Source organism: Nerophis lumbriciformis, linkage group LG11, assembly GCF_033978685.3.
Source record: "Nerophis lumbriciformis linkage group LG11, RoL_Nlum_v2.1, whole genome shotgun sequence".
In the NCBI taxonomy this organism is placed as follows: Eukaryota; Metazoa; Chordata; class Actinopteri; order Syngnathiformes; family Syngnathidae; genus Nerophis; species Nerophis lumbriciformis.
In genome coordinates, this window is record NC_084558.2 from 11,435,730 (window position 1) to 11,507,818 (window position 72,089).

At 39.8% G+C, this 72,089-nt stretch overlaps 2 protein-coding genes across 3 annotated transcripts; one reads left to right on the forward strand and one right to left on the reverse strand.

Moving 5' to 3' along the window:
- The first annotated feature begins 25,125 nt into the window (after positions 1-25,125).
- vstm4b (V-set and transmembrane domain containing 4b) lies at positions 25,126-58,778 on the forward strand. Of its 2 annotated transcripts, none has more exons than XM_061966165.1 (8): positions 25,126-25,260; positions 27,261-27,668; positions 53,816-53,869; positions 54,013-54,120; positions 54,244-54,277; positions 56,583-56,707; positions 57,118-57,179; positions 58,549-58,778. In XM_061966165.1, exons 1-8 carry the CDS (start codon positions 25,212-25,214, stop codon positions 58,672-58,674), a joined length of 966 nt encoding a protein of 321 aa, XP_061822149.1. In that variant the 5' UTR covers positions 25,126-25,211; the 3' UTR covers positions 58,675-58,778. The 2 variants fall into 2 exon arrangements, with proteins under 2 accessions (XP_061822149.1, XP_061822150.1); XM_061966166.1 differs by having other exon boundaries at positions 58,555-58,778.
- On the reverse strand, positions 43,167-50,841 carry LOC133610096 (uncharacterized). Its single transcript, XM_061966164.2, has 2 exons — positions 50,600-50,841; positions 43,167-46,331 (listed from the first exon to the last, which is right to left on the reverse strand). The coding sequence occupies exons 1-2, from the start codon at positions 50,637-50,639 to the stop codon at positions 45,244-45,246; spliced, it is 1,128 nt and encodes a 375-aa protein (XP_061822148.1). The 5' UTR covers positions 50,640-50,841; the 3' UTR covers positions 43,167-45,243.
- Positions 58,779-72,089: the final 13,311 nt, after the last annotated feature.

The window sequence follows — 72,089 nt, forward strand, 5'->3', positions numbered from 1 at the left end:
AACTATGGAAATGTATAATATAATTCATATAGCAATACGGTCTCACTGCACAGCAGGCCAGCAGTTAGCCGAGTCCGTAATCCATGTTGAGGCACAACACAGTGACGTGCCTCAACTGGCTGCTGATCACCCCACCGTCTCTTCTCAGTATTTGAACGGCAAATGTGAAAATTCATCGATTTTGAATAAAAATAATCTAAAACTGGTGAAGTTAAATGGAAAATAACTGTTCAGTATAATCACTGGATACATTTAACAATTTAATAATTTTTTTTTCTTTTTACATTTTTTTTCTTTCCATGATGGCAGGTGAGGCCCTGCCTCACGTCACTGGCCTATAGTTACTTTCCTTCCTGGGAAGTTGGCAACACTGCATGTTTTGTTTTTTACTTTGTTATCGTACAGGTGCACCTAACTTTAAACCTTGTAGAAATATTAGGTGTGTCACCATGCAATCCATCCATCCATCCATCCATCTTCTTCCGCTTATCCGAGGTCGGGTCGCGGGGGCAGCAGCTTAAGCAGGGAAGCCCAGACTTTCCTCTCCCCAGCCACTTCGTCCAGCTCCTCCCGGGGGATCCCGAGGCGTTCCCAGGCCAGCCGGGAGAGATAGTCTTCCCAGCGTGTCCTGGGTCTTCCCCGTGGCCTCCTACCGGTCGGACGTGCCCGAAACACCTTCCTAGGGAGGCGTTCGGGTGGCATCCTGACCAGATGCCCGAACCACCTCATCTGGCTCCTCTCGATGCGGAGGAGCAGCAGCTTTACTTTGAGCTCCTCCCGGATGACAGAGCTTCTCACCCTATCTCTAAGGGAGAGCCCCGCCACCCGGCGGAGGAAACTCATTTCGGCCGCCTGTACCCGTGATCTTGTCCTTTCGGTCATAACCCAAAGCTCATGACCATAGGTGAGGATGGGAACGTAGATCGACCGGTAAATTGAGAGCTTTGCCTTCCGGCTCAGCTCCTTCTTCACCACAACGGATCGATACAGCGTCCGTATTACTGAAGATGCCGCACCGATCCGCCTGTTGATCTCACGATCCACTCTTCCCCCACTCGTGAACAAGACTCCGAGGTACTTGAACTCCTCCACTTGGGGCAAGATCTCCTCCCCAACCCGGAGATGGCACTCCACCCTTTTCCGGGAGAGAACCATGGACTCGGACTTGGAGGTGCTGATTCTCATCCCAGTCGCTTCACACTCGGCTGCGAACCGCTCCAGTGAGAGCTGAAGATCTTGGCCGGAGGAAGCCATCAGGACCACATCATCTGCAAATAGCAGAGACCTAATCCTGCAGCCACCAAACCAGATACCATGCAATAACAACTATGAAATACAAAAATAATGTAGTTATCTAAGGATGTACTATAGATGTTATGTCAGGAAAAAAATACAGAGGCTATATCATCCCTTCAAGCCTGTTTCGCAGGTTTCCCTGCTCGTCAGGGGATGTACTATATGTATGTAACTGCATTGTGTGATAATTAGCGGCATCAGGCTGTGGGTTCCAGTGCCACTCAAAAGTGCATTGGCACACATTGAATCTGCTACATGTCAACCAGTCGAAATCAAGTGTATGGGGCCAATGGTGGCTTACTTTAGCTCAGCTTAGTCTGTAGAAGTAGGCGAAGAATGCAAAAAGAGGCACCCTGTCCAGCCTTTGTTTATGCTCCTGTGACTGACACCCACATGTGTCAGCTTCTGCGGGCAGCTATAAAGCAGCCAGCCTCATTCTAGCAGGGAAACTTGGACCGCTGGAGTGGCCTTCGGGACTGACACGCACAGTGGAACATATGAACTGTCACACAACACGCTCACTGTCATGAACGACTGCTACTTGGCTTAGTTACTGTAGAACGGAGATTATATCTGTTTGTTAGTTAGAAGGCTACTTCCTGGTTCATGGAGGTCAGTTCCATTGGTTCAATAGATCAGGTATTCTCAAACTGTAGGTGCATGTACCACTAGCGGTACGCAGGCTCCATCTTGTTGTACGATAAAGAATCATTGTTTGATTTTCTTATATTCAAACAGAGTTACTGTTCAAATTGTGTATAATTAAGTTAAAGTTAAAATATCACTGATAGTCACACACACACTAGGTGTGGTGAAATTACCCTCTGCATTTGACCCATCCCCTTGTTCCAACCTTTGGGAGGTGAGGGGAGCAGTGAGCGACAGCGGTGGCTGCGCTCGGGAATCATTTTGGTGATTTAACCCCCAATTCCAACCCCTTGATGCTGAGTGCCAAGCTGGGAGGTAATGGGTCCCATTTTTATAGTCTTTGGTATGACTCGGCCGGGGCTTGAACCACAAGAGCAGGTTCTGTAACGTTACAGTTGCCAAAATATTATATATACTTGTTAAATAAAACCTTTGCCTTGTTTAATAAATACTTAGGCCTGCTACGCTACTGTATTTTCATGTTAGTCATTAGTCATTAGTCATGTTAGTCATTAGTCATAAGTTTTTTTCTGAAGTGGTACTTGGTGGAAAAAAAGTTTAAGAACCACTGCAATAGATCATATATTCATAGTAATATTAAATCCCGATATTTAAAGGGACCCTGTAATGCTGACAACATTGGCACTTATTTTATAGTTTTGAAAAAAAAAGATGTCTAAAGTTAAAATGTCCTCCAAAAATGACACAGTAGTGATTTAAGGCTTGTTTTTCTGTCTCTAATTTTTGAATGCCTACTTTTCGCTACAATATGCATATTCATCCAGAATCAACATAATTTCATGCAGAATTTGAAGGTATTATCAAATATGTCTGCCAAATGCATTGTTGCAGGTTGTAGCAATACAACTAAAGAAGGGGTCAGCCTGCATAGATTTCCAAATGATGGGAATATGAGGATATTATGGGCCCGTCAAATCAAACTGACTCACGCAAAATGTGACGGACCAAGCACTGCAGTGTACATTTCAGCGTTCATTTGAATGGTTCTGACTTCAAAGAAGAAGGGTTTTGGTCGGAGATTGACTCAAGCCAAATGCGATTCCAGAAAATCGAGGTGAAAAAGATTGAGTAAGAACCTGCGGAAAAACCGAGAAAGAAAAGCCGATCCGGTGCTCAAAAATGAGATAAACAGAAGGTAGGTTCGCCATTATTCCATTTTGCGTCCACTTCCACTGATGTTTTCCTCAAGCAAGAATGCTGAACGGCATCAGATAACACGGCCAATGTTGTCTATGGAAGAGAAGGGAAGTCTGGAAATGGCGATTCTTTTACATGAATTGTTTGCCTTTAATGTCAGCCATATCAGTTTTGAAGTGATCATGGACCAGGGCAACAACAAATGCAGTGAAGTTATCAAAATACTAGTTTTACACATACTTGCCAACCCTCCCGGATTTTCCGGGAGACTCCCGAAATTCAGCGCCTCTCCCGAAAACCTCCAGGGACAAATTTTCTCCCGAAAATCTCCCGAAATTCAGGCGGACTCAGGTCCTCCACAATATAAAAAAGCGTGCCTGCCCAATCACGTTATAACTATAGAATGATGGAGGGCGAGTTCTTGGTTTCTTATGTTGGTTTATTGTTAGGCCGTTTCATTAACGTCCTCCCAGCGTGGCAACAACACACAACAACAGCAGTCACTTTTTTGTAGACCGTAAAGCAGTTTGTCTGCCGTAAACAGCAATGTTGTGACACTCTTAAACAGGACAATACTGCCATCTAGTGCATTTGATGAAAGCACTTTTGTGCGTGCCACACAGCAATGCATCATCAGAGAGGTTGTTCAGCATGGTTCGAAAAATAGTGACAGAGAATAGAACAAGGATGGACAATTCAACCCTTAACTCAACAATGAGTAGATGAGTGTTATGTGTGAGTATATGTGTAAATAAATGAACACTGAAATTCAAGTATTTATTTTATATATATATATATATATATATATATATATATATATATATATATATATATATAAATAATAAAATATATATATATAATAAAATAAATATATGTATATATATACATATATATATATATATATATATACATATATATATATATATATATATATATAGCTAGAATTCACTGAACGTCAAGTATTTCTTATATATATATATATATATATATATATATATATATATATATATATATATATATATATATATATATATATATATATATATATATATATATATTTATATATATATATATATATATATATATATATATGAAATACTTGACTTTTCTTATATATATATATATATATATATATATGAAATACTTGACTTGGTGAATTCTAGCTGTAAATATACTCCTCCCCTTTTAGCCACGCCCCCGACCACGCCCCCGCCCCACCCTGACCACGCCCACCCCCTCCCCCCACCTCCCGAAATCGGAGGTCTCAAGGTTGGCAAGTATGGTTTTACATGCCCTTATCTACACTGTCAATCAATCAATCATCAATCAATCTTTATTTATATAGCCCTAAATCACAAGTGTCTCAAAGGGCTGCACAAGCCACAACGACATCCTCGGTACAAAGCCCACATACGGGCAAGGAAAAACTCACCCCAGTGGGACGTCGATGTGAATGACTATGAGAAACCTTGGAGAGGACCGCATATGTGGGTAACCCCCCCCCCTCTAGGGGAGACCGAAAGCAATGGATGTCGAGTGGGTCTGACATAATATTGTGAGAGTCCAGTCCATAGTGGATCCAACATAATAGTAAGAGTCCAGTCCATAGTGGGGCCAGCAGGACACCATCCCGAGCGGAGACGGGTCAGCAGCGTAGAGATGTTCCCAGCCGATGCACAGGCGAGCGGTCCACCCCGGGTCCCGACTCTGGACAGCCAGCACTTCATCCATGGCCACCGGACCTGTGCCCCCCTCCCTCAAGGAAAAGGGGAGCAGAGGAGAAAAGAAAAGAAACGGCAGATCAACTGGTCTAACAGGGGGGCTATTTAAAGGCTAGAGTATACAAATGAGTTTTAAGATGGGACTTAAATGCTTCTACTGAGGTAGCATCTCTAATTGTTACCGGGAGGGCATTCCATAGTACTGGAGCCCGAATAGAAAACGCTCTATAGCCCGCAGACTTTTTTTGGGCTCTGGGAATCACTAATAAGCCGGAGTTCTTTGAACGCAGATTTCTTGCCGGGACATATGGTACAATGCAATCGACAAGATAGGACGGAGCTGGACCGTGTAGTATTTTATACGTAAGTAGTAAAACCTTAAAGTCACTTCTTAAGTGCACAGGAAGCCAGTGCAGGTGAGCCAGTATAGGCGTAATATGATCAAACTTTCTTGTTCTTGTCAAAAGTCTAGCAGCCGCATTTTGTACCAACTGTAATTTTTTAATGCTAGACATAGGGAGACCCGAAAATAATACGTTACAGTAGTCGAGACGAGACGTAACGAACGCATGAATAATGATCTCAGCGTCGCTAGTGGATAAAATAGAACGAATTTTAGCGATATTACGGAGATGAAAGAAGGCCGTTTTAGTAACACTCTTAATGTGTGATTCAAACGAGAGAGTTGGGTCGAAGATAATACCCAGATTCTTTACTGATTCGCCTTGTGTAATTGTTTGGTTGTCAAATGTTAAGGTGGTATTATTAAATAAATGTCGGTGTTTAGCAGGACCGATAATCAGCATTTCCGTTTTCTTGGCGTTGAGTTGCAAGAAGTTAGCGGACATCCATTGTTTAATTTCATTAAGACACGCCTCCAGCTGACTACAATCCGGCGTGTTGGTCAGCTTTAGGGGCATGTAGAGTTGGGTGTCATCAGCATAGCAATGAAAGCTAACACCGTATTTGCGTATGATGTCGCCTAGCGGCAGCATGTAAATACTAAAGAGTGCAGGGCCAAGAACCGAACCCTGAGGAACTCCGCACGTTACCTTAACAGAGTCCGAGGTCACATTATTATGGGAGACGCATTGCATCCTGTCAGTAAGATAAGAGTTAAACCACGACAAAGCTAAGTCTGACATACCAATACGTGTTTTGATACGCTCTAATAAAATATTATGATCGACGGTATCGAAAGCAGCGCTAAGATCAAGAAGCAGCAACATAGATGACGCATCAGAATCCATCGTTAGCAGTAGATCATTAGTCATTTTTGCGAGGGCTGTCTCCGTAGAGTGATTTGCCCTGAAACCGGATTGAAAAGGTTCACAGAGATTGTTAGACACTAAGTGTTCATTTAGCTGCTGTGCGACAATTTTTTCGAGGATTTTCGAAATAAAGGGAAAGCTGTCAATGTGGAAAATGGGCTCCAGATCTGTAGATTACATCACACCAAGAGGGGGTGGCATATTGAGTCTGCCAATGGGAAGGGAGTGTTCTAAGTACAGTTAGTTTTTGTTTTTTTTGTTTACCTTTTTTGCATCCTCACCAAAACTCAAATTTAATAATAATAATAAAATAATAAAATTGTGATTTTTGTATTTTTGTATTGTATTATATATATATATATATATATATATATATATATATATATATATATATATATATATATATATATATATATATATATATATATATAATATTGTATCTATACAGTATATGTATGTATGTATGTATATATATACATACAGGTAAAAGCCAGTAAATTAGAATATTTTGAAAAACTTGATTTATTTCAGTAATTGCATTCAAAAGGTGTAACTTGTACATTATATTTATTCATTTCACACAGACTGATGCATTCAAATGTTTATTTCATTTAATTTTGATGATTTGAAGTGGCAACAAATGAAAATCCAAAATTCCGTGTGTCACAAAATTAGAATATTACTTAAGGCTAATACAAAAAAGGGATTTTTAGAAATGTTGGCCAACTGAAAAGTATGAAAATGAAAAATATGAGCATGTACAATACTCAATACTTGGTTGGAGCTCCTTTTGCCTCAATTACTGCGTTCATGCGGCGTGGCATGGAGTCGATGAGTTTCTGGCACTGCTCAGGTGTTATGAGAGCCCAGGTTGCTCTGATAGTGGCCTTCAACTCTTCTGCGTTTTTGGGTCTGGCATTCTGCATCTTCCTTTTCACAATACCCCACAGATTTTCTATGGGGCTAAGGTCAGGGGAGTTGGCGGGCCAATTTAGAACAGAAATACCATGGTCCGTAAACCAGGCACAGGTAGATTTTGCGCTGTGTGCAGGCGCCAAGTCCTGTTGGAACTTGAAATCTCCATCTCCATAGAGCAGGTCAGCAGCAGGAAGCATGAAGTGCTCTAAAACTTGCTGGTAGACGGCTGCGTTGACCCTGGATCTCAGGAAACAGAGTGGACCGACACCAGCAGATGACATGGCACCCCAAACCATCACCCAACCATGCAAATTTTGCATTTCCTTTGGAAATCGAGGTCCCAGAGTCTGGAGGAAGACAGGAGAGGCACAGGATCCACGTTGCCTGAAGTCTAGTGTAAAGTTTCCACCATCAGTGATGGTTTGGAGTGCCATGTCATCTGCTGGTGTCGGTCCACTCTGTTTCCTGAGATCCAGGGTCAACGCAGCCGTCTACCAGCAAGTTTTAGAGCACTTCCTGCTTCCTGCTGCTGACCTGCTCTATGGAGATGGAGATTTCAAGTTCCAACAGGACTTGGCGCCTGCACACAGCGCAAAATCTACCCGTGCCTGGTTTACGGACCATGGTATTTCTGTTCTAAATTGGCCCGCCAACTCCCCTGACCTTAGCCCCATAGAAAATCTGTGGGGTATTGTGAAAAGGAAGATGCAGAATGCCAGACCCAAAAACGCAGAAGAGTTGAAGGCCACTATCAGAGCAACCTGGGCTCTCATAACACCTGAGCAGTGCCAGAAACTCATCGACTCCATGCCACGCCGCATTAACGCAGTAATTGAGGCAAAAGGAGCTCCAACCAAGTATTGAGTATTGTACATGCTCATATTTTTCATTTTCATACTTTTCAGTTGGCCAACATTTCTAAAAATCCCTTTTTTGTATTAGCCTTAAGTAATATTCTAATTTTGTGACACACGGAATTTTGGATTTTCATTTGTTGCCACTTCAAATCATCAAAATTAAATGAAATAAACATTTGAATGCATCAGTCTGTGTGCAATGAATAAATATAATGTACAAGTTACACCTTTTGAATGCAATTACTGAAATAAATCAAGTTTTTCAAAATATTCTAATTTACTGGCTTTTACCTGTACATACATACATGTATTTATATACAATATGTGTTTATGTATGTACTGTATATGTATGTATTAAAAATCAGTCTGAAATAAATTGATAGACATTTATATCCATAATGCTGCAATCGGCAATTTGGGTTATGAGCCCCCCCCAAACAAAACTTTATTTTTCCAACCTTTAATTTGAAGAAAGTGAGTGTGAAGAAGAAGCAGATTATGTTCATTGAATTAAAGAAAGAAAACATCGAAAAACATGACAGAGTTGTGCGTGACTTGGCGAAGCAGCATAGCACTAGCTAGCAGGAGCTGTCAAAAATGGCTTTTTTGTAACCAGCTTTAAATTGTTATCTTGAACAGTCGACAATATCCATGGAAATATGGAGAAGATGCAGAAGGTGTGAAAAAGCAGCTCACAGCCTGGAAACATTATCAAAGTCCGCTCTCTGAGGTAAATGCTGTACACAGTACTACTTTACATCATAAAACTACTGTATTTGTATATTACATTGTAGAGGTTTTCATACAGTATTTATTAACAAAAAATTAGGGTTATTTTTATTTTTTTTTAAAAGCATGCTACATGTCACTGGTGTCTTTGGAGGACCAAGGACACAATATGTGGATTTCAATTAATTTCAATAGAGAACATAGAATTGAGATATGCATATTTTGAGTTACAAGCTCCGTCACAGAACCAATTAAACTTATATTTGCACTTAAGGTGAAAACTACAGTGTTCAGAGAAAACTTAATCAAAAAGGCCCCTCTATCACACTTACTAAAAATAATTTGATGTTTTTGTTAAATAATTTTAAACTTGATATGTCCACAACTCAGTGTATGACAATTATGTATAATAAGAAATCAAACCACTTGTATTTTTATTTGTAGTATTGTAGAAGTTGGATTTATGTATTATGTATTATTATTTTATTGTTATTAAGACAACAAAACTAAATGCGTACCTAAAAATACTTGATATCATTATAATTGAATCATTTTGTAAATAAGAATAAATAATCATTATAATTAATGTACAATATAAAAGATAATACAGTACAGTCATATATTGTAGTTATGTAATTATATTATTTTGTAGTAATTCTAATTCCTTTTCTTTGTTGATTGGCTGGGAGAAATCACATGGTTCTACTGGCTTTTAATGAGTGTACATTTCAATTTAAGATCACAGTTCCTTGCCAAGGCCGATATGAGCTTAACTTTCTCAATTTGTTCCTGTTTTACCTCTGTATCACATTTTAGGTGGAGGAAATGTTCTGTTTTTACGTTCCTAAGTGTGGTAAAACAAAGTAGCAAGGAGAAACATTATCTGGTCAAATAAGCATTGAATCAACAAAGCTGTAAACGTGTTGATTTGAGGAAATAGTCAAATCACTTCATGAAGTGGAGAACTTCCGACATGTCCTCCAGAGGTCTTTTCTACCGTCAGCTTGGTCCTCGTCACTGGTGAGTAAAAATACATGTATTTGTTATCGTACAGCACAGTAGTACTGCAATAAATAGTTACAGAAACGGTAGTGGATCACATTTACCGGTTTATGAGTTGTGCTCATGTTTTTCGACCAACTTACATTTTACCGACATGTGCCTTTCACACCTTTGAAGGTGTGTGTGGCGAGTCAGCAAAACATCCAAAAGTTACAGTTAAGAAAATAAAAAATTAAGTAATTTCCAGATTTTTATTTGCAGTTTATTCTCTGATTAGCATGTTTAATGATGTTTTTTGATTGATTGAGAAGTTTATTGACATCTTTAAGAATTGAATCCATGTATTGCTTTAAAAAGGCAAATGGATGGCACAAAAAGCCAAAAGGCTTGTTTCCATTGTGTCCATTAAATATGTCACGTTTACATACAGTAAAATACATTACACGTTGTAGAAAGTAATGGTGCGTAATAAAGGTTTCTGCAAACATATTGGTAACATGCTGACAAACCTGATTTACCCCAGTTTATAAAAGATTGCACACTCAAATTAATGTTATCATAACAATTTGGTTGTTTTATTTCACAACAGCCTGATTTTACCCATGTCTGCATTGAGATGGTTCAATATTTGCTACCTTGCTCACTTTTGCATTAGTAGTTTATATGAATCAATAATAGGAAAGAGGTCACGTTGTTAAGATGATTCTGGCACTTACACGAGGAGTCATTCAGGGTCTAAAATTAGCAAGTGAACTGTTGTTGACCTGTGTTTTTCTTTAAAGGTGTTGTTGCTAACTAATCATTTTGCCATCCACCCTTTTAGTCATTTAATAAAAGGTAGGATTCACAAGTGTTAAACCATGACAGGAAGTGTAAATAACACGTGGGTTTATAACATCCTTCCTGTCTGGGCTGGTTTTGTGACTCGATAACTATTTGTTTCAGACACACTGCTGACGAAGGTTAGAGGAGGAGGAGGAGGAGGAGGGGAAGGAGTGGAAACTAAACAGAAAGTGGGTCAGTCATATTAATATCTTATTCACTGCATTGTTTTATATCATAAAACTGTGTTTCGCAGAAGAGAGTGCACCCTGCGTCACTTTTCAAAAACATTTGTATTACAGTAGATCTTCTTAAAAGAAAATTCTGCAGAAATGAAACTTGGATATACTTTAGAGTAGTCAGCGTGCAGCTTGTACGGCAGTATGTAAATAAGTCAACACGAAAGCCATTCTTGTCTTAATAGCTGGCAACACAGGAGAGCCATATAGACAAGAGTGTTTAAGATGTAGTCAAGTATGGGGGTGGTATGTCATGGTCTGAGACTGCATGAGTTGAGGTAATGTAATGTGACATTCTGAAGCATGATCCCCTCCTTTGGGAATTCCATGCCCAAGAGGATTATGGCACTTATTATTCATACTTTAGACACAATTTGAACATGTTCACTGAGCTGCCAGGTATTTTTATTATTTTTATTTATTTATTTTATTACATAATCCCTACAACTTTGTCGATGATCTTATTGGTTTACATTGGTCATTTTTTTCTATCGAGGTGAAATACGAAGCAGTTAGACAAATTACATCACGTGGTTACATTTGCACAATTAAACATATTTGAAAAGGAGTAGGAAAAAGCAAAAATGTTTAATGTTGTTGTTTTTTTACTGCTGATTCTGTCAGAACGTGGACTATGGAGTGATTGTTTTCCCGAGATGCAAGTGAACTTGGATCAGACATGGCTTGAAGGTGGGTACATGATTTATTTTAAACACTAACAAACTACAAAACAGAAGCAAACAAAAGGCGCGCACAATGGCGGAGGTAAAAAACTTGGCGAATGAAAACAAAACTTGCACAAAGGCAGAAACTGTGAACACGAAATAAAAACACTTACTGTGGCATTGGACTGTGAACATGGCTTGATACGAGAGGATAGCAGGGTTAGAAAAGATATGACACCAGGACGAACAACAGAAAATGAAAAGCTTAAATAACACAGACATAATTAACAACAGGTGCGTGACTCAAAACAGGTGCGTGACATGACAGGTGAAAACTAATGGGTTGCTATGGTGACAAACAAGAGGGCACAATGAGTCCAAACGTGGAACAGGTGAAACTAATGGGTAACCATGGAAACAAGACAAGGGAGTGAAAAGCAGGAACTAAAAAGAGTCCAAAACCAAACAGCACATGGCCAAACAAAACCATGATCAAAACAGACATGACAGATTCATTCCCACTACTTTTACATGTTTGAGTTAAGTCTACCTCCTGTTTGAAAGAAAGGAAGGTCTTTAAATTTGTTTTTAAAATCTCATTAATACAAAAAAAGTACACTGATACTATGTATACATACTGGCCTGAACAATTAATTGTACAATTCATCATTCATCTTTGGATATACAGTACAGGCCAAAAGTTTGGACACACCTTCTCATTCAATGTGTTTTCTTTATTTTCATGACTATTTACATTGTAGATTGTCACTGAAGGCATCACAACTATGACTGAACACATGTGGAGTTATGTACTTAACAAAAATAGGTGAAATAACTGAAAACATGTTTTATATTCTAGTTTCTTCAAAATAGCCACCCTTTGCTCTGATTACTGTTTTGCACACTCTTGGCATTCTCTCGATGAGCTTCAAGAGGGTTTTCACTTCACAGGTGTCATAGTCAGAGGTGGGTAGTAACGCGCTACATTTACTCCGTTACATCTACTTGAGTAACTTTTGGGATAAATTGTACTTCTAAGAGTAGTTTTAATGCAACTTACTTTTACTTTTACTTGAGTATATTTATAGAGAAGAAACGCTACTTTTACTCCGCTACTTTTATCTACATTCAGCTCGCTACTCGCTACTAATTTTTATCGATCTGTTAATGCACGCTTTGTTTGTTTTGGTCTGTCAGACAGACCTTCAAAGTGCCTGCCTTACTGGTGACGTTTCACTCCGTTCCACCAATAAAATGCAGTCACTAGTGACGTTTGACTCCGTTCCACCAATCAAATGCAGTCACTGGTGACGTTGGACCAATCAAACAGAGCCAGGCGTTCACATGACCTGACTTAAACAAGTTGAAAAACTTATTGGGGTGCTACCATTTAGTGGTCAATTGTACGGAATAAGTACTGTACTGTGCAATCTACTAATACAAGTTTCAATCAATCAATCAAAAGTGTGAAGGAAAAAAGACACGTTTTTATTTCAACCGTACATCCCGTCAAAAGCCTAAAGACTGACTGCACAGTTCCTGTCTTTACAATAAAAGTGCCGCTCCATCGCGCCTGCACTTACAAAATAAGAGTCTCCGAAAGCCAGCGCAAACAAGCTAGCAAGCTACGGAATTTGCCGCCAATGTATTTCTTGTAAAGTGTGTGAAAACGAATATGGAAGCTGGACAAATAGAATGCCAAAAACCAACCACTTTCATGTGGTATTAGACAGAAAGGAGGAACTTTTCTTCTCCTCCATTTGAAAACGTGGACGTTACCAGCACTACTGTCTGATTACAATCAATGCAAGTCATCAGAATCAGGTAACACACCAACTTATATTCTTGTCTTCATGAAAGAAAGGAATCCGTATGTTAAACATGCATGTATATTCATTAAAACACCTTTAACATGTAAACAAAAACGGCAAACTAAATAAATATAAATGATATACTGTATATATCAATTTATGTGTATATAAATATATATATATATATACATATATATATATATATATATATATATATATATATATATACATATATATAAATACATACATATATATATATATATATATATATATATATATATATATATATATATATATATATATATATATATATATATATATATATATATATATATATATATGATATGTGTGTGTATGTTACTCATCAGTTACTCAGTACTTGAGTAGTTTTTTCACAACATACTTTTTACTTTTACTCAAGTAAATATTTGGGTGACTACTCATTACTTTTACTTGAGTAATAAATCTCTAAAGTAACAGTACTCTTACTTGAGTACAATTTCTGGCTACTCTACCCACCTCTGGTCATAGTTTTGATGCCTTCAGTAACAATCTACAATGTAAATAGTCATGTAAATAAAGAAAACGTATTGAAATGAATATATATATATATATATATATATATATATATATTTATTTTTTTTAAATTTGAAATTGTTTTTTTATTTATTTTTATTTTTTTTCTGGGGGTACGCTCTGGTCCCTGCTTGTCAGGCGGGGGTCGGCGCCTCAGGCTACTGCATCCGGGCTGTGTGTCTGGAGCTCCTGGGTCCCACCGTCCATCCCTTCCGGGTGCCCGTCTTGGTTGGGGCCTGCTGGTTCTAGACCCCGCGTGTATTGTGGTAGCTTGGTGCTGCAAGGTATTCCAAAGTGCTGCAAGTCGGCCAGCTGCTGGGGTAGTGACCTTGTGTGTCAGCGTGTCTGTGATCTTCTTCTAATTCTCTTTTTTTATATATATATATATATATATATATATATATATATATATTTTTTTTTTTTTTTTTTTTTTTTTTTTATTATTTTAATTTTTTAATTTTTCCCCTCCCTCAGGGGGGGATTCGACAGGATGGTTGCTGGTTGTTCCATCTCCGTCGTTGGGGTCCCTGCGGGTGGGGTGGGTGGCTCCCGTGACCTCGTGCTGGGCGGTCCTGCGGCGGCCGACTTGGGTGGGGTGGCCTGGGGCGGGCCGCGCCGTGCTCTCCAGGGGATGGGGGATTGGCTCGTGGGGGCCTGGTTGCTGGTGGGGCGGGGGTGGTCTTCCCGTCCGGTTGCGGGGAGTCTGGGCCCCTTGGGCTGGGCATCCCGCCTTTCTTCCAGTGTGGGGTGTGGTCTCTCGCTGACTTGAGGGCTGGCTGTCCCCTGCTTCTCCCGTACCTTGTCCTCTGCCAGGCGCGTCTGTCTGCGGCCTGCTGCTGGCTCTTCCGGGCGGCACGCTGGCCGGCCTGGCTGCGGGGGGCCAGTGGTCCCTTGTTCCCTGGGCGCCACACTTGCTGTTTGTGGGTTGGGCTCTCTGGGTGGCTGGGGCCGTACTCTGGCTCCCACACACACTGGGAGTCAAATATATTGTACATACAAATACACATATACTCACATACACACCGTTATTCATACATACATAGGTACCTACGCTCCCACATACATACACAAATACAGTACATACCTACATACTCAAAGTTCCTACATCCACACGCACATTCACTGTACAAATATACATATACACATACTGTACATATACAAGTACATATACATACATACACTCATGCATATAATCATGTTTCATCAAACATAAATTAACGTTGTTACCCTAGGGTAAACTGGGTAACACGTGGCACACTGACAAAGCTTAACCTATTGTTACTATAACAATCTACAAGGTTAATATAGCTCGCTTCTCTTTCTACCCCTCCATTTTTCTGCTTTCTTTTGTATCTAGTTATCATTACGTATATGTATTGTTGCATTTGAACAACTGTATTGTTGATAACAGAGGTAAATTATTGGTATTATTCATTATCAATAGCGCTATTTCTATTGGTATTTGTATTGCTCCATTTGTAGTGTCCATCCATCCATTTTCTACCGCTTATTCCCTTTGGGGTCGTGGGGGTGCTGGAGCCGATCTCAGCTACAATCAGGCAGAAGGCGGGGCAGACCCTGGACAAGTCGCCACCTCATCGCAGGGCCAACACAGATAGACAGACAACATTCACACACTAGGGCCAATTTAGTGTTGCCAATAGACCAATCCCCAGGTGCATGTCTTTGGAGGTGGGAGGAAGCCGGAGTATCCGGAGGGAACCCACGCAGTCACGAGGAGAACATGCAAACTCCACACAGAAAGATCCTGAGCCCGGGATTGAACCCAAGACTACTCAGGACCTTCGTATTGTGAGGCAGACGCACTAACCCCTATTTCACCGTGCTGCCCATTTGTAGTGTAATAATGTTTATTGTCATTTCTGTATTATTATTTATTTCACTAACTGCTTCTTTGCTATCACTTTTACTATCATATTTGTATTTGCTGATGTTGCTCTATTGTTGTTGTTGTTGTTGTTATTGTTGTGTTTGCTGTTGTTGTTTTTGTCTCTCTGTCTTATCCCCCTCTTGTCCCCACAATTTCCTCCTCTGTCTTCCTTTTTTCCCTCTTTCTATCCCCTCCTGCTCCGGCCCGGCTGCACTAAATGATAATATAAATACCTTTAATAAAGTCAAATACAAATAAGGCTACAAGAGAAGTATACCACATTTCTCTTTTGTAAAGTAAATTTGTACAGCCGATATGGGCATCTACATCAACAATATGATTTGCCTGAGAAGCTGAACAGGACATAAAAAACAAAAACAATAAAGTATAATACATGCGTATTTACTTACTTTCCATGTGTCGCTTTGACCCACAGGGTTGCTTGCTCCACCCACCACAGCATCAATGGTATGGAGGTGTTAAAGGTCAAATCAGAATGTTTGGCAGGATGCTGTGAACCTGCAAAGAGTAACATCTGAGTTTTGCTACACTTGATTTGCTCCAATTTTGATACAGATTACTTGTTTTTGAACAACTTATCTCCGTCGATGTACAAACTTGATTAAACTTGTGTACATTTTTTAACCAGAATAAAGCTAACCCAGCAACTGAAGAGCCCAGATACATGTGTATTTGTGTCTTGTTGTCCAGCTGCTCCACTGACACACATACTACTCTCTCATTTTTTGGCAGCAAGACTACATCACTGACAAAAATATTGATGTCTCCCACATGGGGGCAGCAGTACTTTTGATAATCCTTGATGGACTCTATAGGGATAGTCGTGGTGTAGCCACATCCTTTATATTTGGAGAACTTCAACACTATACTATACTATGTTACCTTGATTTTGTCCACACAAGAAGTCTATCAACATTGAAGTTTGACGGGACCACCGCAAGGTACTTTGAGTTGGGGGGCCTTTGGAGGTTGGGTTGGGGACCTCCCTCCCCAGTCCCCTGCTGCCTCTCTCCAGGGCTGTGGAACATTTGGCTGCTTTTGCAGACTGTGCATGTCCTGCTGGAGGGAGGGGTCCATGGTGGTTCTACCCACCGGGGGTCTGTGCGTATCTATGTCTGGTCTTTCCTAGGCCAGTAGTAGGCCTGGCATGATTGCCCATCGCGGTGGGTGTGGCATGGATGTTTGGCTATCTTCATGCGTCCCTTGTAGTCTAGATTTGCTCGCCATAGGGGTGTAGTATCCCCTCAGTTGTGAAGTAGGTACTGAAAATAATGCCGACATTAAACTGGTTCGTGGTGCATAAAAGGTTGGGAACCACTGGTTTAGAGTACACAGCAGCATTACTTTTGTGATTAGTGTTTTCACATGTCTGGTCGTAATCACACCCCTTATTATACTTGCTTCGCGATCCACTCAGTCTGGGTTTCTTGTTTGCCATTGGCGACTGTTTATGGCATTCCAGGCTATAGGTCCCAGACTCTGGAACAACTTGCTCCGTGATCTTCACTGGGTTGAAACTTTTAAGAAACGTGAAAACTTCTCTTTTTAGTAAAGCTTTTAGTTAAAGCACCTTTTAACTATCATTTTTAAACCACTGTGTATCCTATTTATGATGTTGCCCCTGTTGTTAAAGTTAAAGTTAAAGTACCAATTATTGTCACACACACATTAGGTGTGGTGAAATTTGTCCTCTGCATTTGACCCATCCCCTCGTTCCCCCCCTGGGAGGTGAGGGGAGCAGTAGTGGTGGCCGCGCCCGGGAATCATTTTGGTGATTTAACCCAATTTCAACCCATGATGCTGACTGCCAAGCAGGGAGATTATGGGTCCCATTTTTATAGTATGACTCGGCCGGGGTTTGAACTCACCACTTACCGATCCAGGGTGGACACTCTAACCACAAGGCCACTGAGCAGGTTCACTGAATTGCTGTTTTACTTTACCTATGTTTTGTACAGCGCTTTGTGATTTTATTTGTGAAAAACGCTTTAGAAATAAAATTGACTTACTTACTTATGTTTATTCCCATGCTATGCTACAGCTTTATGTTTGTTACTGTTCTATTTGGCTATGCTAATTTAACATGTGTTACTACACTTCACCTGCACTTCTAGCGACACACACTCTGTTGTTTTGCCGTGGTTTTGGAATTAAAATATCATTCTCACTTCCAAGCTGCTTCCTGTCGTGCGTCCTGGGCACACGACCTTCGCAGACATGCGACCCATTCGTAACAGTTATTGTCATGTCTGTGTAATCATGTTTTGTCTTAGTCATGTTTTGTTTAGTTTCTGGCTTTTCACTCCCTTGTCTTTTTTGCATGATTACCCATTAGTTTCACCTGTTCCACGTTTGGACTCATTGTACACTCTTGTTTGTCACCATAGCAACCATTAGTTTTCACCTGTCACGTCACGCACCTGTTTCACGTTTTGAGTCACGCACCTGTTTTCGTTAATCATGTCTGTGTTATTTAAGCTTTTCATTTTCTGTTGTTCGGGCTGACGACACCAACACATTTATGCTCTGTTCATGCCTGATACTTCTTTCCATGTCAATTCCTCAAGCAACTATTTTTGTCCAAGCCAAGTAAGTTTTGGTTCCATATTTATAGTCTTTTTGGTTTCATAGTTTGTTCTCCGCCATTGTGCGTGTTTTTTGTTTGTACTTTTTTGCTATAGTCTTTTGGTTTCATAGTTTATTCTCCGCCACTGTGCGCGCTTTCATTTATTCCTTTTTTTTGATAATAATAAATCATGTACCTTCATTCCCGTCTCGCACGAGCCAACTTTCCGTTGCATCCTGGAAAAGCACACACCCCGGACCAAGTCATGACAGTAGGTCGTCAGCAGACTCGCTTTTCCGCACGAGAGTTGGACATTTTCGACGAGGCTTCTTGGGCGGTCCTGTGCGCGATGGAGGAGGAAATGCGGCGCTACTCCTCCATGGAGTATAGAGACTTCATTTGGTCCCAGGACGACACAGCGTCACCTCAGCCACGGAAGCGCCGCCAAAGACGAAGGACGTCAGGAAGAACTTCCGCGAGCCTGCAGGACACGCCGCTCCCACATGCCCTGATGACGTCAAAAACCAGGATTTTTTTTTCTGAATTCTTTTTCTTTTGATTCCCCGCTCCCCAGGACTCAAGCCACACCCAAGACACAAAACAATTTTTTTTCACCCACTCAATCCCAGGCACAAGAAAGACAATTTGGACAATTTAATGGGGAAGTTTCTGCCCTCCTCCGCCCACTTCTACAGAGAGTTCCAGACCGCAGGGAGCGCGTCTGGTATCCGCCCCTTGAGGGGGGGGCTAGGGCTGGGAATTGTTCAGGTGGGGTTGCTCAGCAGCACGATGTCAAGCCACAGCCTCCAGCACGGCCGCCACCACCAGTCTTTCGCCCTGCCAAGCCGCAACCCCCAGCTAGGCCACCTCCACCTGCTCCAAGGCTAGCACCACGGCTAGCTGCTCCAAGGCTAGCACCTGTCGCTGCTCCAAGGCTAGCACCCGTCGCTGCTCCAAGGCTAGCACCCGTCGCTGCTCCAAGGCTAGCACCCGTCGCTGCTCCAAGGCTAGCACCCGTCGCTGCTCCAAGGCTAGCACCCGTCGCTGCTCCACGGCTAGCACCCGTTGCTGCTCCACGGTTAGCACCAGACCCTCCACGCCAAGACCAAGATCCTCCACGCCAAGACCAAGACCAAGACCCTCCACGCCAAGTCCAAGACCAAGACCCTCCACGCCAAGACCAAGACCCTCCGCGCCAAGACCAAGACCCTCCACGCCAAGTCCAAGACCAAGACCCTCCACACCAAGTCCAAGACCAAGACCCTCCACGCCAAGACCCACCACGCCAAGTGCCGCCAGTCGCAGCTCCAAGACGCCAAGTGCCGCCAGTCGCAGCTCCAAGACGCCAAGTGCCGCCAGTCGCAGCTCCAAGAGGCCAAGTGCCGCCAGTCGCAGCTCAACGACGCCAAGTGCCGCCAGTCGCAGCTCAACGACGACAAGTGCCGCCAGTCGCAGCTCAACGACGCCAAGTGCCGCCAGTCGCAGCTCAACGACGACAAGTGCCGCCAGTCGCAGCTCAACGACGCCAAGTGCCGCCAGTCGCAGCTCAACGACGCCAAGTGCAGCCAGTCGCAGCTCAACGATGCCAAAACCCGCCATACCAAGACCTAGACCAAGACCCGCCATACCTAGACCAAGACCCGCCATGCCTAGACCAAGACCCGCCATGCCAAGACCAAGACCAAAACCAAGACCCGCCATGCCAAGACCAAGACCAAGACCCGCCATGCCAAGACCAAGACCCGCCATGCCAAGACCAAGACCCGCCATGCCAAGACCCACGCCGAGCTTCGCCGCCTGACGCGCCACGCCGAGCTTCCACGCCGAGCTTCCACGCCGAGCTTCCACGCCTGCCAAGATGACGACGCGCCTGTCTCCTCGTCGGCCACGGATATGGCCGCTACCTGGTCGCCCGCCACGCCAAGTGCGCCCACCTCCCAGTCGGCCACGGATGTGGCCCGTCCCGGGTCGCCCACCTCGCCTGCTGCAGCGGCGTTCCACTCGCCGCCGCCACATGACTATGCCTCGATGGATTCGGGGCCACTTGGGCTGGCGACCCACCACCATGTCCCCCTCCCGCCCTCCCATGACTCTTGTTAAGTTTTTTCTTGGACATCTGGGATCTGTCCGTAAGGGGGGGGTTCTGTCATGTCTGTGTAATCATGTTTTGTCTTAGTCATGTTTTGTTTAGTTTCTGGCTTTTCACTCCCTTGTCTTGTTTGCATGATTACCCATTAGTTTCACCTGTTCCACATTTGGACTCATTGTACACTCTCGTTTGTCACCATAGCAACCATTAGTTTTCACCTGTCACGTCACGCACCTGTTTCACGTTTTGAGTCACGCACCTGTTTTCGTTAATCATGTCTGTGCTATTTAAGCTTTTCATTTTCTGTTGTTGGGGCTGACGACACCAACACATTTATGCTCTGTTCATGCCTGATACTTCTTTCCATGTCAATTCCTCAAGCAACTATTTTTGTCCAAGCCAAGTAAGTTTTGGTTCCATATTTATAGTCTTTTTGGTTTCATAGTTTGTTCTCCGCCATTGTGCGTGTTTATTGTTTGTACTTTTTTGCTATAGTCTTTTGGTTTCATAGTTTATTCTCCGCCACTGTGCGCGCTTTCATTTATTCCTTTTTTTTGATAATAATAAATCATGTACCTTCATTCCCGTCTCGCACGAGCCAACTTTCCGTTGCATCCTGGAAAAGCACACACCCCGGACCAAGTCATGGCAGTTATAGTGTCATGTATAGGGCGCGTGCTCCCCATTGAACAATTCAGATCCACATAACTTCTACTAATACTAGTTATTATTACTTTATGTAAGTGCTGTTATTCCGATCTATTTTTTTGTCCAATTTTAAATTGCATTGATTCGAAGATTATATTTGCCGTTCAGTTTCTCATTGCAATCTTCTATAAGTGCCCTCTTAAACTAAGCACCAGTAGGCTATGCAGTTATTGTTGTTGCTGCTGTTTCTGGTATTGCTTATTGTTCTCTGTTATATCAACACCCTCTCTCAAGTGAGGCCAAAATAAGCCCAGGCAGAAAACGGTGTTGCTGGTTGCTGTCTTTGTCCCTTGTCTTTGCTTTTTTTCTTTCTCGGATACACCAAATGAGTACTGTGTCATTTCTGTTTTTGTTTTTTTATTGCACTGTACTCCGGTGGTCTCTGAGTTCCTCAACCAGGTACAAGCAGCAGTTAACAATGTCAGTTATCTTTTTTTTTTATCTATTTCTTCTTCTCCACTATATCTGTCTGTGCCCTCTCAACCCCTTTAATCCTAGAAAATTAGAATAAAGAATACAATCACAACAATATTTTATTGAGTGTTCCAGTAAATATGTACCAGCCTAACAAGGCATGCGTACAGATTGCTCATAGTGCACTACTAAGCTGCAGAACAGGACATGTAAAATAACAAAAAAAGAGTGATTGCCAAAAACAGTATGAACTCTATCAGTATCCAATCTTATATTCGCAAACTAACACAGTTTAGGTCTTGAACATGTGTTTGTGGCATTATGCATACATACAGCATGGGAAAGCAACAGAAAAATGGGGAGATAATTAAAGTGTAAATATTCAAATAATCTTTCCAAAACATTATTTCTAAATAGAGTGCACCTATAGTGACTTTAATCTACATTTAAAACACTTCCTTGTGGTCCAGATAATGTATTGGAAATGCTTTGGTGAAAATTGTCCTAGATTTTTCTCCCAACTCACATACTTTTTGCTTATGTCTGCAACATGTAATTGGAGGTTAAATCACCAAAAATGATTCCCGGGCGCGGCCACCGCTGCTGCTCACTTCTCACCTCACCTCCCAGGGGGTGATCAAGGGTGATGGGTCAAATGCAGAGAATAATTTCGCCACACCTAGTGTGTGTGTGACAATCATTGGTACTTTAACTTTAACATATTGGTCTTTAGAGGCCTTCCCAGATTGCAAATGAAACCACGCTCCACCCTCTCCAAAGGTATCCAGTTTTATCTTTTAAAAATGTACACTGTTCAAATATATACAGTGCATCCGGAAAGTATTAACAGCGCTTCACTTTTTTCATATGTTGTTATGTTACAGCCTTATTCAAACATGTAATAATTCCTTTTTGTCTTCAAAATTCTACACGCAATACCCCATAATGACAATGTAAAAAGTTTTTTTTATTTAATTTTAGCAAATGTATTCAAAGTAAAAAACGAAAAATATCACATGTACCGGTACATAAGTATTCACAGCTTTTGCTCAATACTTTGTTGATACACCTTTGGCAGCAATTACAGCCTGAAGTCTTTTTGAATATGATGCTACAAGCTTGGCACACCTATCAAAGTCAAAGTCAGCTTTGTTGTCAATGTGCAAGGCATACAAAGAATCAAAATTGTGTTTCTCACTGCCCCATGCATAGACGAGACGAGACGAGACACAAATAGTAAAGTGCACGAGCACAACATAATATATGTAACTACTATGGTAGCAATAAAAAAAGGACAAAAATAATAATAATAAAAGTGCAGGTAGATGCGGCATAGTATTTTTACAAGTATTAAAACAAAGGTCTATATGATATGGATGTAAACAATTGTGTTTCAGCAGTGTACTTTGAAAAAGTAGTGTACTGTGATACTTAGCCGCCTGTTTAAAAAGATTGTACACATTTTTAAAAGAATATTTAACAATTTGTAGTAAACAAAAAAGCAATATAAATATTTCAAAAATCCTCAAAAATATAGACCACATATATAAAAGTTAGGTTTTTTTAGTGCAAAAGACAGGTAATAGCAGCAGATGTGTACAATTTGCAAAGTCATTTCTGTGGGTCTTGCAGGTGAGTTCAGGTTGTCTCTTGGGAAGAGCAGATTTGTATTTTTTTTAATCTTCCTGTCAACATCTTTGGGCAGTTTCAGCCAATCCTCTTTGCAGCACTTCTCAAGCTCCATCAGATTGGATGGGAAGCGTTGGTTTTCATCCAGGATGTCTCTGTACATTGCTGCATTCATTTCAATCTAGTCGAAAACCCGATGATCACTCTGTCAGAGCTACAGCATTCCTTTTTGGAGGGAGGAGAACCTTCCAGAAGGACAACCATTTCTGCAAAAATTCACCAATCAGGCTTGTATGGTAGAGTGGCCAGACAGAAGCCATTTCTTCATAGAAGTTTGCAAAAATTTGCACCTGAAGTACTCACAGACCATGGAAAACAAAAATCTCTGCTCTGATGAGTTAAAGATTGAACCCCATGTTGTAAATGCCAGGCGTCATGTTTGGAGGAAACCAGGCACCGCTAATCACAAGGCCAATAGCATCCCTACAGTGAAGCATGGTGGTGGCAGCATTATGCTGTGGGGATGCTTTTAAGCGGCAGGAACTGGGATATTGGTCAGGATAGAGGGAAAGATGAATGCAAATGTACAGACACATCCAGGATGAAAACCAAAACTTCCCATCCAACCTCATGGAGTTTGAGAGATGCTGCATAGAGGAATGGGCAAAGCTGTCCAAAGATAGGCGTGCCACGCTTGTGACATTGTATTAAAAAATACTTGAGGCTGTAAATTCTGCAAAAGGTGCATCAACAAGTAAATGCTCTGAATACCTATGTACATGTGATTTTGTTGTTGTTTATTTTTAATACATTTGTATTAAAAAAAAAATGTGACATTGTCATTATAGGGTATTGTCTGTAGAATTTTGAGGACAAAATTTAATTAATTCCATTTAGTAATAAGGCTGTAACATACTGAAATGTGGAAAAAGTGAAGAGCTGTGAATACATTTCAGATGTACTGTATATGGAAGATGCCACCGCTATTTTTTTTCCTAACATGTTGGAAATAAAAAAACTTCATAAACATTATATAAATTCAACAGTCACAGCATTATATAAACCTGCACACTGTCAAAGAAGCTGCTTTTAGCAGCCTTGATGTTAATGCATGTCGCTCCTTGGTGTTACTGAGCATGTTAAGATTAGATGAAAATAACACTTTATCCTACCTTCTCTTGAGTTTCCTCAATGTTGTGATGACGTTGCCTTTTTCAATGGCTAATCCAAATTTGTAGTGGCCCAAATGTCGTGGAAAAATAAACACAGAAGTATTTCTTTTATAGACATAGAAACGACGAAAAGACAAGGAATATTCAAAAGTTCAAGTGGTGGCAGTCTGCAGCTGTGTGGACTCAGCAGAGAAGTAGGAGGCTTTCCAACAAAATACGTTAAATAATGCCCACATAGGTACGTACGTCAATCTGTGACGTCACAGATGATGCACTGTTAAAAAAAAATATATTCCAAAACACCGCGAACAGCGGCATCCGAAACTGCGTGCAAGCTTACAGCCATGTGTCTGAACCTGGTGATTTGACGCTATGCGAGTATCCAACATTGCAACATTTATAAGTCACAAAAGATGAAAATCATCATAGGTTCCAATTAAAAATGTCTACGACTCTATTACATGAGGCTTTCATACTTGCATGATATTCATTTTTGTATTCAGACCATCAACCACACCAATACACCTCTCATGGGTAAACAACATTTACTGTATAATTCATCTGTATAAAGATCCAAATGGCCACACACAGGCAGACTGTTTCACCCCCTCCCTTGTCAAAATAAGTGCCTAAATAAAAGCCTTGGCTTGAGGTCTCTCCACAGCTGGAAGTGTGATTTTCTCGGCGTCACCCTCCACCACCGCCCTCCATCCTAAACACAGGAACTCACGTTTCCCCACTCAGTTTCCAGATGCAAAGAATGTGTGTGTGTGTGTGCGTGCGTGCGTGCGTGCCCACCTTCCTTTGGTGTGTGTTTTCTTGGTGAGCATGTGTGTGTGAGTCCGCAGGGGGGAGGGCCACAGGGGAGGTTCTGAGGAGAAATAGTGTGCAGTGTTTCATATTACACTGCTCTGTTGGAGGAGAAGAAGAGGAAAAGAAGGCGGAGGAAACTTTAAGCCACTTTTCCCTCACAACCATTGAACTTTATGGAGGCTGCAGTCGTGGAAAATGATCTCCTCTGTGGTCTTTGCTCTCCTGATTCAAGCGCTTTTTGGAGGTAGGAAAACTATGAACAGCCCTTCACTATCGTGCATGCTATCAGAAAGGATGTGACAAAGAGAATCTGTCTATAATATATAATCTTATGACCTATAAGGTTAGTTCTGTACTCTTGCAAGTTGCATCTGTGACAGCAAATTGTATTTTTCCTTTAGATTCTTTATGACAAAACTGGTAATGCACTTCATTTGAATGTCATGCAAAGTGTGTATTATTGAGTATTCATCACGCTACAAGTCATCACCAAAGTAATGACACTCCTCAGCATGATGCAGTGCAGTTCTACACTATTGTAAACTACAATAATGGACATTGTTTTTGTAATTAATACCTTTATGACAGTGTCAACCTGGTACAGTCTGGCCGGTCAAGGTAGATTTGCATCACATTGTCACATTTTTGTGGATAAATGTTCTTGGCTGGCATGAGATTCATTCTGCTTCAGTATGATGCTCATATTGCTTTGCCAAGTCGACCAAATGCTCTGTCGAGTTTTTGATGATTTATTACTTTGATTTGATGAATATCATACATTTCTTCTTCTAAGCACTATCCTTCACACTCACTTTCCTCCTTCCCATGGTTGGAAAACCAAGTTATGTTGATCTCTTGCTATAAGCTAATGCTAGCAAATAGAAACAGATGTTTTGGTCGGCCCTTACAGGGTTCACTGTGACATTAGTAGACTACTCCAACTGACGGCGAGGATGCTTGCAACTCAAATGTTTCGCTTGCAACTAAAGCATTACAATTAAGGTTGAGTGTTCCGCCATAAAACAAGAAGAAGAAAGAGGAGAAGATGCTCTTATCTCAAAACACTCTTAAGTTGGGGCACTCTTCAATTGAAGTACCACTGTGTATAAGAATTTCATGGGTGTATGCCTTCTCCATGTAGTCATGTTAATCTCTAGCTATAACAGGCCCGGGCAATTACCGAATTTTTCGGACTATAAGTCGCAGTTTTTTTCATAGTTTGGCCGGGGGTGCGACTTATACTCAGGAGCGACTTATGTGTGAAATTATTAACACATTACCGTAAAATATCAAATAATATTATTTGGCTCATTCACGTAAGAGACTAGACGTATAAGATTTCATCGGATTTAGCAATTAGGAGTGACAGATTGTTTGGTAAACGTATAGCATGTTCTATATGTTATAGTTATTTGAATGACTCTTACCATAATATGCTACGTTAACATACCAGGCACGTTCTCAGTTGGTTATTTATGCGTCATATAAAGTACACTTATTCAGCCTGTTGTTCACTATTCTTTATTTATTTTAAATTGCCTTTCAAATGTCTATTCTTGGTGTTGGGTTTTATCAAATAAATTTCCCCCAAAAATGCGACTTATACTCCAATGTGATTTATATATGTTTTTTTCCTTCTTTATTATGCATTTTTGGCCGGTGCGACTTATACTCCGGTGCGACTTATACTCCGAAAAATACGGTATTTTGACTCAGGAGCCACTTTATTTGAGAGAAAAAAAATTGTCTGGGGGTACATATACATACATTCATATATATATATTCAGTCCAGGCCAAAAGTTTGGACACACCTCCTCATTCAATGCGTTTTCTTTATTTTCATGACTATTGTAGATTGTCACTGACGGCATCAATACTATGAATGAACACATGTGGAGTTATGTACTTAACAACAAAAAGGTGAAATAACTGAAAACATGTTTTATATTCTACTTTCTTCAAAATAGCCACCCTTTGCTCTGATTATTGCTTTGCACACTCCTGGCATTCTCCCGATGAGCTTCAAGAGGTAGTCACCTGAAATGGTTTTCTAACAGTCTTGTGACTCAAAAGTTCTCGCAGCTTAAAGCATAACAATTAGCCTGAGACACAGCTTTTATCGCAACACACTCTTAAGTTGAGGCACAACTGTAATGTGAACTGAAAGTGACAAACCCTGCTAACTCTGTGGAAATTTGCCACTCAAATGTGATTAGCTTATATTTCTTGCTATTGTTTCGTCAGATTTGTGTTCTGCCATAAACGTCACCATCAGCCCTTCCCCCTTCACGGTGGCCCAGGAGGGCCAAAACATCACACTCAAATGCGCCGTGTCCCAACGACGCCGCAACGCCGCTTTACCCGTAGTGAAGTGGACCTTCCTGCCAGCGGGGTCAGATAGGCTGGATGATGAACTCCTCATCGCACGCGTCAACATGAGAAAGGCCCGTTTCTATGGGAACTACACTAAGAGCTTCTCAAGGCCAAAGATGAAGCTGACGGTGGTGAAGCAGGGGAAGATCTTTGACTTGTTGATTTTAAACGTGTCGGAGGATGACCGAGGTCTCTACATATGTCGGGTTCAGGAGTTTAAAAAGCACCAGGATCGCTGGAAGGCCTCGTCCAACTGCACAGCTACAACTGAACTCAGAGGTGAGCTCTAGAATTGCTTGACTTCTGCCATTTGGTACACTATTTAAGAGGAACAAAGGCTTTGTCATTGAGGTGGTACGTTGACAGATGCTACTTTTGTACCCTTGTAGCTTGCCCTAAAGCATACACAGTATAAATGATCTAATTACAGTCACGGTGTTTAAGTACTTAAACCACAAAGAAGCCTGGGCGTTAATTGGAAGCAGGTGATCATTGTTATTTCCCAAATTGTAAAGTAATTTATTGCTTAAAGTAAACAGACCGTTACGTTAATAAAAGTCCAGAGTGCATGCAAAAGTGGGACCCATAGCATTCAAATTTCCCCAACAAGTTGTTTTTCTGTATTTTTTTTTATTTCTCCTGAAAATGAATTTGGCAGTCTTTTTCCATAATATCAATTAGTTTTTAGGTAATGGGTAGATAACTAACTGTACTCGGGAGACCCCATTTCCATCGCCAGACTTGATATGCCGTCCCCTCTTGGCGTGACGTCATTTACAGAATTGGAGTCCTTTTATTTTAATTTTTTAACCAGAAAAGTGCCATTGAAAATAATAATCTCTTATTTAATGGAGTCCTGCACATTCATACACCAGTGTAGGTGTCACTGGGACCAAGGTGGGCAAAGTGTCTTGCCCAAGACACAACGGCCGTGATTAGGATCGAACCTTAACTAAAATAGGACTTTTGTCAAAGCTGGAACTAGAGATGTCCGATAATATCGGCCTGCCGATATTATCAGCCGATAAATGCGTTAAAATGTAATATCGGTAATTACCGGTATCGTTTTTTTTATTATCGGTATCATTTTTTTTTGTTTTTTTTAATTAAATCAACATAAAAAACACAAGATACACTTACAATTAGTGCACCAACCCAAAAAACCTCCCTCCCCCATTTACACTCATTCACACTCATTCACACAAAAGGGTTGTTTCTTTCTGTTATTAATATTCTGGTTCCTACAATATATATCAATATATATCAATACAGTCTGCAAGGGACACAGTCCGTAAGCACACATGATTGTGCGTGCTGCTGGTGCACTAATAGTACTAACCTTTAACAGTTAATGTTACTAATTTTCATTAATTACTAGTTTCTATGTTACTGTTTTTATATTGTTTTACTTTCTTTTTTATTCAAGAAAATGTTTTTAATTTATTTATCTTATTTTAAAGTACCTTATCTTCACCATACCTGGTTGTCCAAATTAGGCATAATAATGTGTTAATTCCACGACTGTATATATCGGTTGATATCGGTATTGGTTGATATCGGTATCGGTAATTAAAGAGTTGGACAATATCGAAATATCGGATATCGGCAAAAAGCCATTATCGGACATCCCTAGCTGGAACCCATTATCAATTCCCAGGTTGTGGGAACCGGTACCGTATTGATTCAAATGTGAAAGGTATACATCCCTAATTGTGACTATCTAACAAGAATGTACAAGAACAGAATTGCTCGACTTCCTGCTTCTGGTTACAATTCCTTGCCGCCTGTTCCTAGGTAGGATTTGCAGAGCACAAGTACCGTAGTTATGTCTAAAACTAAAAATTGAAGTGACTGATGAAGTTCAGTCATATACATTTATTTCACATTTAAGTCTGTATTAGATATGAACTATGTACTGTATGATGTAAATTGCACTGGATAAAATTGGTTATTTGAGTTTATTCAATCTTTATTTTAGTATTTTTCATTCAAATGGCGGATGATGGCCCTACTACCATTTGTTCTTTCAAACCAGTAGCCGTGGTAGTCTCTTACAGGATGACCTCACTGCGTTAATTATGCGGGGCGGAGACCTGACAGCTATTGCTGTTACCACAACAGAAGCACTGTCAAATCTTGTTTTGATAAAAGTGAAACCACATTTTTACACAGGCTGGTCTACAGAGATGTTATATGGCGCTGCAGATAGATTTTAAACAGCTCCCATATGTGATCAAGCTGTTTGAGGTTAAGACTGAACATTTCTGCGCAGCGTTAAATCTGCCCCGTCAGCAAAGAGCCATAAAGATGACCATGTGCCATTTTTATAACCAGTTCTGTAAAATAACCCTACATCACGCCGACAGATGTAGGTAACAGAGCTCAAGTTGCATGCAAAAAAAAAATGCAGACGTTCTACTGTGCTGTCTCTTGCAGGTTTAATGCATTTTCCTGCTTTTGATTTGGAGGGAGAAATGACATTGGTGGCGATCCAGCCTGGATATAAAAGCATCATCCGTGGCAATAAATTACGGCTTTGACAGAGTAAATGAACTTGATGTATGAGCAGAGGCAGTGTGGGGTTGTAGTGCTGCTTCTCCTGACTCACTGTGTGGAATGGATGACACATGTGGTACACGAACCTCTTTACTTAATAACAAAGTATATGGCAAAACTTTGTTTTTTTGTGTAAAATATACATTTTGTATTCACAGGCCAGCCCCACCCTATACACATCACAGGCTGTGAGCAGTGCCTCGTAATCCGTGGTGGGCCCCGTTTTGTGTAATTAAGTGCATGTAAAATGTCAATTAATAAATGACAGGGCAATTCAGATTACATTTTACCGCAACCCTATTCTTAGCCCTTTCCTGCTCTGTCACTGAAAATAGTCTAATGACATCTTTCCCCGAGAATTTTCACTTTATCGTGTGAGTGCGGGTCTTGTAAGGCACTTATACCAGGATTTTTTTTTACTTAAAAGTTATTGAACACTTTATATCTCATGAATTTGTTTTAGCACAACACATGCATCCAATTAAATTAAAGTTTGATTTAAAAAAGTATAACAATTTCTTATAAATAAAGTGTGGACATTTTTTGTAATGGGTGAAGGGGCCTCCAAAGAAAATTCTGTTTAGGGCTCCAATTTAGCCAGAAGTGTATATACAACTATTAAATACAAGATAAGCCGTAAGACAACATTAGCGTCGTAACTCACAGTCTGCTATTTGCCTTTTGAGAGGATGTCATTTGGACCAACAAATAAGGCTGTAGACCCCAAATTAAAAAAAAATCTGGAGAAAAACTATCTTCTAAATGTGTATTTTGGTCAATACAGTGATTGACTGTTGACTGTGTAGTTTAACTTTCACCCAACGTCAACTGAGATCAATGATCTTATCAACGTCAATGCAGGACAACAGGAAAAATAAAATAATTCACTCCAAGTAAGTGATTTATTGTATGTAACAGCACAATTTAACAACTTTAAGATAATACATATTTTATAAAATAATACAATAGAATGTACTACAAACAACTACAGTAATGTAATAATAATGTACAGCATTAGCATTAGCATTGGAGATTCGACTTCTACGGTATCTTCTTGCAGCTGCTTCTCCATCAAACACACCATCAGCAGCTTCTCCATATTTTCATGGATAAATGTCCACAATTTAAATAATATTTTAACATTTTTGACTGCCGTTAAACTCATTCTGCATTAGTATGGTGCAGACTAGCAGTGATACACTCGAATTGTTTCCCCAAGATGGCGATGCAATCGATCATGTTTTTGAAGATTTATTTCTTTAATTCAATGGATATCATCCACTTCTTCTCAGTGCTGTCCTGTACACTCACTTTCTTCCTTCCCATGGTTGAAAAACAAAGACATGTCCATCTCTATATCAGCTAATGCTCGTGAATAAGACCGGATGTTCACTGTGACATGAGTTGACTATGCAAATGACGACAAAGATGCTTATAACTCAAATTTGTTTCTGCAACCAAAGCATAACAATTAGCTCAAGTTGGGGCACTCTTGAGTTGAGGTACCACTGTGTTTTGGAAAGGAATCCATGGGTGTATGCCTTCTCCAGGAAGCAGCTGTTCCATTTTTTGTAAACTTCCTAATTTTCCTTTAGTTTTAAAAGTGTCAGTCGCTTTGTGAGCTTTGCACTTCCTGTCGCTGCATTTCATTGTAGAAAGATGGCAGTGACAAACACCTACCAGCTCATTGACTCCCTCTCACCTCTCTGTATGATTTATTTGTATTTTATTGTGCAATTAGCAATGATATGATGTCACACTTACACAGGGGCTATAAAAAAGCCATGGTGTAAATGTTTCTGTTATAGTGCATCTGGAAAGTATTCAGTGCTTCACTTTTTCCACATGTTATGTTATAGCCTCCAAAATGGCATAAATTAATTTTTATCCTAAAAATTCTACAGACAATTCAAGATAATTACAATGTGAAACATTTTTGCAAATTTATTTTAAAAAAAACAACAACAAAGAAATCACATACATATTCACAGCCCTTGCCATGAAGCTCAAAAGTGAGCTCAGGTACATCCTGTTTCAACTAATCATCCTTCATATATTCCTACAGCCTAATTGGAGTCCACCTGTGGTAAATTCAGTTGTTTGGACGTGACTTGGAAAGGCACACACCTGTCTATAAATAAAAGGTCCCACACTTGACTGTGCATAGAAGAGCACAAACCGAGAATGAAGCCAAAAAATTGTCTATGGAACTGTTAGACAAGATCGTCTCGAGGCACAAAACTGGGGAAGTGTACAGAAAAAACATCTGCTTCCTAAGGTCCCAATGCAGTGGCCTCCATCGTTGGTAAATGGAAGAAGTTTGTAACCACTAAGACTTTTCCAGATCTGCGGCTGTCCAAGCAGAGCGATCTTGGTAGAAGGGCCCGAGTCAGGGAGGTGACCAAGAACCCGATGTCACTCTGCCAGAGCTACAGTATTCCACTGTGGAGAGAGGAGAGCCTGACAGAAGGACAACCATCTCTGCTGCCATTCCTTTGTAAAAGTTTTCCAAAATGTACCTGAAAGACCCCCAGACCATTAGAAACTAAATTCTCTGGTCTGATGAGACAAAGATTAAATTATTCAGCATGAATGCCTGGCATCATGTTTGGAGCATGTCTTCACCAGGCCAAGACCATCCCTACAGTGAAGCATGGTAGTGGCAGCATCATGCTGTGTAAATGTTTTTCAGTGACAGGAACTGGGAGACCAGTCTGGATAGAAGGAAAGATGAATGCAGCAATGTACAGAGACAACCTGGATGAAAACCTGCTCCAGAGCGCCTCTTGAACTCAGACTCAGTTCATCTTTCAGCAGGACGACTCTAAACACACAGCCAAGATATCAAAGGAATGGCTTCAAGACAACTCTGTAAATGTCCTTATGTGGCCCAGGCAGAGTCCAGACTTGAATCCCTTTGAACATCTCTGGATCTGGAGAGATCTGAAAGTGGCTGCGCGCCGACTCTTCCCATCCAACCTGAGAGGTGCTGCAGAGAGGAAGGGGCCAAACTGGCCAAAGACAGGTGTGCCAAGCTTGTAGCATCGTATTCAAAAAGACTGTTAAAAGGCTGCAATTGTTCAACAAATTATTGAGCAAAGGCTGTGAATACCTATGTACGTGTGATTTTTTTATTTTTATTTTTTTAAATAAATTGGCAAAAAAAATTTAAAATAAAAATTTTAAATTCACATTGTCATTATCGGGACAAAAATTTATGTATTCTATTTTGGAGTAAGGCTCTAAGACAACAAAATTTGGGAAAAGTGCTGTGAATATTATTCGGATGCACTGTACAGTATATTGAAGATGTCATGCAAATAGAGACGGCCATCACATTGGTTTCGGCCCTGTATTCGGCCAAGTGCCCTCATTGCTGAGCGCAGTGCGCTAAGAAGGAACGGAACGCTTGCTGGTACACTTAGTAGAGAGGAAAGACTTGCATCAGCCTCATTTCATGTTTTTGCCCTATATTTGATCAGTAAATATGCAAATTCATCTTTTTACTGGGGGTGACAGGGTTTGTCCATGATGACAAATGACATGTCAACTAGCCATAAAAGTAAATGCACGTCTTCCCCGTACCTTTCATTAACAGAGCAGGCAAAACCTTCTCTTTCCTTCCACACTTCCTGCCTATAATAACACTAAATATTACTCAGTCACCACAATTTTCCGTGGGCGTGATCCTATTTGGCTAAGGCTTTGTCGGGTGACTTTGTGAGACAGGCCAATTCTGGGTCAGGCCGACACGCAGACCTGAACACGAGTTGTTGACGCTGGCCAGGCCAAAGAGTTTCCTCCCGATGTAGAATTCAGAGACTCAGCAGAAATGAAACAAATGAGTATTGTATTGAAAGGTGAGGACACTTTAAATTTGGTTCCGCATGACCAATAATTCCAAATTTTTACTTTTGCATTGAGTAAATTTGTCTAAATGAATGTTCAAACGTTTTAGTAATAGTAATTGTCAATAATGGATGGAAACTTTCAGCTCAGTGTCAATACCAGCAGTTAACTATACTTATGCACAACTTAATAAGGTCCACACCTCAAAGTTTGATGAATGAGGCTGTATGTACATTTATGTGTGGGACTCAGAAGTAATGGAATCCCTGACATCAGGTGACAAGTGGCCTTACAATAAAATAGGCGTACATTAAAATGCAGAAAACAGTGTACGCAAGAAAACATTCAGATATATTAAAGTGTGCAAACGCACTATTCCAATCCCATATCGTTGTTACATTCCAATCAACCTGGAATTGATCGCAGTTGTCTGTGTGCCTGAGCATGCCCAGGCCACGCTCCCTTATACATTCGAGCAAACGAAAGAGGGAGATTGTGAGCGTAAGACAGGAATGGTCGGGTCAGGAAGGTGAAGAAGAAGATGGATGTGCATGACCCAAACAGACAAGGGGACTCGAGATAAAGTAGTGATGCACCTTGTTTGATAAGATAATCGCTCCAATGATGCGTAAAACTTTAGAAGAGGTGAGTTATCCCTAATAAAGATATGTGTAATTTACAATAAAATGCGTTCATACTGTAGCCTGTTCACAGCCAGATTTGAGATTTATGTGAGAATGATGTAAAAGTATGTTTGAAATCGTTTACGTTAAAAATGCCAGCATATCAAAAAGGATACGAAAGACTTTGACTCTTGTTTGATTACTCAATTTATTATTTCAATGCAGTAGCAGCCGTATGTGACACAAAGTTGGGCCATTACTGCATCGTTTTAACTGCCATAATGTGCCACACTCACCGGCAGCTGCTGTCTGCCCGACTGGCAAAGCTGGTGGATTCACAGGAAGACATTTTGAAAGCAATAGGTGGCAAAAGATTACCTATATAAATTAATTAGATTAGTCAGAAGTCTGAGACTAAATCCGATCAATCTAAGTCTATGAGCATGAACTGATGAGGCCTACATGGATGAGAGGTGAAACATATTCTAAGACAAACCCAACAGTCCAGTTGCGAACCATTGAATGCCCCAAGAATACAATGAACAGGATGAATGAGAACATCAATTCACATCATCACAAATATTAATATGAATATGAAGCATTAAATGCATTGGCAAAAAAGTTAATTGTGTCTCTTTGCCTCAAACTTTTTTACATTGTTGAAATTAAATGTTGGCAAATGACCACCTCAGTGTCGCCAAAGTATTCACAGCCTGTAAAAATATGCTTACGTGAAGCATGACGTTGGCGTGAGGCACCGCACATTTTCCACATTTCTCATCCTTGCTGTGAAAATAGGCGATCCTTGCCAAGACATTTTACCTTTGCTAGCAAACATAGAACACTGGGATCCAATCATGTGATTTACATCACTGCGGTGACCCTTAAGGCATCCTATTAAGTCCTCTCCTTTACAGCAGTAAATGAGTCATTTTGTTATACTAGGGGTGTTCCTCAATGTTCCATTTTAGGTTCTCTTTTTTTTCATAACGTGGTCTATTCAACTAGTCCAGGGGTCGGCAACCCGCGGCTCCGGAGCCGCATGCGGCTCTTTGATCACTCTGATGCGGCTCAGCTGCATACTTGCCGACCCCCCCGATTTTTCCGGATTTCAGTGCCTTTCCCGGAAATCTCCCGGGGCAAACATTCTCCGATTCTCACCCAGACAACAATATTGAGGGCGTGCCGTGATGCCACTGCCTTTAACGTCCTCTACAACATACTGTATCGCCGCGTCCGCTTTTACACCATGCTATCTGCGTGCCGGCCCGGTCACGTGTAGTATGCGGCCTCTGCTTACATATGTAAGTGACTGCAAGGCATACTTGATCAACAGCCATACAGGTTACACTGAGGGTTAAATAAATAAATGATAAATGGGTTATACTTGTATAGCGCTTTTCTACCTTCAAGGTACTCAAAGCGCTTTGACAGTATTTCCACATTCACCCTCACACACACACACATTCACACACTGATGGCGGGAGCTGCCATGCAAGGCGCTAACCAGCAGCCATCAGGAGCAAGGGGTGAAGTGTCTTGCCCAAGGACACAAGGTGGGGATTGAACCCCAGTAACAAGCAACCCTCCGATTGCTGGCACGGCCACTCTACCAACTTCGCCACGCCGTCCCTTGTGATATAAACAACTTGTTGTATGAGGCTTCTGCAGACACATAAGTGACTGCAAGGCATACTTGGTCAACAGCCATACAGGTCACACTGAGGGTGCCCGTTTTAACAACCTTAACACTCTTACTAATATGCGCCACACTGTGAACCCACACCAAACAAGAATGAAAAACACATTTCGGGAGAACATCCGCACTGTAACACAACATAAACACAACAGAACAAATACCCAGAATCCCATGCATCCCTAACTCTTCCGGGCTACATTACATACACCCCCGCTACCACCAAACCCCGCCCATCTCAACCGACGCACGAAGAGGGGGGGGGGGGTATATAATGTAGCCCGGAAGGGTTAGAGATGCATGGGATTCTGGGTATTTGTTCTGTTGTGTTTACGTTGTGTTACGGTGCGGATGTTCTCCCGAAATGTGTTTGTCATTCCTGTTTGGTGTGGGTTCACAGTGTGGCGCATATTAGTAAGAGTGTTAAGGTTGTTAAAACGGGCACCCTCAGTGTGACCTGTATGGCTGTTGACCAAGTATGCCTTGCAGTCACTTATGTGTCTGCAGAAGCCTCATACAACAAGTGACTGGGCTCGCAAGCTGTTTGTACAGGTTGTAGATGGCGCTAAAGGCAGTGTCATCATAGCACGCCCTTATTATTGTTGTTTGGGTGAAAATCAGCAGACATTCGAGAGAATAGTTCTGAAATTCGGGAGTGTCCCGGAAAAATTGGGAGGGTTGGCAAGTGTGATGCTGTCAAGCGGCATTCATATAAATCTCGTGGGCCGCACTAACATTAAATTTTCATATTAAGTTGCGGGCCGCGTGTCTGAGACCCCTGGTTTATACATAGCACAAAGCAAAAAAAAACTTTGTATGCAGTGTTATTTTATTTTAAATTTCAAAAGAGTTTTGTGGCTCCCATTGTTTTCTTTATTTTGTGAAACGGGTCAAAATGGCTCTTTGAGTGGTAAAGGTTGCCGACCCCTGAACTAGTGGCCCATGAGTTCAGTTCAAAACACTTGTGAAAGAATGTAATTTTTGCAACAGATTATTAAAAAACACAAGAGTGCTTTCTGGAAATGTGGTCCGTGAAACAAATTTTGGTTGAATATCCCTGAGGTACAATAATGTTTATGGGAAACTGCAACTTAGCACAGGCGTGTTCTGGAATGCTTGTCAGTCCCGTAAACATCTGCTGCTGGAGAATAAAACCAAAAAAAGAGGAATGTGCATATTGCAGAAGTGGCATAAAGAGGAACACAAAATATGTACAATTGCAAGTTTGTGTTGCTGAAAACAAATAGAGGAAACAACAGGAAGCTGTAGGTTGCATGATTGAGAGCTTTGTTATCACACACTAAAGTCATTTGGATGGCAACAAAACACTGACGGCCTCAGTAGATGATGAATGCACAGAATCCCTATTCACTCCATCCCACATTAGCATACAGATGCTACCAGTGTTGGATTGGACTGTCATATATACGCTCTGCTTTGACTGTGTTAAAAGCTGCTGTGAATGAAGGCCACGTTACAGATGAGCATAGCAGCAGTTGTATTGCAGCTTCATCCCATTATTTAATTGCGTCAGCATGTGCAGCCTCACTCTGAAAATAAATTCTACAGTAATTATAGAGATTTTGGTCTGTAGATTCACACGAAAACCTCACAAAGAAAACCAAGATGGCATTAGTAGAGGAGTGATAGCTAAGGACTACCACAAGGACTTTACATAGTGTAGGCCACATTGAGTGGTACCTCAACCAAACTGATTGATTAAAGCCATTCTTGGCAGTCATCATATCTCATGTACAAAATTCTACAGAAATGTCTTTATTACTACTACAACTTTTTCCGCCTGATGATATTGCAGCCCTGATTATTGGCCGATGCCGATATCAATCCGATATCGCAAATCAAGACTTTATAAGACCACAATGAATACAATTTAAGACCAGGGATGTGTGTTCAGAATGAGAAAAATACAACTTTAATATTAATAATTGTCCATTACAGTGTTATGTATTTACTCGAGTAAAAATCCCAAAATGTGCACACTGACACAAGACATCTTGCTGCTTCTTATTCATGCCTGTGTGGAAAGCGGAAAATGAGGGGATTGATTACTCTCTGGTCTGCTTGTAACAATTTTTTCAAAATATTGGTTGCAGAGACATTTTTACGCCATTAAATTATGGTTTATGAACTGTAAAATCTACAGTTGGTTTAATGTTTTTTTAGGTAAGTGACATCATTGTTCTTGATAATCGGACCAAAGAGAAAAAAGATGTAGGCGCTGTAGTATCGAGGTTAATGTGTGTCTTTATTACGGCAGGTTTTTTTGACACTGAACTTATGTAACTGATTTTTTTACGTTTCAATGTTGGGAACTGATTTTTTTTTACACCAAATTATGCTGACAATTTCATTGAAAAAAATCAAGTGTTTTAAAATTCAGTGTATAAAAATTCAGTTCTGAAAAATTCAGTGTCGAAAAATTTGCTTCCCAAACTAGGACTAAAGCAATCAAGCGTGTCTCAAAACCAGCCAAAGAGGTGTCAAGTTTGAGGTCACATGACGCAGATCTTGCAAAACAGCATAAAAGTCAGTTAACTGGCCTAACTTGGCATGACACAACATAATTAACATTTCAGTGCGGCTCCCTGGATATTTTCAAACTACAGAAATGATTCCAATGGTTAATAGTGAGTGATACAATATGCCGCTAAACTGACGGTGATACACAATGTGACCAGCAGATGGTGCTGGATAATGTTCAGGTAAATATAAGAAGAAGACAGGTTACGATGCATTCTTAAAGGAATACATGTTTGAGTCGAAGCTCGTTGTTAACAAGACAAAGTTTGGTCATTAATAGATGAACACTACGGTGACCAAAGGAACCGAGATATTATTTTAAATAAGTGAACGTTTATTTTATCCTTTTGCCTTTATTTTGCGTCGTCTTTGTTGCATCTTTGTTGCTCTTGCTCGATTATAAAAGATGTCGATCTGCAGTAGAGAAGCAACGTTCACATATTTTAAATATTCAGTGTTTTATTGTGCATAGCTAATATTGCAAATCCCAAATTCTGTATTTTCGTGTACATTCAAGTGTCTTCAGTAAAAAACTAAACAGAACATCTCAAAAACGGAATTAACTTTAGTTATTCTACTGAGCTATATGACAGTCAGAATGTACATGAAATATAGAATGTGGAATTTACAATATAAATTAATAACAATAAAGCATATTGATAATATGCGTTGCATTCCTACAAACCACCTCCTGATCGACATATGATATCGGGCAAGAACAACAATAGGGTGACCATTTCCATGACACCAAAAAGGAGGACATTATGCGGCATATCAATAAATTACTATGGTGTACATAGGACTCTGGTATACTCTTATTTATAGTACAATTTTGAGTGGTTTAAAGATGATGTTTGTGTGGCTGAATAGGAAAAAATATTAAAGTCAAGTGTTTGTTAACAGTATTTGTATTTATTCAATACATTGTGGTGTTCAAAAAGTGACCACTGAGATGAATCTTTTCAATTGCAGAGTGCCACAAAGCATAACATGTGTGGACTTAAATGTAGTTAACATATATAATTTAAAAAAAATGCCACAAAATTTTTTCCACATCAACATCAAGGCTGCTTGCTGCATATCTGGTTGCGTTATGCAGAATATGGGCCAAACAGTTTGCAGGGAGCACATCTTTTTGGCTCAGTTTCAGCTTCTGATACACACTGTTATGTTTGCCACAATTGACACTGGCATTGTCTGCTGCATATGCAGACATGTTTTTCACCTCTAAGCCAGACATCTCAAGTTTTGCCAGCAGCTGGTTTGTTATGGCTTCTGACGTTTCGTTGCTGTCACTATAAAAATCCAACAGGACATGTTGGATGCCTTCATCAAAGTGAAAATACCTTACCACAATGGGAAAACACTTATTTGTTCCTTTATTTGAGGCGTCGGTTGCTACGGAAAAGGGTAGGTTGTTTTCTTTTATGTAGTCTGTATGTTCCTGTACTGAATAGTGAGCGATGACGTTCTCGCACAATGCCTTGGCTTTCGTTCAGCCACAGGCCATCCCTTTAGCTGTGGGATAGTCACTGAAAATCTCCCGGTCCACTTTCATGCCGCAGTCTAAACTTCTGTAGGACTGGTGATGCTTTACAGCAGTGGTTCTCAACCTTTTTTCAGTGATGTACCCCCTGTGAACATTTTTTTAATTCAAGTGCCCCCTAATCAGAGCAAAGCATTTTTGGTTGAAAAAAAGAGATAAAGAAGTAAAATACAGCACTATGTCATCAGTTTCTGATTTATTAAATTGTATAACAGTGCAAAATATTGCTCATTTGTAGTGGTCTTTCTTAAACTATTTGGAAAAAAATATGTAAAATAACTAAAAACTTGTTGAAAAATAAACAAGTGATTCAATTATAAATAAAGATTTCTACACATAGAAGTAATCATCAACTTAAAGTGCCCTCTTTGGGGATTGTAATAGAGTTCCACCTGGATTCAGGAATTTAATTCTAAACATTTCTTCACAAAAAAATAAATCTTTAACATCAATATTAATGGAACATGTCTACAAAAAATCTAGCTGTCAACACTGAATATTGCATTGTTGCATTTCTTTTCACAGTTCTTTTTGACAGACATTTTAGTGAGGGTCAAACCATCATGGCATGGGGGAAACTCTGGGTTTATGGTAATGAATGGAATAGCCTACTTAATTTGATGTTCAGTTTATGAACATACATTACATTACATACCCCCAGGGTACCATTTGAGAACCACTGCTTTACAGCATGGTACACCTTGCACAGCTCCGCAGCAGTTATCTTGTCATCCAGGGGCGACGAAACTTCATGAAAAAATGTCCTCATTGAAGAGGTACCTGCCGCATGTTTATTACTTTTATGTTTATCCGTACCCGCATGCCGTTCAATTGCAGCTTTCCCCTGACTACTTACGTCGACATCACATCGACAAAGTGTGCAGAAGCCATGGAATGAGTCTCGACTGCTTTTCGTTATAAATTCGTGCTCTTTTATCCATGTTTACTTTTTTAACCAACGATAAGCAGATTTGTATCCGACACAGCTCTTAGCCAATCATTTGATACGTTACTGCGTTGGGGGCATTTTTTACGGTCTTTGATTGGCTATCGCGCTGCAGCCCAGCAAAGATGAAAAAACTCCGCTCTTTAAGCCTAGTGCCTCAAAAAGGAGGACAAATACGTGTCCGGCTTGAAGCTGCGCCGGACGCCGGACAGGGCATTAAAAATCCGGACTGTCCGGCCTAAATCCGGACACCTGGTCACCCTAAACAACAAAGATGCAACAAACACTGCGAAACATAAATGCAAACATCCACATTTTCTATACAATATCAATGTTCTGCAGAACTTTGCTGAAGAACTCTGCCTCCGTCTGACACTCGCTTTCAGGCTTTTTTGCGCTGTAAACAAGCCCCGCCCACTCTGCCCTACTCTGTTCGTTTCCATTATGCCAAGGTAGCCCAGTTAACAACTTTTTTATGCTATTTTGCAAATACCCGTGTCACGTGACTTCAAACTTTACACATCATTGGCTGGTTCTGAGACAGGATCGATTGCTTCTGTCTTAATATAGCGGAAGTGAGTCTTGCATTCTGAAGCAGCATTTTTTGTCAGAGTTTGTAGGTGCCGAACCCCAAGATGCAGAGAAGGCGGAAGGCGTTGTGCAAGAAAACATGATTTAATTCAACACTATGACAAAACAACAAAGAAAAAAGTAACAAAAGGCGCGCACAAGGCGGAGAACAAACTTGGCTATGAACTAAAATAGCACAGAGGCTAACTGTGGACAAGAAACCAAAAACACTTACTGTGACACGAAGGAACTAGGACATGAGCAGAGTGAAACCAAAAGTAGACAGAGCTACAACGACAAGTATTAAGAACAACGACACGACAGGTAGGAACGACAATGATCCAGCAATGACTGGAGGAGAAGGCAGGTTTAAATAGTAGCTGGCTGATTGACACCAGGTGTGGCCAGGTGCCAATCAGCCACAGCTGAGGGGAAGCAGCACTCAGGGAGACACTCAGGAAATTAAGACAAAATAAAAGCGCTGACAGGAAACTAAGACAAACAGAGAAAAAACTAAAACAGTCAAACTGTCAGGGACAAGCCTGACATTTTTTTTACACTGATTTTTTTTTTACACTGAATTTTTATTGACTGAATTTAAAACACTGAATGTTTTCAATGAAATTGTCAGCATAATTTGATTTGAAAAGATTCAGTTCACAAAATTCAAACGCCAAAAATGTGGTTACATAAATTCAGTGTCAAAAAAAAGCTTTCGTAATAAAGACACAAATTAACCTCCATACCATAGTACTCTGACTTGCCATACTGTGAGAAGTGGGACGATCGTGAACTAGCAGACACAAATTGCTACCATGTTTTATCGGCAAGGAAGCTAACACCCATTTTACATCTATAATGGGAAGCACAAAAAACATGGGGTGCCAATTTGATACATTCAGTGCATAAAGGCTGTTATGACCAATTCAGTGTATTTCTCTCCAGTTTACTGTATTTTAAGCTCCATAAACTTTGTCATTTAGGTGATGAAACAAATTACTGTAATAATTTAAAGGGGCCCGATTATGCAAAATCAACTTTGCTTACCTATTGGTATCTGTTTTTGTGTATTTGGGATCTGCTACATCCCAACAATTTGAAATCAAACCATGGAGGCATGGCGGAAATATTTATAAAACAATATTGCCTTCCGTCATACATCCTCAAAAATGACCTTAGAATTTTCCCCAAGTGTGACATTGTTCCCAGGTGTGACGTCAGCGGATTATCCATATATGGTAGAGATTAGGGGTGTGGGAAAAAATCAATTCGAATTCGAATTGTGATTCTCACGTTGTGCGATTCAGAATCGATTCTCATTTTTAAAAAATCTATGTTTTTTGTAATTTTATTTTATTTTATTTTTATTTTTTTTAAATTATCAATCCAACAAAACAATATACAGCAATACCATAACAATGCAATCCAGTTCCAAAACCAAACCCGACCCAGCAACACTCAGAACTGCAATAAACAGAGCAATTGAGAGGAGACACAAACACGACACTGAACAAACCAAAAAATGAATATTATCAACAACAGTATCAATATTAGTTACAATTTCAACATAGCAGTGATTAAAAATCCCTCATTGACATTATCATTAGACATTTATAAAAAAATAAAAAGAAGAATAGTGTCACAGTAGCTTACACTTGCATTGCATCTCATAAGCTTGACAACACACTTTGTCCAATATTTTCACAAAGATGAAATAAGTCATATTTTTGGTTCATTTAATAGTTAAAACAAATTTACATTATTGCAATCAGTTGATAAAACATTGTCCTTTACAATTATAAAAGCTTTTTACAAAAATCTACTACTCTGCTTGCATGTCAGCAGACTGGGGTGGATCCTGCTGAAATCCTATGTATTGAATGAATAGAGAATCGTTTTGAATTGGGAAAAAAATCGTTTTTGAATCGAGAATCGTGTTGAATTGAAACAAAATCGATTTTGAATCGAATCGTGACCCCAAGAATCGATATTGAATCGAATCGTGGGACACTCAAAGATTCACAGCCCTAGTAGAGATTTACCCAAAGTGCCTTGCGCAAGTGCACCATTGTAGTCCACACTGTAGTCAATAAGCTTATTTTTTGCTATCCTCTTGTTGTGGGACAGATTGGCTCGTACATGCACATGCATCCTCCACTGATGCCATTTCTAATACGAAGTAGCGTATAGTTCTAACTTATAGCTGTCTGTAGACTTGCTATTAAAGCGCTAAAACTGCAACATGGATGACGGTGGGAAACATAGTTGAAGTGGAGGCACGTATATAAAACCAGAGCATCCTTAAGAGACGGTCAGAAAGCAGCATTAAAATGCTCTGTAAAACATAATCCATGCAAAATGTTGACCAAAGAACCACCATTACATGCTATGTAGACCACAATGAACAAATATAATTAATATGATCCCTTTAATACATCCCATTATTAACCTTTAATACATCCCATTGTTAACCTTTATTTTTTTACAATAAGGCAAGCCCCAGTCCAAAATTGGCCCATTGGCCGCACTTTTGACACCCCTGGTTTACAGTGTTTCTTTTAAGGAAAGTGCAAGTGCAACAAGAAACTATTAAGTGTATAAATGATTGTTTTGTTTAATAATGTAAAATTCTTTATTACTTGATGTGCAGCATTACTAGTTCCAAGTTGTGCATCATTAATAGTTCCAAGCTGTTGTGATGATCAGTCATCTTTAGCTGAACAATCATTTGAAACATCTTTGAAACGAACTTATATGAATCGCTCTTACGTGGGCTATGCAGGCTGGCCCTGGGTGCTGCTGGATAGAATTGCTGAAATGAAGGCAGGAATGGACTTTTCATATTGGAGGCTAATATTGAACACTTTTGACCCATGCCGATAAATTCCGATACACGTTTTTTGGTTGATATTGGACCGATATCTAATTTTAATATTGGCTCAGGACACCCGTAGCTATTACTGTATTAACAAAAATATAAACTGACCCTGAACATAAGAACATCCCGCTTTTCCAAGATCCATTTTTTGTGGGAAAATAACACAAAAAAAGAATAAATCAATACTTTAAATCATGTTTTCAATATCAGTGACATAACTTGTACTGTAGATTGCAGTCGAAAATTATGAATTTCTTAGCTACTCTAAAATTGGAATCGCGACTCTTCTTCTGTTGTTAGCTAACTTGCCCAGCCTTTAAGACACGCTGTGTCACGGCTGCATCTCTCCAGGTCTGGTGTGTGAGTGACAGGAAGAAAAGCTCAGACTCACCTGAAGCGAACACATTTGGCGTCACCTGTTAGTATGCATGTATAAATATGTGAACCCTGAATGTAAGACAAATGTCTTCTTCAGACTTTTCAGACTTATATCAGGGTCAACCTCTTCTTTAATGATCCAGACAAGGTCCTGCATCTGTTCTATGATAGAGTACATACAGTAATCCTTCCTGACACTTTTACTTGACATTTCAATGTTGTCATTGTTTTGATGTCATAGTCTTCCATGTTTTGTTCCCTTGCCTCCCTGTTACTCTGCATTGTCAAATTCAAAACCATCCGTATTCGTTCCATGGAACTCGACGAAAATGTTCTGCATAATGTTGCCGTGTAAAAATGGCATTATGCCCATTGAAATGTTGAATTCTGGGTTTTCAATGACAACGTGATCATTGTCCTCACTTTGAATACTAGTTGTGTCGCTGTCGCTTTCTTCTGTTGTTGGCTCGCTTCCTTCATGATTGGGATCATTGTCGCTATCTTCGGCATTGTCAACATGTTCCTCATCGTCTCCGATATTGTCGTCATCGTCTTCGACATTGTCGTCATTGTCTTCAACATTGGCATAATTGTCTTCAATATCGTCGTCAATGTCTTCGATATGGGCATCGTCATTGTCTTCAGCATCATCGTCCTCAATATTGTCGTCATTGTCTTCAGCATCATCGTCCTCAATATTGTCGTCATTGTCTTCAGCATCATCGTCCTCAATATTGTCGTCATTGTCTTCAGCATCGTCGTCCTCAATATTGTCGTCATTGTCTTCAGCATCGTCGTCCTCAATATTGTCGTCATTGTCTTCAGCATCGTCGTCCTCAATATTGTCGTCATTGTCTTCAGCATCATCGTCCTCAATATTGTCGTCATTGTCTTCATCATCGTCCTCAATATTGTCGTCATTGTCTTCATCATCGTCCTCAATATTGTCATCATTGTCCTCAACATTGGCATCATCGTCGTCCATATTGTCATCATTCTCTTCAACATTAGCATCGTCATCAGAATTGTCATTGTCGTCAATATTATCTTCATTACTGCTATCATTGCCTTCATTATTGGCATCGTTGTTTTCACTGTCTTCATTACTGACGTCAAAATCTTCAATATCACCATCATTGTCATCACTACTAGGATTGTTATCATTGTCACCACGGTTCCTATTAATGCCTTCCATATTGGCGACATTGTTGTTGTCAATGTTTTCATTGCTATTGTTTTCAGGTTGCCTTGGGATCACCTGAAAGGAAATGGTGATCTCCTGGTTGGAGACACAAACATTGACTCGAAGGGCGCCCACATTTGGGGCTCCTCGTCCTAGCCTCCGTTGGAATCGGCGACCTGAAACACAGTTGAAACATGTTGCCGAGTTGAAAATATAGAGTATTAAGAGACGTGCAAACATGATAGCGCACGCAAAGTTGACCTGTTAAGCTTTTGCGCATCGGACTGTCTCTTAAATTAACAAAATAGAGAGCACAATCCATTTAGCATGTCTATCTTAAAGTACATGCAGAAAATATGTTGATGTATAGAACTCCCACAACAGTAGGAGATACAAATATAATCATTTAGCTCTTGCAATGTGAATTATCGAGCATGAAATCTATATTAAGGATGTCTGAAATATTTTGGCACACAACTGGCTGTGCCGTGGCACAGAAGGACACAATTAATGCAAAACGACGGAAGAGAAACGAGGATCTTCCGTGCCTGTGTCGATATTAGACATACCTGTATCTTGTTCAGCAATTTGATCTTTGAGCTGATGAATGACTGCCGTGGTCTCCTGGCATTGTTTTTTAATGGCGTTTGTTTTTTTCATGTAGGAGATATAATGTCAACCTATCTCTTGTATGAAAAAAACGTAATGTAATTGCTGGGATCTTACTGACGTCACGTCCGACTCACGTCCCGTCCCGCCCAATGAATCTGTGTGGTGGTCAAGCTAGCTCTGTTCTCAATGGGTACTCGGCATAATTTCTCAAAGAAAAAAATGGCCTATGCTTGTGTTGTTTTCGGCTGTATGAATCGTTCAAATCGCGAAAAGTATTAACCTTTCTTCAGAGTTCCTTGAGAGGTAGTTAAAAAGGGAGGGAGAGTGCAAGATTTTACGAAACAACGAGAAAAGCATGCAACTCACGCTCCAGTCCAAGGGAGCAGAGTCAAAGAATGCATGAGTTTGCAATGATCACTCCGTTAAATGTTTGTTTTTTGTACTTTTAACGTTTATTATTTCCCATTTAAGTATTGTCTTGATATAATTTGTATTTCTTAAACATGTGTTTGCTACAAGTGTCTCGAAAAGCACCGACTCGGCGAGAAAGAAAGCAAATGTCAGCAAAACCTATAAGAGTTAAGCTTCTACCAAAGCCAACGATCATAAATGAAGCTTTCAGCACATACACAATGTTGACATCTATAGTTATATTTTGATTAATACGGGGATAACGCGCTACTCGTAAACAGCGCGTGCAACAGCAACAAACATCAGTAGACACAAAGTTAAATCATGAAATGCAACCTTACCCGAGCCAAAACGATGCATATTTATCCAGGAGAGTCTTGATACCAATTTCCTTGACCTAGCCACACACAAAGAAGTTGTAGACCTCCATGCTTTTCCAAGTTTTAATGTGTTTTGTCGTGTAGAATCATGTCTGGAGCACACGGTATACAGCACACGGGCAGTATAGCTCGGTTGGTAGAGCGGCCGTGCCAGCAACTTGAGGGTTGCAGGTTCGATCCCTGCTTCCGCCATCCTAGTCACTGTCGTTGTGTCCTTGGGCAAGACACTTTACCCACCTGCTCCCAGTGCCACCCACACTGGTTTGAATGTAACTTAGATATTGGGTTTCACAATGTAAAGCGCTTTGAGTCACTTGAGAAAAAGCGCTATATAAATGTAATTCACTTCACTTCACTTCACACAATAGTTCAATATGTCTAAAAACGCGACTGATGTATAATCCTTGATATCACTCTACACATCTTTTTTTTTTATAACGTATAAGGATTTATTCCATTGCATAGTTAGATTTTTTGCTTGTATCTGCTTATTGCAGAAAGATTTAAGCCTCTTTTGTACTCAGATGTTGCGCGCGCTACTTGCTGTACAACAGCCTGGTTGACCACCACTGGTTTTCACTTACTGGAAGAAGTCACGTATCGGAATAAAAGCAGTATGCATTTTCTTGTGTCTGGATAATTCGAGCTCATGCCAGAGTGCACCTTTGGCGCACAAAAATTGGGTTCTGTTATAGATTGCATTTCAGGACAGCTTCTAAAATGCTCAGAAAAGTGGAACCTCTATTTACAAATTGTTTTTTAAAACTGGTTTGTATATTGAAAAGTTTGTATAGTGAAGCAGAATTCCCATAAAAAACTATGTAAACATGAATAATAGGTTCCAGCCCGGACAAGCCTGCTTAGTGGCCTTGTGGTTAGAGTGTCCGCCCTGAGATCAGTAGGTCGTGAGTTCAAACCCCAGCTGAGTCACACCAAAGACTATAAAAATGGGACCCTTTACCCCCCTGCTTGGCACTCAGCATCAAGGGTTGGAATTGGCGGCTAAATCACCAATATGATTCCCGAGCGCGGCAACCGCTGCTGCTCACTGCTCCCTTCACCTCCCAGGGGATGGAACAAGGGGATGGGTCAAATGTAGAGAGTAATTCAACCACACCTAGTGTGTGTGTGTGACTATCAGTGGGACTTTAACTTTAACTTTAAAAGTCCCTACTTTAGTTATGGTTTCTACACTTGGAACACAATATAAAATACTTCAAGGTACTGTATATCAAACAGACATAACAAGGGGGTGATGATCAACTTTCTATGTAATAACAAAGTCAAAACAACAACCAGCTGCTGTGTGTGCTGCTCTGCAGACACGCGTGCACACAGACAGAAGTCACTAAAGTAAAGTTAAAGTACCAATGATTGTCGCACACACACTAGGTGTGGTGAAATTTGTCCTTTGCATTTGACCCATCTCCTTGTTCACCCCCTGGGAGGTGAGGTGAGCAGCGGGGAGCAGCGGGCAGCAGCGTTGGCCACGCCCGGGAATAATTGTTGGTGATTTAACCCCCAATTCCAACCCTTGATGCTGAGTGCCAAGCAGGGAGGTAATGGGTCCCATGGTGTGACTCGGCCGGGGTTTGAACTCACAACCTACCGATCTCAGGGCGGACACTCTAACCACTAGGCCACTGAGTCGGTTATGGTGCCTTCTTACAAACAAAATCACAAAAATCCCTAACTTTAACAACAATATTGCTACAATAATAAACATTTAAGAATGTAAAATGCACCCAAATTAATATTGACAGAGGAGCAGAAGAGAAAGGAACAGACAGCGGGAGATGGAAATGGAGGGGGAGCTTCGTCTGCGTGTTCTTGTTTGTAAGAGCGAGGGGCCACGCTGGAACAAGAGGAGGAAAAGTGTCTTCTCTGTTACTGTGATATAACCCTGCTCTTGCATTTTCCAAGCGAAGACCGACTTGGTGTGGTCACTTATTGTGCTGTGATGTGGTCATGCTTGTGAGCACCATTAATGTACTGTAAATGGTATGCTTTTTTTTTTTTACTCTTCAGCGTTTCGCTCCCTCTTTTCACACTGGTCTTTTGAGTTTTTTGCACTCTTATTGAGTGAGCAAGATGGACAAAACTTGTCAAAAGGCAAAAAAAACCAAAAAAAAGGCACACATGCTGGAGTGTTGAGACATGACTCTTCCTGTGCAGAAAGTAAAGTAGAAGGCTTTGCCTTCCCAACAATGTTTCGCCCTTCTTTCTTGCCTTCAGGTGCCTGAGTGAAACGTTTGTCCACACAGACATGGTTCACACACAGAGGCATATTGGGTTTTATCTAAAATTTTGCAAATCCATCCATTTTCTACCGCTTATCCCTTTCAGGGTCGCGGGGGGTGCTGGAGCCTATCTCAGCTGCATTCGGGCGGTAGGCGGGGTACACCCTGGACAAGTCGCCACCTCATCACATGGCCAACACAGATAGACACACAACATTCACACTCACATTCACACACTAGGGCCAATTTAGTGTTGCCAATCAACCTATCCCCAGGTGCATGTCTTTGGAGGTGGGAGGAAGCCGGAGTACCCGGCGGGAACCCACGCAGTCACGGGGAGAACATGCAAACTCCACACTGAACGATCCCGAGCGCGGGATCGAACCCAGGACCTTCGTATTGTGAGGCAGACGCACTAACCCCTCTTCCACCGTGGAAAAAGTTCTAATAGAGGGGTTTGGAAATAAAAGTTCCACTTGTGTGCTCCATGTTTAAAATCATACCAAAATGCCACACGTAGGAGCATGATAACATGAACGTGGTGGGAAATAAGTGTCTCCATGGTGTCAGCCGGTATAGCACAAGTGAAACCCTCCTTTAAATAGGGCGGGCTGCAAGACTTTTGCAATTGTTATCAATTGTACACGCAAAGTTAGTAGTTCACCTGCAACACCCACTAAAAGTACACTCAATTTTATAGTCAGCACAAATTATTCAGCACTTGTTGTTTGGATCTGATTAGATCAAGACCATTATGTATATGATTGAACAGTTTTATCCGCAATAGCTGTGGATACTTACGAATTGGACCATTGTGCTGTCCGTCACCTTGCACTTCCATTCTTCCTAAAAGAAATTTAGTTGCTTCCGGTGATTGCCATTTACTTTTCTTTCATTGGGTCTGCAAACAAACAAACTGCCATTTAGGGCGTGAAATCTTCCTCCACAACTTTGTTACCGTAGGAAACGGAAAGGGGAGCCCCATCTATTTAGCTCAATCAGCTACAATTGTTACACTTTAGTGGTCTGTATAAAGCGCTCGAGCCACAGAAAAGGCAAACACTAAAGTTAATTGTCAAAAACTGAAGCATTGGCCTCACCCCCAAAGCCATGTAGTGACATAAAAAAGAGTGACATCACATTTCAATACATCATTATATGTGTTGTCACTTTTTAAGACCTCGCCCATTGCTTGCTTTAGGTTTCTGGAACTGGTCTAATATAACAATGCAGTTGGTGATTAAATATATATTTCTTGTGCAGCTTCTGTGATATTGTGGCCCTTGTCATGCTGCATATTGCTTGTCATGTTAGTTTCTACTACTGTTCATTCATAGTTTTTTTTAATTGTTTTTTTTTTTTTTAATGAATAAAAAAAAAGAAATGCAATGTTTTAACAAAGACATTTATGTCAAAGTAATGCTGTCAATTACAGTGACATGCTGTTGTAATTATAGTGGTCAATCTGGTCCACAACAGTATGCATTAATGCAGCATTGGCATTGGTTTGTAAATCACTACATACGATCATTGCATATGATTATATACTTAGAGATGAGGACATAGGTACACTGTAAAAGTCATGTCTCTATGAAAGTAAATTCCACAGAGGTCTACACAATGATATGATATACACCAATATTCATGTAAGACATATTTAAAGCAAATGTATTTGGTGGTACCTGCACAGTTTGTATTACAATTATTAGAAGAACACCAGTGTTGCTGGCCTTGCTTTTTCTTTAAGTACACTTTTTGCCGTGCACCTCTTTATTTTTGTTTTATTAAGTTTTTTGGAGAGTGCGTGTTTTTCCTGTATTTAATAAAACGACAGTAACCAACATTTTAACAGTAGATTTACCTGTTCGCCCTGGCGTCGCCGATGAAGGACAGCGTCTCAGGTGTGCAGAAGCATGTATGCCCCGTCATTCCTGTCGATGGTGTTGGCCCTTCGCTTCCTTCATCCATCTCTTGTATTTATTAGTTTCTGTAAAAAATTACTTTTCCTTGGCTGACAGTTGTTGTGTGGTGGCTTCATAATGTTGTGTTCCGGAAGTTGGTGCGTTGTCTTAAGTTGCTCCGCTGTCACTTCCGTTGTGTCGGTCGCGTCTTGTGGCTTCAAGTTGTGTTGCTGCTTTATATTATTCTGTTGTGTCATTTGTATTTATTGTGGCTTTTGCAATCATGCTGTAGCTTAACGTTTTTGTGTTGTAATTCATGATATTGTCTTGTGGCAATTGCATTTGTTGTGACCTATCTCGACCAACGTAGATGTCCGCCATTTTTGTGTTGATGACGCACAGATGGGCAGACAGACTTCAATAAAGTTTAAAGTCCTTATCATTAAAAGTGATAAACTTCATTTAAAGTCTGCTGTTCTTAAATCCAATGTTTTCCTTTTTCCAGTATCGATAAAATCGATTAATTTCCTTTTAAAACGATGTTGGATAGATACCCATCGTCCAGAAGGCAAACTTGCTGAGCACGGATTGATGTACCGGTAGTTGAATTCAAGGAATATAAATTAGGGATGTCCGATAATGACTTTCTGCCGATATCCGATATTCCGATATTGTCCAACTCTTTAATTACCGATACCGATATCAACCGATATATACAGTCACGGAATTAACACATTATTATGCCTAATTTGGACAACCAGGTATGGTGAAGATAAGGTACTTTAAAAAAAAAAAAAAATAATAAAATAAGATAAATAAATTAAAAACATTTTCTTGAATAAAAAAGAAAGTAAAACAATATAAAAACAGTTACATTGAAACCAGTAATTAATGAAAATTAGTTAAATTAACTGTTAAAGGTTAATACTATTAGTGGACCAGCAGCACGCACAATCATGTGTGCTTACGGACTGTATCCCTTGCAGATTGTATTGATATATATTGATATATAATGTAGGAACCAGAATATTAATAACAGAAAGAAACAACCCTTTTGTGTGAATGAGTGTGAATGAGTGTAAATGGGAGAGGAAGGTTTTTTGGGTTGGTGCACTAATTGTAAGTGTATCTTGTGTTTTTTATGTTAATTTAATAAAAAAAATAAATTAAAAAAAAGATACCGCTAATAAAAAAACGAAACCGATAATTTCCGATATTACATTTTAACGCATTTATCGGCCGATAATATCGTCAGGCCGATATTATCGGACATCTCTAATATAAATCGATTTACCAATTAATCGTTACAACATTAGTAAACACAAATCATTTTAAAAGTTGTTTAAAATATAGTTTAAAGCAATGGAAATTTAATTGGAACAAGAACAAGGAAGAACTTTGTATACTTACACATTTCATAACCCAGCTTTACCGCAACTTTCCTGAGATCGTTTGTGTGATTATTCATATTGTTCAAGGTGGTGTTATTTAAAAATAACTGTTGGGAACTCAGGAGGACAAAAACGATAAGATTATTTGGAATTGTTATTTGACAGGTTCCTTTAAAGACAGAGAAAACATCTTCAAAATTCCACACTTGTATTCCTATTTGCTCCAAAATGTGTATCCTGGGCATCTATGCGCAAAGTTTTATGTAAAGCAGTGTTTCTATGCAATTCAGCTCACGGTACTACAAAATGGGTAAAAACATAACTCACACCTTTTCCCTTTTTCCTGATGTGTTTCTTTTTCTCCAGCTACTGTATTTCCCGGTATCATTAGATGTAGGCAAGTGTACATACTAGAGTGTCTTACTGTCTGTATTTGTGGCTATACAGTAGCACGTTACGACGGCCCTTTAAAATTACAAATGCGGTTAAGAGACATAAAAGATGTATCCCAATTTTAGTCAAGTGCATTTTCCTCGTCTATGATAAAATATGCACTTTTTTGTGTCTCGCCAGTTTTAACGTGAACATGTAGTCGCACTGCTAAGTTTAGCTTTGTTTTACCAATAAATTCAGTGTGGCAGCAAAGGAAGCCACAGTGATGACTATTCCCTCTACATGTTTCTTCTCTCACTGTGTGTCCATTTTTTTTTTTTTTTCTTGTGCAGTACATTTGTTTCCGGCCACCGAGGCCAAGGAAAGCTTGTGGAGCTTGTTTGAAGGTAAGTGCTCGTAATTATAGCGTGTATGTGTGATAGTGATAAAAAGAAAAAGCCACCGCATTGTCAATAATAGGCACAAATAGCCCAGCCCAGTATGCTACTTTCTCAAATTCCAAACACTAAAATGTCCTTTTTTCTTGCAGATGTTTACCTTTGCGCCGTGCTGATTTGCTCAGTGGGCCTGCTGTGCATGTGTATGTTCACAGTGACGGTAACCTGCCAGTACATACAGAGGAAGCGGCGGTTAAAAGGTCAGCAGACAGAAATTAAACCATTCGCTATTGACCCATAACCTGTTTTGTCTGTTTCCTTCCTTCACTTCTTGTCCACCAACTCGTGTCTCTTCACTGTGCTAATGTTCTGTTTCTTTGCAGATAATTACCACCTGGTCAAAAGCTCACAAAATAGGTAAGACCTCATGTTTATTTATCCACACGCATCTCACTTGAAAGTGTCCCACTTACTGGTGGAAAAGAAGTAAAATTGCACATAATTCAGTGAGGATTCAATTTTGTGAACGTCAAAGGGTTAATTTTGCACATATTTTTCTTTTTCTCTAGCTGTTGGTAGTTTCTTTTAAATAAATGTATTGTCCTCAAAAATGCATTTGTCTTTAAAAAAAAAAAATCAAAAGGACCCGTGTGTTCACCCTCAGAAACCAGCAAAAAAATAAAGTAATCGTTTTTAACGTTTTCCGATAAACTACAATATTGAATAACAAGATTGGAATAATATCAAAATATTGATATTCTGATAACAACATTTCTTATACGTGTGTCGATTCTCATATAACAATATCAATATGTTGACATCTTGGGCTGAGAGATGTGCATTAGTAAGCAGGTGGAATGAGTTATTTGACAACTAGGCCATGTAGGGATGGGTGTTCATCACATTTGGTACCAATTCCTAGTACTTGGGAATCAATACCGGTAGTCAACGGTGCCAATTTTTGGTACTTTTGTGTGTGTTCAAATGTGTTGAGAAACGTTGTTTAAAAAAATAAATTGGCTATCTCGTTTTCTTACATTTCTGGGTGTCATTTGCAAGTACTGTGCTGCACTGTATTTCTACTATTTTTGGTATGCAGTTGCAATTCCAAGTAGAAGGCAGTAGTGTATAGACACAGCGTGTTGCCTTAGCAAGGAAGTAGTCTTTGCCATTAAGTTGACTATGCCAGTCTTGTCTATTGTTAAACCCTACAAAGTGTTTAAAATGTAAATATTGTACTTACTACGCACCAGCTGTTTGATTGTAACATGACTATTAGTTTTAATTTCATTACCAAATTTGGAGGTGTTGAAATTGGCACGTAAAATCGCCAATGCTAATCAATCGCATGTCTATGGCAAATTCAATGTTGATTAGAATCAAGCTAAAACATTTTGAAAAGTGGAGCCTTACTGTACATTTGAGCGCTTACTTCTTTGTTGGCATGGAAAATTTAAACATTACCTAGAGTCCGCTCTGATTCCTTGACTGCTTGTTTCCTGGCCAAGTTGTCATGACCTGTCATTCCAAGTCATATTCTGTTTTTGTGTTTAGTATTATTCTCCTTAGTTTAGTGTTATATTATGTTAAGTCTGCAACCAAACATTACATCACGTGCAACAAAGGCATCAAAATAGGGCACTGTTTGATTTCATGTGAATCAGTACCCGGTAGTACCGACAGATTTGGTCCGTACCTATTCCAAATTAGGTACCCACCCTAATCCTCTGTCAATACCTGTCAATACAATTTAAATACCATAGCGTTGGCAGGAACTACTTTTCCTTTCGCCTATCATTGTCAGCATCTCATGTCATTTAGTGCTTAATCAGACTAAATATGCCTGCTTTTCAGTTTATAGTAATGTCGCAACTTTTGTGTGCTGTACACGTAACCCGCCTGGTCCAGTCTGTGTGTCCTGCCATCGGACTAAAACTTCACAGAAAAGCTCACTGTGCAGCGCAACTCTTAAAGCGACAAGAAATAATGCTTATGTATGTACTCTAACTAGGAATTGTTTTAGTTATATTGTAAAACTTACAAACGTTGCTTGGAGTGATGAATGAGGAATCATTTCGAGCAGAAACGCGATGGAAAATTCTTCCGGTTCAACGAAAGAAACATGAAATATATTTTCAACTTGCAGCATCTGCAGTGAGCAAACTCGTCCAAAAGATGGCGCCATAGCGCAAACAGGAACACACGTTTTCATTGTCTTTGTCTGTTCTATGACAACTATTTGTTGAATACAAAGCATTCTGATTGTTGGCGAAGAAAATCCATAAATTAGCCGCAACGTTTTGCAAGCCGCAGGGTTCAAAGCGTGGGGGAAAAGTAGCAGCTTTTTGTCAGGAAAATACGGTAAATAATATTACACCTCCATCTTGTGTTTTTGTCTGATTATAATTGTGATAAAAAGTTGAATCATTCATTGATGTGGACAATTTTATGTATCTGTATCAGCATTGGTTTGGTGTAAAATAAGCAGTTAAAATGTTTATTTTGGCAACTTATATCAGCATATTTTATCTTCTGTTGATTTGCCAAAGTATCTGTCTTGATATCAGCTATACCGAATCCAGCTTTACTTGTTATGGTATCGATTTTGGAGTATTGCTCCCGGTATTGGAACCATTGATTGGTGTCAAAGGACTTGAGTCTTGTGACTTTCAAAATGGAAATGCAGCTGCTTTATATATTTTGCTCTGTTATTTGAACGCAGCTCAGGAGAAACTGTTACCAGTGTGGTCAGCGTATCTCCTGCTCTGCCAAAGAAGGAGAGAAGATACAAGAAGAAAAAGAGCAAACATTACCAAGAGGATATCCCACCAGAGATACCTGCAAAAGGTAAAAGCACACATCTAGTAACGTGTCCCAGTATGATTTTTTTTTGTAAATAAAACCTAAAAGTAGAAACACAGTGTTCAATTGGGTTGGGTTTTAGCAGCCTCTATAAACCTGAGTGATAACATTCTTGACTGAAGCTAACATGTTTAATCTAATCAAACCACATCTTGGTAATCAAGTGTTGGAATGCAATCTATCAGTTCTATCTATTCTAAACATTGATTTGATTTTCTTTGTTTAATGTGATGGCTTAGGATTCTGCAACAGTTGATGATTTGAGGTTTGTTTTTCTTAGCTGAGAATGCTGATAGTTGCTCTTTTACAAAGCCACAGCTTATTGTACTTATTGTATTTACTTCTCTGGTTTGAATTTTTTTTTTAAAACACCAACCCTAATTTCAACTCTGCAGTTCCCATTGGAGACAAAAGGAAACCAAAACTTTTAAAACCACAACCAAGGAAACTAGTTCTGGTGAGTACATAACACATTCCAAAATACAATGTGCACTCTTTGGTGTGATTATATTATGGATGCCAAAGACTGGAACACAAACCAGTCATCACCTTGGATGGTTGTTAGTCTCCATTGTTCTATAGACAATACTATATCAAATCCTTGCATGGTTAAATGTGTTGTCCTTTCAAAACGACTTCTGCATACCACTGGTTTGTTTTTCCTCAGCAGCCACCAATTCTTGGAAGTTTTCTCCTTTTTTTTTAAGGACACAGTCAAAAATACTGTTAACCCAAGTATAACAATTTCTAATTTTCCATAAGAAAAACTCATGTTGTTTTATATTTGTGGGATTTATTTATGCAAATCAAGTTACTTCTCTCCAAGCGAGCAAGTATTCCTGTCACTCACAAACAAAAACTTTCTATGTTAGCCTAATTTGCCTGTCTTAAGTAATATACTTGAGACTAAAATCTGAGAAGTACTTATTCAGATTAGACAAATAATTTGCTCAGCAAATTTTCTGAGAGCATATATTGTATCCTACACACATTCCCAAAGGAGTCAACATGTAAAACACATTCAAACCATTAATTTCAATTTACCCAACTCTGTTTTGTTTTTCTGCATACAAACTAACCACACAATTCAAACATGGCCACAAAGGAGAGGAAAAAAAAAAAATTAGTCATTAGTAGTATAAATCGGGCAGCACGGTGACAGAGGGGTTAGTGCATCTGCCTCACAATACGAAGGTCCTGAGTAGTCTTGGGATCAATCCCGGGCTTGGGGATCTTTCTGTGTGGAGTTTGCATGTTCTCCCCGTGACTGCGTGGGTTCCCTCCGGGTACTCCGGCTTCCTCCCACCTCCAAAAACATGCACCTGGGGATAGGTTGATTGGCAACACTAAATTGGCCCTAGTGTGTGAATGTGAGTGTGAATGTTGTCTGTCTATCTGTGTTGGCCCTGCGATGAGGTGGCGACTTGTCCAGGGTGTACCCCGCCTTCCGCCCAATTGTAGCTGAGATAGGCTCCAGCACCCCCCGCGACCCCAAAGGGAATAAGCGGTAGAAAATGGATGGATGGATGGATAGTAGTATAAATCTACCCTAATGCTATAACTTGTTTTTATTCTTTCCTATGATCCATCCTCCAACAATAGTATTAAGGATCAGTTTTGCTGCAGTGATTCTGAAATGTTTACAGATTTCAGAGAATCTATGGCATCCTAAGACAACTACTATATTTACTATAACCTTCTGGATAATTTCATAACAATCCTAGGCCAACACCTTGCTGATTTGCAGACCACTGACCACATCCCTTGTTCACCCCTTGTCTTCTCTCCATAATGTTCCTCTTGCTCCTCTGTCCCTTCATTGCCAGCCGAAGATAGTGGAGGAAAATCTGACCTACGCAGAACTGGATCTGGTGAAGCCCATCCCAGACGCAAAGGCGTCGCGCAATGGCACGGTCTACGCGCAGATTCTTTTCGGAGAACAGCAGTTATGAAGATGCAAACTCCATTCCTAAATGTGCTTTTACGTTATGTAAATATGGTTGTTTATTTATAGTCTGTGGTTGTTGTATTCTAATAAATACACATGTAAATTGTACATATAGTTTTTATACAAACTTTGACTGCCTTCACAAGCGATGATGGTGAAGTCCAAGATTTACTGCAAGACCACCAAACTGGTTGGAGTTTCAGAAATGTTATTTGTGCACTTTTTATGTGTGTGTGTGTGTCATAGATGGGTAGGGCTAGCGTAGGGTTGTAATCTCCCTGAAAAACAAATGAGGGACACAGAGAATAAAATAGCAGAATTCACAGAGTCTATTGTAAATCCCTATTGGTATAATGCAATTTTCAACCTTTTTTGAACCAAGGCACATTTTTTTCATTGAAAAAATCCTGAGGCACACCACAAGCAGAAATCATAAAAAAAAATTAACTCACTAGCCGATATTGACTATAGAAAGTCGTTCTCGCAATTGTTGGATATGAATTTAAACCATAACCAACCATGCATCACTATAGCTCTTGTCTCAAAGTAGGTGTACTGTCATGACCTGTCACAACACGCCGTGACTTATTTTGAGTTTTTTGGTGTTTTCCTGTGTGTAGTGTTTTAGTTCTTGTCTTGCGCTCCTATTTTGGTGTTTTTTCCTGTTTTATTAGTATTTTCCTGTTGCAGTTTCATATCTTCCTTGAGCGCTATTCCCCGCACCTGCTTTGTTTTCGCAATCAAGACTATCCTTCTTTGTGGGGACATTGTTGATTGTCATGTCATGTTCGGATGTACGTCTCTGCTCCACATGCTGTAAGTCTTTGCTGTCGTCCAGCATTTTGTGTTTTGTTTACTTTGCAGCCAGTTCAGTTTTAGAATCGTTTTGCACAGTCTTCCCTAAGCGTCAATGCCTTTTCTTAGCGGCACTCGCTTTTTGTTTATTTTTGGTTGAAGAATTTGATACCGTTTTACCTGCACGCTGCCTCCCGCTGTCGTTTGCATATTGTGATCACGACACGTGTTCCCGACATCTACAAAGCAATTAGCTACCTGCTGCCACCTTCTGATATGGAAGAGTATAACGTGGTGACTCTGCCGAGCTGTAGACAGCATAGACACTCAACATTGGCACATTATTTGCGGATTATAATTACTTGTGTGCAAAAAATATTTTTAGCCCAATTAGGTGAAATTACATAATCTCCCATGGCACACCAGACTGTATCTCACGGCACTATGCACCTCTGCCTACCCCAAAACAATCAAATTACATTTTGTTTTAAGCCTAGTCGTATACTATGGAGTGCCGAATGTAAAAGTTCAGTCACACTTTCTAGCATATATATTTCTCAGATTTAGCAAATTAATTAATAATTTAAGTTTAAATTAAATGTTGACTCTAGATATATCTAAATGTTAAATCTAAACCTATATGTTAAATCTAAACCTAACTGTTGAATCTAAACCTAAATGTTAAATCTAAATCTGAATGTTGAATCTAAACCTAAATCTTAAATCTAAACCTAAATGTTACATATAAATCTTAAATCTAAATGTGAGCGCTAAATTTTAAATCCAATCATAAAGTTTAACCTACAGTATATGTTAAATCTAAACCTAACTGTTGAGTCTAAACCTAAATGTTAAATCTAAACCTAAATGTTAAATCTAAACCTAAATGTTTAAATCTAAACCTAAATCTAGAATCTAAATCTAAATGTGAGCGCTATATCTCTCGCCAAGTACTGTATTTTTCGGTGTAGAAGTCGCACCGGAGTATAAGTCGCACCTACCGAAAATGCATAATAAAGAAGGAAAAAAAACATATATAAATCGCACAGGAGCCCGGCCAAACTATGAAAAAAACTGCGACTTATAGTCCGAAAAATACGGTATACTCAAAGACGTCGACGCTGCATTTGCTTGTTTGACAATGAATGGAATTGCTTTTAATTACGCCGAAGCATGCAGCAGTGTGGATAAATACACCTATTGCTATTTTGTATGTGTTTTTCATCATTTCGCTGCGCTCTTAGTTCATGATTGTGTCACATATGAACATTACATTGCTGTAAACAACACGGTCACTGTCTTATAAGTTTGCTGAAAGCAGCAGCCAGCTGACAGAATAGCTTTGATTCGGTTCTAAAGAATATGTCTTAATTGTGGGCTAATAGGTTAAAACATGATCATAGTGAGTGTGAATAAAAGTAATCTTTCTTTCATTGTACTTTCTTTTAAATCACGCCTATCAGACGGCGGTGCTGTTGTCCTGCAAGGAGCAGGAAGATGGACTTATAAGCATATTAAAAGACGCATATTGGCATGATAAAATAAAGTAAGATGAAGGAAAGATGACTTTTATTCACACTCTCTATGATAATTTTTTTTACCATTTAGATCCCAATTAAGGCATATTCTTTAGAACCGATCCAAAGCAAGCGTGTCAGCTGGCTGCTTGCAGCACACTTATATGACAGTGACTGTGTTGTTTACAGCGGTAGCACCGTTCATATGTGACACAATCATGAAGTAAGACCACAGAGATATGATGAAAGACACATAAAAATAGAAATGTGTGTATTCATGCACATTGCATGCTTCGTTGTAAGAATAAATTCCATTCATTGTCAAACGCGGATGTGCAGCGTCGATGTGTTGGAGTGTCTAATTGCCTTAATGGAACACACCATGCACACTCATGCGTTTGGAGCTAATGTTTCTTTTAAACATGCAGCTTTATCGGCATTGTTTGTAATCAAGCATCAGTCATGTTTCCTTTTTCCGCAGTAAGAAAGGTGTAGGAGTCTCTGCACTGAGAGGCAGAGATGTGGTGCGGCTTTTCAGCCGAGAGGTGTTGGATTGATGGAATATTGACATCCTATGAATATTCATCTTTACCTTTGGCGAGAGATTTAGTGCTCACATTTAGATTTAAATTTAAGATTTAGATTTAGATTTAACATTTCGGTTTAGGGCAGCACGGTGGCACAGGGGTTAGTGCATGTGCCTCACAATACAAAGGTCCTGAGTAGTCCTGAGTTCAATCCCGGGCTCGGGATCTTTCTGTGTGGAGTTTGCATGTTCTCCCTGTGACTGCTTGGGTTCACTCCGGCTTCCTCCCACCTCCAAAGACTTGCACCTGGGGATAGGTTGATTGGCAACACTAAATGGGCCCTAGTGTGTGAATGTGAGTGTGAATGTTGTCTGTCTATCTGTGTTGGCCCTGTGATGAGGTGGCGACTTGTCCAGGGTGTACACCGCCTTCCACCCGAATGCAGCTGAGATAGGCTCCAGCACCCCTGCGACCCCGAACGGATGTATGGATTTCGGTTTAGAGTTAACATTTAGGTTTAGATTCAACATAGATTTATATTTAACATATATATAAGATTTAGGTCTAGGTTTAACATTGATTTATATTTAACATATAGATTTATATTTAAGATTTAAGTTGAAATATATCTAAATGTTGAATCTAAATATTATATCTAAATGTTAAATTTAGAGTCAACATTAAATTCAAACCTAAATGTGATTAGAAAAAAAAGCTATTGTTTAACAGAACATATTTATTTTTTAAATTAGTCTGGCATTCAGGCTGTCTTGCCACACATACACAAAAGCAGTCCAAGAGAAGCAACTAAAACAATTGAATTATATGTACAATAGGAAGGGGATTAATTTGGTCCTATTTGTCATGGTTTACCTGACACATGAAATGTGACGAATTGGGGGGGGGGGTATATATTTTATTTTATAATACATTTTTACTATATTTTGCCTAAAACATCAAAATTAATTATATTTTTATTTGTATTTTTTCTGACTCCTTATTACATTCAGCCATAGAATTATACATTAAAATAAACATATTTGAAATCATTAATTTTAAATGATCATAATAATTTATTTAAAATGACCATATTTAATTATTAAAATAATTGCTTGTTTATCAACAACTTTAACATTTTATTCATTACATTTTGAAGCTCTCAGAAGTCAAGTTTAGTTATTTTCCTTAATATTTATTTATGCAAGTTTGAAGTATCAATTATCTAAACACAGTTTTGTTTTCATATTTTCAGGATTTAGATATACAGTATATATATATGAAATACTTGACTTGGTGAATTCTAGCTGTCAATATACTCCTTCCCTCTTAAGCACGCCCCCCCCCCCCCCCTCCCCTCCCGAAATTGGAGGTCTCAAGGTTGGCAAGTATGGATATATACTATCATATATACTATCATCATAATACAGTCATCACACAAGATAATCATCAGGGTGTATACATTGAATTATTTACATTATTTACAATTCGAGGGAGGGGGGGGGGGGGGGGTTAGGTTTGGTTGCTATCATCAGTCATCAACAATTGAGAACAGAGAAATGGATATTGAAACAGTGTAGGTCTGACTTGGTAGGATATGTACAGCAAGTAGTGGACATAGAGAGAGAGAGAGAGAGATCAGAAGGCATAATAAAAATATCTGCATTTGATTGTTTACATTTGATTATTAACAACAATCCGGGGAGGGTGTTAGTTTAGGGTTGAAGTTGCCTGGAGGTGTACTTTTATTGCGGTTGGGATGATGGTAGTAGAGTGTTGAATATCCTAAAGTACCAGTAGAGTGGAAAAACAAGTTGACTTTATATGATTATTTGTGTTTCATTGTATCCATTAAACCATATCCAATTGTATTTGCAATTCGCAAAGTATGTGAAAACACAGTTTAAACATCACAAAATGCCACAAATTCAGTCAGCCATTTTGAATATTGCGCTCTGAATACTTTTGGCTATTTTCGGGGATTGACATCACGGTAGTAACACTTCTGCACTCTGACCATGTTATCAGATTAGTCATACTGGAAATACGCAAAAATTGAATGGAGATGTGGTGTTTATCATTCACAATCCTTATGTAAGTCAAGAACACATGCTTGGCTTTTTTTAAGCATTCAATATCGTAAATAAATAGCTAACAATTATGTCAATAGATCGTCCTCTGTTGCGCACATTATACTCTCTCTAAAAACATCCAGAAACTGCCAACAATATTCCATTTATATGTTGTGACCTGAAAATTTACCAAATATAAGTGATATTGTTATTATAGACGCCAATGCAGATGCACTATTTTAGCGCCATATTGATAGCAGTGAGCTAATGCTAGCTTACACTGCTATTGTTGACACACGGCTGCTTCTTCTTTGTCTCAAACTTGCTAAAAGTAAATTCTAGATTGTATTTCATGCATCTCTCACCTGGTAGTAGACAAATGTGGCCGTGGTCTGACAGAATTCTCGACTTTGACATCCCTCGAGATGGTCAAATAGACCCCACACAAACTTTTTTTTAACCCTTCATGAGAATTGTGATTGAATCTTCATCTAAACGAAATTATGTGAGCGTCCCGTCAGTCGGCATCCCAGCGATATTGGAAATATCAAAGTAAGTGTTTGTTTTATTTTTGGTTGTTATTGTTAGTTTGTATGTTTAGCACCTAGCATTGCTGCGGATGCTATAGTGTCACAAGGAAACTGCATCCATCACTCGGCTTCTAAAACTTATTGCGCGTCCTCTTTGTGTCAAAATATATACTTAAGGCCCTGGATCATAATTTTTCCCAAAGTAATCGTTGTTGGTTCTCACAAAGTCTGCTTGATTAGCATTGTTGTTGATGGGGAAGGGATCTTTGGTTCCTAGCGCGATGTCATGTGATCACGTGACTGGCTCCCTCATTATCTCTCAAAATGGCTCGGTAACTTCAGTGAGATTGATATTATTTTGATCATAACTATTTAATCGCACACTTTGGAAGTCGTTTAGTGTCATAAATCAGATATATATGATAATAGCTTCAATATAGAGGCAACTTGTTTTTCCACTCTACTGGTACCTGAATCCCTTCCCTAGTACAGTATATATACAGCCAATGATAACTAACATTTGTAGCCAAGCTTTGCTTAATTGCTGTCATTAGCAGACAACGCAAAAAGCTAATGTGCGTGTTACGTGATGTGGAGTTATGTCACTATGTGCTAAAAAACGTAAGTAAGGGGGATATAATGCTTACAACTAGAGATGTCCGATAATATCAGACTGCCGATATTATCGGCCGATAAATGCTTTAATATGTAATATCGGAAATTATCGGTATCAAAAAGTAAAATGTATGACTTTTTAAAACGCCGCTGTACAGAGTGGTACACGGACGTAGAGAGAAGTACAGAGCAGTTGCGTCTCCCAGTCATACTTGCCAACCCTCCCAATTTTCCCAGGAGACTCCCGAATTTCAGTGCCCCTCCCGAAAATCTCCCGGGGCAACCATTCTCCCGACTTTCTGCCGATTTCCACCCAGACAACAATATTGGAGGCGTGCCTTAAAGGCACTGCCTTTGCGTGCCGGCCCAATTGCACAATATCTTCGGCTTTTCACACACACAAGTGAATGCAACGCATACTTGGTCAACAGCTATACAGGTCACACTGAGGGTGGCCGTATAAACAACTTGAACACTGTTACAAATATGCGCCACACTGTGAACCCACACCAAACAAGAATGACAAACACATTTCGGGAGAACACCCGCACTGTAGCACAACATAAACACAACAGAACAAATACCTAGAACCCCTTGCAGCACTAACTCTTCCGGTACGCTACAATATACACCCCCCGCTACCCATAACCCCGCACCCCCCAACCCCGCCCACCTCAACCTCCTCATGCTCTCTCAGGGAGAGCATGTCCCAAATTCCAAGCTGCTGTTTTGAGGCATGTTACAAAAAATAATGCACTTTGTGACTTCAATAATAAATATGGCAGTGCCATGTTGGCATTTTTTTCCCATAACTTAAATAAATAATAAATGGGTTATACTTGTATAGCGCTTTTCTACCTTCAAGGTACTCAAAGCGCTTTGACAGTATTTCCACATTTACCCATTCACACACACATTCACACACTGATGGCGGGAGCTGCCATGCAAGGCGCTAACCAGCAGCCATCAGGAGCAAGGGGTGAAGTTTCTTGCCCAAGGACACAACGGACGTGACTAGGATGGTAGAAGGTGGGGATTGAACCCCAGTAACCAGCAACCCTCCGATTGCTGGCACGGCCACTCTACCAACTTTGCCACGCCGTTGATTTATTTTGGAAAACCTTGTTACATTGTTTAATGCATCCAGCGGGGCATCACAACAAAATTAGGCATAATAATGTGTTAATTCCACGACTGCATATATCGGTATCGGTTGTTATCGGAATCGGTAATTAAAGAGTTGGACAATATCGGAATATCGGATATCGGCAAAAAAGCCATTATCGGACATCTCTACTTACAACACTTTGGAAAGTAGCTGACCTCAAGGATTCTGAGTTAAAATTACAAAAAGTCACTCCAGCATGGAAACCAGAATTTTTAATCTGAAACGCATTTGTCTTAACAATGTGTCTCATGCCCATAGTGACCATTTCTGAGTTTACTGTCAAGCGAGCGGTTTGAGAAAGGCAATAAATATTGCATGGATGTGACCTAAGTCCATCCAGCATGTTCTAGCTTCCTGAGTGTTCCCAGCCTTATCTCGCCTCACAACATCTGTGCTCCGTCTGTTCTTTGCATGGCAGTCTGCAATTTAGTCACCACAACTCAAGAAAGTTGATATTAGAGCGGCGACAAACCCCCCCCCCCCGCCCCACGAGTTCAGTTTCATGTAGCGCCAACGTCAATTTAAAAGCTAATTTATCAGTGACACATGCATCAGTGCGAGCCTGCAGCTGCGTGTGTGGTGGTAACACTATGCTGAAGGGAAAATATTGCACGTCAAACTGCAATATGTGTTTGATTAGTTGACACATTACCCCAAATCATAAAGTTTGCCTTTGTGATAGGAGCTTGGTGCTAACGTCGAGAGTAAAAGTCTCGTATTTCCATTTCATGATCTTTTTTTTTTTCCCAGTTCAGTGTCAGTTTCAGTTTATTTGGAACATGCATTCGATGCAATGTAATGCATCACACAATTCCGGTTGTTTCATTGCAGCACGTCCGAAAAAGAGTAGGAAGAAGCAGAGCTTATTTAATCCTACCCCTTTTTCATACCGTAGCAATTTTATCCCATTTCCTTGTTCTCTGTAACAGAACAGTGAACAAATAAATAATAAACTAATAATATACCATAGTAAGCAAACAAATATTAAATACATAAATATTCTTTGTCTTAATAAAAAAAAAGGAAAAAACAACGGTTCAAGTTGTTCATCATAATTCTTGTTCTGTGTACTTTGTGAAAACTTGTAATTTGAACAGTCTCTTAAACTGAATCATATTGGTGCTTTCTTTGATTTATTTGGTTAATCCATTCCATAATTTAATTCCACATACTGATATGCTAAAGGTTTTAAGTGTTGTACATGCATAGAAATGTTATAAATTAGATTTTCCTCTAAGGTTATATTTCTCCTCTTTTGTTGAGAAGAATTGGTGTACATTCTTGGGTAGCAGGTTGTAGTTTGCTTTATACTGTCATGTCTGTGTTGATCATGTTTTTGTTTGGCCATGTGCTGTTTGTTTTTTGGACGCTTTTTAGTTCCTGGTTTCACTCTCTTGTTTTGTCACCATAGCAACCATTAGTTTTCACCTGTCACGTCACGCACCTGTTTCACGTTTTCAGTCACGCACCTGTTTTTTTTTACTAATCATGTCACTATTATTTAAGCTTCGAGTTGCCAGGCTGTCTTGCTGGCAACATCACACTTTATGATCACTCTTCTTCATGCCATGTTTACAGTTCCATGCCAAGTAAGTTTTTGTTTCTTGTCCATAGTCTTTTGCCTTTGTGCAAGTCTTTTGTTTTCATTAGCCAAGTTTTTTACCTCCGCCCTTGTGTGCGCCTTTTGTTTGTTCTTTTTTGATAGTGTTTAATAAATCATGTACTCACATTCCCGTCTCGCCCGAGCCAACTTTCCGTTGCCTTCCGGAAAAACAAACCCCAAGGACCAAGTCTTAACATATACATCATTTTGCCATACCTCAATCTTTGGATTGAGGTATGGAAAAGCAGCAACAGTCAACTTGACACTCAACAAATTCCTCCTCCTCCCCCATTATACTATCTGCTGTAATAGTGTGATCTCCACATTTCATATAGTTTGTACAGATTATGTTACCAAAATTGTACCAAAACATTATTTTGCTAAAAAAAAAAATTTTTAATTTTTTTTCCAAAACCATGTAAAAATTGATGTTTTTACATAAAATCACGGAACATTTGGGCTGTAAAAATGACGTGCGAAATAATTTTCAATGAATTTGCTTGCTCAATATGAGGAAAATGCACACATTTTGCAGAATAAAATAAAATAGAGCGGTGCCCTGTTCTTTGTTAGTGTAAATGCCGAAAAGCCCAACTGAAACACTCACAACATGCTAGCCAGATAAGTGTCAAGTTGTAAAAAATATGACTCTTAGGCACGTCTGCTAAATGAGCTAAAAATGCTAGCATGCTAATGTTAGCATGCATCGGTATATCAAAATACGTCTTCGAGATGTTTACCGGCAAAATTTGCTCAAAAGCTGGCATGCTATTGTTAGCATGTGAATACCAACATGGGTCAAATAACAAAATATGTAACTCTGGGGTTTTTACCTGCAAAACTTGTGAAAAAAGCTAATGCCAGCATGCTAACAGTGAGCATGTGTCAAGTCTTACGAAATTAGCTAGAAATGCTACCATGCTAATGTCAGCATGTTAACATTCTAACATTAGCATGGTAGCATTTTACTAACATTAGCAAAGAGCGTTTTGACTTTGTAACAGTTTGCATCAGTTAAGAAATGTAGGGAAAGTGTTGAAAAATTGCCCATTCATGAAAACCATGAATATAAATACATTTGTAATTTATAATAAATACCTTTAGAGTACATTGCGGACATTTTTTTAATCCTTACAGATAAATTTTTGCTCTATTTTATCACCATAACTTTGGTTGTGTTAATTCAAATGGAATAATTATTTTTTAAAGGTTTTCAGTTTCAGTTCAGTTTCAGTTTATTTGGAACATGCATACGATACAATGTAATGCATCACACAATTCCAGTTGTTTCATTACAGCACGTCCGAAAAGGAGTAGGAAGAAGCAGAGCTTATTTAGTCCTACCCCTTTTCATACCATAGCAATTTTATCCAATTTCCTTGTTTTCTGTAACAGAAAAGTGAAATAAATAATATACCATAGTAAGCAAAGAAATCCATAAATAATCTTTGTCTCAATTTAAAAAAAAAAAATTTAAAAAAAGGGGTTATTTCAATTTTTTTCAGATATCAACGATACACTGAGAAATAATTTCATGATTCATATTTTTTTAGTAAACCAGCCCTTTGACATATAGTATACAGTGTATGGATGGTAACATATTTTTAGCAACATTTTCTAACGAAAAAAAACGGACATAATTAGTTTAAATGAGCATCCAGAGGGCTTAAATAAAAACACATATTCCCTATTTTTATTTAGGACTGAAGCAAACTGAGCGATTTGAGCAAAAAAAAAAAAAAAAACTACGAAAACATATTATTTCAAAATGTTTTCATACACTCCGAACTCCCTGATGACTTTTCCATCCTGATGGCACTTAACGACTATTATATTACATTATGTATGCCCCAGAGGGTTAAGCAAAATGATAGCGTGCTTAATTTACCGTAGCTGACATTATACTTGTCTGTGCAATGTAAAATATTTGTGCACTCTATTTTGCCTCAATTACATGAACGATTTCTGCGTTTTCGGTTGTTTTTGCATGTCCTTAATGAGTAGGTTGTATCTAAGTGATTGGATTTAACAAATGTGTAGCACCCACTATAATGTGATTTTATTATTTTTATTCCAATCGAAGACTGAACTGTTGTTCATTGAATGATGTCCGTCCTCTTACTTTGTCAACTCATCAAAACCACAGAATGACTAAGAAGGGAATTGTAATTGACATGAGTTCATTTCATCACATTGTTTTAATGGAGTTTATTTTAGAGCTATGGTGAATGTGTATTGCTCCAACTAAGGATACAATGAATAAAAGTTGTCTTTTAATAGTGGGTGGAAACTTGCTTTTATTCCAAATGTCTTTAAAACTGTGCAATGTGAAGTTTCTTCCAAAACCACAATGCCCTTAAAGGAAACCCTCTAACAAGAAACATATTGGTGACATTCGGGCCTCTCGATCTGCTTCTCAGTTTTCCTTTTTGCTGCCCTGCGCTGACCTTTAAATTCAACAGTGTTCCACCTCCAGTTCCAGTTGTGCATGCTTTTCACAAAAGGCACATATGATGTCTGGTTTAAAGGGGAACATTATCACAATTTCAGAAGGGTTAAAACCATTAAAAATCAGTTCCCAGTGGCTTATTTTATTTTTCGAAGTTTTTTTCAAAATTTTACCCATCACGCAATAACCCTAAAAAAAGCTTCAAAGTGCCTGATTTTAACCATCGTTATATACACCCGTCCATTTTCCTGTGACGTCACACAGTGATGCCAATACAAACAAACATGGCGCATAGAACAGCAAGGTATAGCGACATTAGCTCGGATTCAGACTCGGATTTCAGCAGTTTAAGCGATTCAACAGACTACGCATGTATTGAAACGGATGGTTGTAGTGTGGAGGCAGGTAGCGAAAACGAAATTGAAGAAGAAACTGAAGCTATTGAGCCATATCGGTTTGAACCGTATGCAAGCGAAACCGACGAAAACGACACGACAGCCAGCGACACAGGAGAAAGCGAGGACGAATTTGGCGATCGCCTTCTAACCAACGATTGGTATGTGTTTGTTTGGCATTAAAGGAAACTAACAACTATGAACTAGGTTTACAGCATATGAAATACATTTGGCAACAACATGCACTTTGAGAGTGCAGACAGCCCATTTCAGGCGCACTAAGAACATATATTTTTCCACGATTTCAGCACTCAGGTTAACCATACCTAAATAGACACAAAATACTGCATTACACAAGACTACCCGAATGTACTCGAATGATTGAAAAAAATAAATGTTTTTAAGCTAAATTATTGGTAAACACAGTTTATGTAAAATAATTTACGTAAAACCACGAGTAATGAATAAAGTTTTCATCAATTAATATATTCTGTAGACATACCCTCATCCGCTCTCTTTTCCTGAAAGCTGATCTGTCCAGTTTTGGAGTTGATGTCAGCATCTGCTTTGAGTGTCGCAGGATATCCACATATTCTTGCCATCTCTGTCGTAGCATAGCTTTCGTCGGTAAAGTGTGCGGAACAAACGACTGACCATTTCGTCGGCTTTCCCCACAGCCTTGTATTTTGAACAAATTTCGTCCAATTTCTTGCCACTTTCGCATCTTTGGGCCACTGGTGCAACTTGAATCCGTCCCTGTTCGTGTTGTTACACCCTCCAACAACACACCGACGAAAGTGAGAAAATGGCGGATTGCTTCCCGATGTGACGTCACGTTGTGACGTCATCGCTCCGAGAGCGAATAATAGAAAGGCGTTTAATTCGCCAAAATTCACCCATTTAGAGTTCGGAAATCGGTTAAAAAATATATGGTCTTTTTTCTGCAACATCAAGGTATATATTGACGCTTACATAGGTCTGGTGATAATGTTCCCCTTTAAGACACAGTAAAAGTAATTTTTCTTCATTTTGCAAGTGCCTCAAAATTGTACATACACTCCATTGCAGGAGTTACTGGAGAAGTCTGCTGTTTTTGAGATCATCTCTATGACAGCACTCTGGTGGTTTTAAGAATCTGCTGCAAAAATGTGAGTCTCTCTAGTTTTGAACTCGCAGGCCAACATTTTAATAGACCAAACGATGAAAAAGAGAGGAACTATAATGGAACCCTGAGGAACTAAAGAAGTTGAAAAAATTACTGATCTCTGCATCTGCATTTCCGGACCATTGGGCACACCGGGTTATAAGGCGCACTACCGATGAACGGGTCTATTCAGGTTTATTTTCCTACAAAAGAAGCACCGGAATACAAGGCGCATTAAAGGGGTCTGTGACGGACTCAAGCCGTCGTGCGGGTTTTCAGGACCACCAAGGAAGGACATGGTTGCGAGCTGGGTTGACTGTCTTTTATTTTTCAATAAAGCCTCTCAGTCTCAGTTTGTGTCGCTTTTCAGCTCCGTCCTTTCCACTGCTCGCTCTCCGGTCCGCTTTTCAGCTGGCCGCGTCTTCGTCGTTGTGTCTTGCTCTCTGTCTCTCTCGCTCCTCATGCACTGCTGGCTCTCCACCTCTCTCTTCTTCGTCGTTCTCGGCTGTCGCGCTTTTATACACAGAGAGGGGATTTTTTAATTGTGCCCAGCCGGGCGATTCCCGCACCCGGGGTTCGCGGCATCGGACCCGGCGCGCCCTGCCTC

Bases quoted from the DNA above. Each gene is read 5' to 3' on its own strand.
- vstm4b (XM_061966165.1), top strand. From the start codon at position 25,212: ATGATCTCCTCTGTGGTCTTTGCTCTCCTGATTCAAGCGCTTTTTGGA. The intron at 27,669-53,815 runs GTGAGCTCTAGA...TTTCTTGTGCAG, and splicing joins AGCTACAACTGAACTCAGAG to TACATTTGTTTCCGGCCACC. The intron at 56,708-57,117 runs GTAAAAGCACAC...TCAACTCTGCAG, and splicing joins ACCAGAGATACCTGCAAAAG to TTCCCATTGGAGACAAAAGG.
- LOC133610096 (XM_061966164.2), bottom strand. From the start codon at position 50,639: ATGGAAGTGCAAGGTGACGGACAGCACAATGGTCCAATTC. The intron at 46,332-50,599 runs GTAAGTATCCAC...ACTGTGTTTCAG, and splicing joins ACAGCACAATGGTCCAATTC to GTCGCCGATTCCAACGGAGG.